Genomic DNA, 72,089 nt, shown 5'->3' with positions numbered 1-72,089 from the left:
CTATGTCTGTCTACACGTCAATTTCCACCACTAGACCACGAGATCCTTGGATGCTAGGACTTTTCGTCATCAATGTCACATACTGTGATGAATCACAGGAATAATTTCAATAACTACCATTAATCTCAATAACTACTATTAATCAAGACCTAGTAAGTGAGAAGCACCACACGCTGAGCATTTTATTTATGAATCAATGGAATGGATATTTATGAAGCACCTACTAGGTACACACGTGATCCTTGAGCTTACTTCATCATACCGGGAATACACAGTGAACGCAGAAACAACTACTTAAATACCAATTTTACATACTGATGCTAAAAAGTCAATAAAACTAGCACAAGGCAGAATATCTGGGATGAACAAGGAATTACCTAACCCCAGAGGTTCAGGGAAAACCTCTGAGGAGATGGCCCTTGAACTAAGATTTAACTGATGAGAGACAACCATACAGAGAAGGGATTGCTATATATAATTCTTACAATGTCCCTTATTAGTTGAGCTTTTATCTTTATTTTCAAGAGGAGGAAGATAAAAGCTTGAGTTTGTTGATCCACTAAGGCCACAATCCGACACACAGCTGGGACCGCATCACAGGTTGGCCTGCTTCGGCCAAGGCTTTGCACCACCGTACTCCTTGACCTCCCCGGTGCTAGACCCCTGCTCGTGCCATTCCCCCTGGCTGGCATGCCCATCTTCCCCCAGCCCAGTGAATCCCTCCTCCTCTTTCAACAACTCATGGGTCACCTTCTTTGAGAGGACTACCCTGACAGCCCCAAATGAAAAAGAACATCTCACTCTTCTGAATGCCTATTGCTCTTTGTATCCTCTTGTGATACTTACAACTATCTCCTGGTGGAGGTAAGTATGTTCACTGCTCCTTTGCTTGTGCAGTACCCACGTAATATACCTCACGTATCCCCCTCCAGCCTCCACCCCCTATGCTTACATAAATCCTTGCTCTCAACATTTACAGAAGGAACAAAAAGTAAATAAATTTCAGTGGGTGTAGCCGGACGCCTGAGGGCCTTCCGAATCTTCCCAGGGCAATAGCACTAGGGTGGGATGCAAGTGTCAGGACTGTTTCTGAGCAACAGGCCCGAGGCAAGCCAAGAAAATGAATAAGAAATAGTCTTAATGAGATAGCTGAATACACACTAACCTGCTTTAAGTTGGCTCTTCATAAGCTGTGTCTGAGTCCCCTCCCCACAGTCAAAGAGCCAGCACTCGCCCTCACACCGAAGGACCAGCGCAGAGGCACCCCGGGTTGGGGACGGGTATGCTGCACCCGTACCCAGAAACGTCACATCCATAGACATCTTCCACCCTGCAATGAAAAGATTACCCACGGATTATTACACATCACTGCTCGAAAACTCCAAAAATACGCTGTGAAATACACTGCTATTTACATTTTCATTATTCAGAAGAGGCTGGATTCTTGTTCTCTAATAGTTTTCTGTAGAAATACCAAGTAAGACTTTTAATAACTTCCTGAGTTAAAAACCACAAATCACCAAACCTTGTAGGACTGCTCGCACACACAAAGACAAGCTAAAAACTGCCAAATCCAGTCAATTAAAAACTGTCGCTGAATCCCAACTATACGATATTCTGAGAAAGGTCAAACTGGTACGTAGACCAAAAGTTGACAGTGGTTTGGGGAGAAGGAGGGAAGGATGAAGAGGTGAAGCACAGGGGAAAGCGGGTATTCTCATGTTATTAGTGGTGGAGGCACAGCACTCATCTATCCTACAGAAAAAAGGGACCTATGTATAATGATGTTTCTGGTGGCGCCTTTAAGGCGGCTAACATTTGGAAGCAATCTGAATATATTCCGATAGGGAAATAACTAAGTATTTTATTACAGATTCATACCATGAACTACTTATCCTGCAGTTAAGTCAGGTCTGTAACTCTTGTCCTGGAGAGCTGGCAAAGAGAAGTTACAGGTGGCTGTGGCACAACCTCATTGTTACGATGCCCCAAACCTCTGCATTCATGTGAGACAGAGAAAGCCTGGGTGGAAGGACAGGCGCCACGCTGTTAATCATGTCATCTCAGGGGCACTTAAAATGGTGATGGTGAGGAGTGGTTATTAAATTTTCTTTTAAATTTTTTAAAAAGATTTTATTTATTTATTCATGAGAGAGACAGAGAGAGAGGCAGAGGCCCAGGCAGAGGGAGAAGCAGGCTCCATGCAGGGAGCCCGACGCGGAACTCGATCCCGGGTCTCCAGGGTCACGCCGGTCAAGCACTGAGCCGCCCAGGTGTCCCTCTTTTAAGTTCTTTTTCTTTCTTTTTACTGGTTTTGGTTGTGATGAACAGCATTTGATGTCTTTATTTTCAATGTGTTTTATATTTATTTAATATTGGTTATTTAAAAAAAAAAAAGTGTTATAAGCCTGAACATACTTCTTTTTTGTTTTTTTGTTTTGTTTTGTTTCTCTGAACACACCTGTCTAACTACCACATCACCTCCTCTTTTTCCATTTGGGGACCCGTCGGCCCTCCTGCCCCCTCACCCCACGCACAGGTCTTAGGTGATGCTTTCCACTTCCAAGATGCAGCCTTCCTCCGGTAATTAGGCGGTTTAACCTGCCGAGGCTTTGCTGTCAGGTTGCAGTTTGCAACAGAGGCGAGCATAACGGGATGGGGGAAGTCGGAACACTTTAAAAGCTAACAAATGGAGAAGGAATATTAAAGTCCCTTTGCCACCCTTGGCAAACCACGGATACGGCCGGCGGTACCGGCCCCGGGGCGCATCAGCCGCCCAGAGTCACCCAGAGAGCCTTGAACCCGCAGCAATAATGGGGGCTCCATCCCGGGGCAATGAGACGGGAAACTCTGCAGGACACGTGTTTTAGTATTTAAAAAAAAGAAAAAAAAAATTCATCCCCTGTGACGCTACCGCGCAGTCGGGTCTGAGAATCACTTGGGGAAGGACCACGGGGAGCCACAAAGGAGGGATCAGGCCGACCTGGACTCCCGAGCCAAGGAGTCCGCGTTTAAGGGGGAAAAAAGTCACCACGAAGAAATTTCAAACACAAAAAGCTCGCCCGTCCCGGGACACCTGGCGGGGCCGCCGGGGGCTCAGCCCGTCCCCTGGGAACACCTGGTTAGGGCCGCGCGCAGCGTCCGGGGCGAGGCCGTGGCCCGCAGGCAGCGGCGGGGGCGGGGGCCGCCGCGGACACGGACACGGACGCGGACACGCGGGCCTCCCGGACGCGCACACCTGCCTCCGCGCGGGACCCCGGGCGCCGCCGCCAGGGCCCTGCCTCCCCGCGCCGCGGGCTCCCCTCGGGGCTGCGCCGGGCCCCCGGGGCTGACGGCCTCCCCGGCGGCGCCCCCCGCACCGCGTCCGCGCGCTGTCCCTCGCGCCCACTCACCCGCTCCCGAGGCTCGCGGCGGGAGCGACGGAGGCGCAGGCCCGCGGCCAGGCCCAGCCTCCACCCGGCGGCGCGGGCGGAAGTGCGCCGCGGGAGGTGCCGGCGAGCGGCCGCTCTAGGGCGCGCCGGAGGTCCTCTCGGTGGTACCGGGCCCCCTGCGAGGGCTCGGCGTGGGCGGAAGTACGCCGCGGCCGGTGACGGCGAGCGGCCGCTCTAGGACGCCCCGGAGATCCTCTCGGTGGTGCGGGGCCGGGCTGCGGGCGGAAGTGCGCCGCGGGAGGTGCCGGCGAGCGGTCACTCTAGGACGCGCCGGAGGTCCTCTCGGTGGGGCGTGGGCGTGGGCGTGGGCGTGGGCGTGGGCGTGCGGGCGCCGTCCTGGTGCCGCCCCCTCCCCCCCACCCCCGGGCCCGCCCGCTGCCGCCGCCCGCGCGGTTCCCCGTAAGCAGGTGGCGGCCACGCGCGAGGCCCAGGGCGCCCACGGGGTGTGCTCGTCGCCGGGTGGATCTCGGTCCCCGGGTCCGCGGATCTGCAGGCCGGAGCCCGCGAGCCTCGGGCCGACGCCTTCGCAGCGGCGCCCCGTCCGCCCCGTCCGCCCCGTGGGCGACTGTGCCGGGCAGCGCTGTGCGGCCTCGCGGGCGCCTTCTCCCCGGACGGCCGAGCTGCCGCCTGCGCTGTGCCGTCTACACGGGCCGCGCGGTGGTCTACACGCTGCAAGCCGCCGCGGGCCCGAGCTCCCTGGCGGCAGGACGCGGCTGGGCGGACTCGCTGGTGGGCGGCCGGTCAGCCTCTGGGCGGCGGGGCGGGGCGGGGCGGGGGCGACGAGGGTGCACGTGCCCGGCTGCTGCGCCCTGGGCCCGGCGGAGTCGGCCCGAAGCCTTTCCTCAGGCAGGAGCTGAGCCCCGCGGTGCGGATCCCGTGTCCGAACCCCCGGCCCTCGGGGCTTCCCTCGGCCCTTCTCAGAGGCGGTCCCAGCGCTGGCGTCACGGGGGCACGTTTTCTTTGTTTTCTGAGACTTTGCACCACATGGGAGCCTCGGCACACGGCGAGGGGGGGGGGGGGCGACTCCTGGCCCGCCCGGCTCAGCCCAGCAAACCCCTCCGCCTCCCCTTCCCCTTCCGAGGTTGCTTTAAAGCAAACTCCAGGCACAGCATCCTTTCACCCATAAACCGTTCTACGAGCGTTTAACGACCCTTTACCCGGGGAGGTCTCATCACCGTACGATGACGGTGGGCAGTCGAGTATATAAATACAGTAGATACATATTTTTGTTTATTTGTATTTAAGGAGGCTCCGTGCCCACCGTAGAACCCAGTGTGGGGCTTGAACTTAGGCCCTGAGATCAACAGTCATTGCGTGACCTACTGAGCCACCCGGGTATCCCAAGATAAGTTTTTGTGTTTTCTTCTTAAGATTTGATAGAGAGAGAGAGAGAGAGAGCACAAGCCGGGGAGCAGCAGAGGGAGAGGGGAAGCAGCCTCCCCGCTGAGCAGGGAGCCAGACGTGGGGCTCCCAGGAACCAGGATCGTGACCTGAGCCCAAGGTAGCCCCTTAACCAGCTGAGCCACCCAGGTGCCACAGGTTTCTGTTTTAAAGATTTTATTTATTTATTTATTTGAAAGGGAGACAGAGCAGGAATGGGGGGAGGAACAGAGGGAGAAGGTACCGGATAAGACACCCTGTTGAGTGGGGAGTCAGCCTGGGGCTGGATCTGGGACCCTGAGATTATGACCTGAGCTGAAGTCAGATTCTTTTTTTTTTTTAATTTTTTTTAAATTTTATTTATTTATGATAGGCACACAGTGAGAGACACAGAGAGGCAGAGACACAGGCAGAGGGAGAAGCAGGCTCCATGCACCCGGAGCCTGACGTGGGACTCGATCCCGGGTCTCCAGGATCGCGCCCTGGGCCAAAGGCAGGCGCCAAGCCTCTGCGCCACCCAGCGATCCCCTGAAGTCAGATTCTTAACTGACTGAGCCACCCAGGTGCCCCAGAATAAGTATTTTTTAGAATACTTAGAATTCTATGTTTAGAATACAACCATAATAATATCATTAAAAAGACAATAATTCCTCATTATCCAATATTCATTCATTGTTTAAATTTTCCTGATCATCTCATAACTTTGAGGCTTAATTGTTCAAGTCAGAAAATATAAAAATACAATAAAAACATTAAAAATCTCTTTTAAAAAGCTTAACTACAATGTTATCGTCTCACCTGATGATTTGTTAAGACATCCAATTACTTACGAATATCACCTAATAACTGTTCAATGTTCAGATTTCCCTAATTATTCCCAAAGAGTCTCGTGTGTAGGTGGTTTGTTTCAATCAGTATTCAGGAAAGGTTTACATTGCATTTGGTATAAGTTTCTAAAGTTTCTTTTAAGCTTTTTTAAAAAGTTTTATTTATTTATTTTAGAGAAAGAGAGGGGGGGGTGAGAAACGAGTCTCAAGAAGACTACGCACTGGGTGCAGAGCCCAACGGTGGCTCCATCTCAGGACCCTGAGATCATGACCTGATCTGAAACCAGCAGTCAGATGCTCAACCAACTGAATCTCCCGGGTGCCCCTCTTTTAAACTTTAATGGTTTCTTTTCCCTCTCGTTTTCTCTTGTCACTTATTGGTGGAAGAAATTGGGTCACTTGGCCTCCAGAATTTCCCTAATTCTGGACTGGACTGATTGCATCTCCATGGTATCATTTAACATGTTTTTCTATCCTTTGTGTTTCTTATCACATGGGAATTAGATGTAGAAGCTTGTTTTAAGTCTTTTTAGTGGACAGAACAAATAAACATATATATTTTAGCTGAAATTGTGAATTCATACTGATTTTTTCGATTCTAACGTAAAATTATACAGTTTTTACTTAATTTCTTTAATTTTATGCTGATGTCACTTATATACTAAATCTTGGTTCCTAATGATATTAACATAGTTTGATTTAGCTCCAGTAAAGTAACTCCAGCAAACCATTGGATATATCACACTGGGTATGTACAGTCAAAAAACTATTTTTAGGTTACTTAAGAATTATTTTTTGCCATGTTGCTATGCCACCAACCTGATAAACAGATTCTTCTATTTATTTTCCATTTTTAGGTATTGCTTTTTAAAGTGTGTTTTAAATTATGCAAATTGTTTACATGGGTTCCAAAGTCAAAATTATATTCAGAAAAGAATTACTTCCTTCCCTGCATAAGTGGCACTTTATTAAAATTAGTTTTAGAGGGATCCCTGGGTGGCGCAGCAGTTTGGCGCCTGCCTTTGGCCCAGGGCGCGATCCTGGAGACCCGGGATCAAGTCCCATATCAGGCTCCCGGTGCACGGAGCCTGCTTCTCCCTCCGCCTGTGTCTCTGCCTCTCTCTCTCTCTCTGTGACTATCATAAATAAATAAAAATTAAAAAATAAAATAAAATAAAATAAAATTAGTTTTAGAGAGACTTGCAGTATGACAGCATGAAGTACTCTATGGGCCCAAACCCCAGAGAAACTGGTTAAAATAATAAAAACAATCATTTAAAGTCTCTGGGAATGGTCTGGTCCTAAGGAAATTTAGTAAATGGAGAAACACTTATTCAAAAACTACCAAAATTCAGTAGGAACAGTGAGAGTTTATAGAATTTGAACCCAGACCTGCTTCCTCCCTTTACCTCTCAGATCTGCGAGATTGAACTGTAGACTGGTACAGCCGATAACACAGGTCTCCCTCTCTTCCTCGTTCAGAGTCAGAGAGCTGTCTTCTAGGAAGGGCTAACACATCAGTAGTCCTCATGCTGCCCCCAGCTACGAGTTGGTGAGGCTAAATTCGAGCCAACCATTGCTAAGAGGCGAGATGGAGGCTTTAGTTTAGGTATGGCCTAGCGAGAATACTAGGTCCCCGGTTGCTCTCACCCTGGCTCATAAAGTGGTAGTTCCATGTAGGGAAGACCAGCCAAGAAGACCTGAGGTCTCTGCCCCACTCAAGTGCCCAGCTCCTAAATTTGTAGTGTCACTAAATGAGTAGCATGCCACCGTCTCCAGCTCCACAGCCGTGGTTCAGAGATTTCACCTAGAGGGAGAAGCAGATCTAAACTGGACCTTTTAATCTCTTCCAACATGTTGGGTTCACTTGTAATAGACTGGAGACCTCAAGCTTAAGGACGCTCCAAAATGAATGGAGATAGATGATGGTGAAAGGGAATTGGGAGATTGGTAGGATCGTTGGACATCTATAGGCTAAACTGTCAGCATATTGTTTTCCTAAGAAGGGGCAATGGGCACAAGGCAAATGGAAGGAGCTTACCAGAGGTGAAGAAAAATTCAAACTAGGACCTGAGAAACTTTCCCTACACAGGAACTCAAATTTGATTGCTTTATTCTGTGGAGCAGTTTATGCCCTGGACATTGTTGAAAATAATAGAGCAATCAGCTGGTAATCAGAGGAGCTTAGTAGAGCAGTATAATTAGGGAAAGAGACAAAGAAAGCTCTTCTGGAACTATTTCCTAAGGGGAAATATCAGAGGGTGACCTCGGTAAGTAGATGGGGTTGGGGGGATAGAGTCCGATAATCCAACAGTCACTAAACAAATAAAGAGTAAATGACAATAACAAGTTTCAGAGGTGGTGGATGGGCAGTACCTGGAGTTGCTATGATATATAATCTAAAATGTATGGTTTCCAACAAGAAAAGTTAAGAAATATAAAGAAATAGGAAACTGTGATCCCTAAAATAGAAAAAAAGAGGAGGCAACAGAAACTGCTTGTGAGAGTAAACTAAGATGTTGGGGTTGTGAGACAAAGCTTTTTGAGTAGCCATTTATATATGGTCAAAGAACCAAAAGAAATCATGATTAAAGAAGCAAAGGAAGATATGATGACAATGTCACATTAAATTTAAAATATGAATAGAGATAGGATAATAAAAAAAGAACCCAAGTGGAAATTCTGGAGTTGAAAGTACAACTGAAATGAAAAATTCAGTGGAGGGGTTCAACAGTAAATTTGAATTTACAGAAAAGAGAGAATTAGCAACTTGGAAGTTATATGACAAAAATTATCCAAAGATCAGAGACAAAAAATTAAGAAAAATGAGTAGAATCTCAGAGAAATGTGTGCCACCATTAAGCACACCAACATGCATATAATAGGAGTAACAGAAGAACCACGGTCTTTAAAAGAAACATAAAAAACATTCAAAGAGAATAGCTAAAAGCTTCCCGGATTTAATGAAAAAGCAATAATCTTCACACCCGGGAGGCTCAACAAACTCCAAGCAGGATGAGCACAGGAAACCCACGGACACATTGTAGTAAAAATGCTGAAAGCAAAGATAAGGAGAAAAACTTGAACCGAAGAGGAAAATGACTTAATTATAAGGGAATCTGAGCGGGATTAACAGCTGACTTCTCAGCGGAAGTAATGAGGGCAACGGGGTGATCTCACACCTGCAGATCCATCACTGGGGTAGCCCACGTTAGTTAAAGGAAGGACAAGACCCACAGGATCCTGTGAAGCAGTGCGTCTTGGTGGTTCGGGGCCGTCTGTCCACGTGTGTGCTTCCTCCTTCCTCCTCAGCTGTCTGATACTGATCACACCATAGTTTATTCACTCAGTCCTCTGGCTTGTTTACGTCCTTTGCTCTGATGGTGTCGTAACAAATAGCCTCTGCAGAAGTCATTTAAAAAAAAAAAATTTTGTGAGTATATATCTGGCACAGATTCCTACAAGTAGGATTGATGACTCAACCAATAAATATGTATAATTTTGCTAGAGAAAGCTAAAAGGACTGCTCTGGGGGTTGGGTCATTCTGCCTTTCATTAGCAACTTATCAGAATATCTTTTTTCCTCAGAACTCACCACCAAAATGTTGGCAAACTTTGGGATTTTTGCCAATCTAACATCTTAGTGGAATTTATTTTTTTTTTTAAGATTTTATTTATTTGAGAATGAGTCGGGGGCAGGGGGCAGAGGGAAAGGGACAAGCAGACTCGTCGCTGAGCTGGGAACCTTACTCCCAGTTTGATCCCAGCACCCTGGGATCATGGCCTGAGCCAAAGGCAGATGCTTAACCTACTGAGATATCCAGGGGCCCCATCTTAGTGGAGTTTAAACTTGCAGTTATCTTTCATAAATGAGCTATGTGAGTATCTGCTTCTAAGTTTAAAGGTCATAAAGAAAAGTTTAAAGGTCATTTGCCTTTTTTTTTTCTGTAAACTTTTTGTGCATACGCTTTGCCCAGTTTTTTATTGTAATGGTCTTCTTCTTATGAATCTTTAGATGCTTTCCATATATCAGGGATAATAATTCTTTATGATGTAAGATGCAAATATGTTTTAAGTTTGTCATTTGTCTCTTTACGTTGCTTAACAATATTAACTTTTGAGTAAAAAGGTAGTTTGGGTCTTAATTTTGCCCCTTTGTATTTGGGTGACCTTGGTCGAGTTATTTAACTTTCTTCTGTTTTCCCCTGGTGAAATGAGGATAATCATTGCTTTTCTTGCCACAAACTTTTGTTATAAAGACAAAATGGTGTTTGTTGAAATGCCTTGTAAAGTGTTATTCAAATATGAGTCATTCTAAAGTGTCACCTAGCACATCTAATAATCTAACTTATGCCGGCAGGAGAAAGCTGGCTTCTCTTTTCTCTCCCATTCTCTGCTTGGAGGCAATCTAGATGTAATAGAACAGCGGTCTTCTCAAATCAGTAAAGGAACCCACCTGTTGTTACATCTGCAATTATAAATAACCTGGAATTAAGGGGAAAGGATAATCATTATAATCACAAATTAGTAAAAGCAGTGGGTAAGTTTCAGAGCCAACAAAGTGATAACATGGCAGATTCCATTACTTTATTTTCCTCATTCAAACTATATTCAAAAACTTTTTTGTTGATCATTCGATTATTTGAAATCAATCGCTGCTTAAATCTATATAGCACTAGAGCGCTGAACTGGGTGAAAAAGAGATTTTGCAACTGTAGGAAATAAACAAAAAACATGACCCAGCCCTTGGTTTGCTCGGAGTATTGACTGGACAGGCTGCTATTTACATACTTACGAGCAGCTGATATCTTAATTCAATGTCAATCGGAATTCTTGATCATAAGCATAGAAGTCAATTTTAGCTAATTCACGTTGCAGATTGAAAGGAGATCAGGGAGCCTGCAGAACTGATAGAAAATGGAGATCCCTGGGTGGTGCAGCGGTTTGGCGCCTGCCTTTGGCCCAGGGCGCGATTCTGGAGACCCGGGATCGAGTACCACATCGGGCTCCCGGTGCATGGAGCCTGCTTCTCCCTCTGCCTATGTCTCTGCCTCTCTCTCTCTCTCATAAATAAAAATTAAAAAAAAAAAAAAGAACTGATAGAAAATGTGAACTGGTGGCAGCTGGTGGCGGCCGGGCGGCCTGGGGCCTACCCCTGTGTCTCCTCAGGGTGCAGCTGTTGGCAAACCTCCGCTGGGTGTGTGGCACGGGTTGTGGCGGCCACCAGCAGGGAGATGCAGGGTCCTGCCCTCAGCTGTGGCTTGGAGGACGGAGGCCCAGTCTGCGCCCTGTACGTGGTGGGCAGGTGGTAAGGTTGGTGGAGGAGACAAGAGAGTGCGGGGAGCTGAGGTCGCAGGCTTTAAAGGGGCCCCCATTCAGGTGACCTGGGGGCGGAGCCGCAGGCCGGAAGGCCGATGCTGGGAATGGCCCTGGGGGGCTCCACCCGGGCCCAAGACAGGGGGCAGGAGGCCGAGGAGGGGGGGCGGGAGGGTCACGGGAGGGCCGCTGGGGCACCCGAAGACTGGCTCAGCCATTCCAGCTTTTACCAGGGCAGGAAGTGGACACATCTTAGGTCTGAAAGGGCCCCCCTGGCCGCTCTGCTGGGACCAGGCTGCAGGTGGCGAAGCCGCGGCAGGGACAGCAGGCGGTGAGCGCGACTGTGGCCGGGTCTAGGGAGCCGGAGGTCCAGGAGACCGAGCCCACGGGACCTGCTGGGGGAGGCCGAGTCTGGGCAGCTCCGTGGCCTTGACTGGAGGCCCAGCCCATGGGGGAGGGAGGCCCTGGGGGAGAAGGCTGGGGGGTGCCTAAGCCCCGGGGCTGAAGGCTGGGTCTGGGCAGCTCCGTGGCCTTGACTGGGGGAGAAGGCTGGGGGGGCCCTGAGCCCCGGGGCTGCGGGTGCTCGGACAGGTGCCTTCCATCCCCAAGGATGCAGGGCCGAGCTGGGGGCCCAGCCGCGCGAGCGCTTGCCGAGCTGCTGCCTCTCCCTTCCTCCCTTCCTGTTTTGTTTTTTTGTTTTATTTTTTGTGCATTTTCTTATAGGAGTTGGATTTGCCAACATAGAGCCTGCCCCTCCCCCCCCGCCCCGCCCCATGCCCATCCCGCCCCGTGCCCCCGTGCCCCGCCCACCTCCCGTCCCCCGCCACTGTTGGTTGAAGGATGGAGAGGACGGTCTCCAGGGACAACGGGACTCTCCTCACAATCAGGAAGGACGGTGCCCCCATTGCCTGGACGCGGGGGTGGGGGGGGGTGGGGGGGTTAGGGAACTGGAGGGGATCAGGCGGAGCGAGTGCGCCTCTCCCTCTCTCAAGACGCCCCTCCTGTGACCCCTTTTCCGTGAAGCAGGTAAGGCCGCGAATGAAAGCAGGGGTGCGGGGTGCCCGGATGTGACCCGGGGCGGGCGTCAAACCCCAGGCGCCCACGAGGGCAGGAGCATCAAGGCTGCCTCCGAGCGGCCACGCTCGGGGCAGGTGGAGGGTGGAGGGAGAGCTCTGAGCAGCCCCCGACATGAGCTGCCCGAGCCCCTGAGCCCGGACTCTGCAGTCCGCGCGAGCTCCGGGACTTCCAGGCCCTGCAGGCCCTGCACCGCAGGTTCTGCGAAATGGGAAATACTACAACCTACTGCCCAGAAGGTTGCTGTGAGGGATCCCTGGGTGGCTCAGCGGTTTAGTGCCTGCCTTTGGCCCAGGGCGCGATCCTGGAGTCCCAGGATCGAGTCCCGCGTCAGGCTCCCTGCATGGAGCCTGCTTCTCCCTCCTGTGTCTCTGCCTCTCTCTCTATGTCTATCATAAATAAATAAATAAATAAATCTTAAAAAAAAAAAAAGGCTGCTGTGAATGTGAGACCAGTAAGTAGCCAGCAGATCCTCGGAGAGGCGCCTGGCTCGCAGCAGGCATCCACGGGGATTAGCTCGTAGACCACTCTCCTCCCTCTAATACAAAACCCACAAGCAGGCTTTGCTGAGGCTCCTTGGAATGGGTCTGGCAGGGGAGAAGCGGTGAGGAATTGGTCCTTCTTACTGCTGTGATTAAACTAAATGAGAACAGAAATCAAGTAGGAAGCTGAGCAAAAGGAAAGGAAGAGATGATGAGAATGAGTAATGCCCCACTTGTGAGTCCCCGTCTAACCACAGAGCACTCCCACGGGACAGGTGTTGGGGGGCGGGAGGGGGCGTCAAGGATCAAGATAATACCAAGTTTTAGAAGTGCCCTCCCTATAGCAGCCTCTAAAAAAACAAGGTCATAACAAACTTTTTATGCATGGAAAATACCCACATCTCGTGACAATTTATATATCACAAAAGAAAAAGCCAATCACATCATTATGGAGCATGTAGGCGGATTCCAGAGCCATCTGTGATAAGCTGATCTGGTGTCAGAAACTACACAAGACGTTCCCCTTAGGTGGGTCTTCCCATAAACAATGACCACAAGTCTGTTTATGCCCTTTTATCTTAAATGCACAAGTGAGAAAGGCTAAGCAGTGACTTTTGCAATGTGTGGTTTCCTCAAAGTTAATGCTTAGGATGTTATCAAAGGGAACACAATATGAATTGCAAAAATATGGTCTCAATTTCAGTTGATTTTAAAGGTCAATAGGCAAAGTATAAAAAATTAAGCAGAAATGCCATTTTGTCAAATAGCCAAAATAGGTCTCAGAAATTCTTTATTCTGCACATATATTTTATATTTCTACTTTTTAGCTATTCTCACTTTTTTTTTTTTAATAAGTTCCACATCCAACTTGGGACTTGAACTCACAACCCAACATCAAGAGTTGCATCAGCAAGCCAGCCCAGCACCCCAACTATTCTTACTTTTTATTTTTTATTTATTTTTTAATTCTCGAAACGAGACTCGTCCAAGGCTATCGTCATCAATTTTTAGTTGCTTTTAGTACTTTTTTAATACTATTTTTTTATTATTATTTATTTATGATAGTCATACAGAGAGAGAGAGAGAGAGGCAGAGACACAGGCAGAGGGAGAAGCAGGCTCCACGCACTGGGAGCCCGACGTGGGATTCGATCCCGGGTCTCCAGGATCGCGCCCTGGGCCAAAGGCAGGCGCCAAACCGCTGCGCCACCCAGGGATCCCTATTCTTACTTTTTAATGGAAGAAGTTATATGTATGCATATAATACAGTAGCTATCATTGTATCAAAATATCACTGTATCGAGATAAGGAAATCCATCTAACAATTAACAACGACAATGGCAGAGTCACAAAGTATATAAGCATTATCGAAACTGGTTTGAACAGAAGTGATAGCAGTTGGTGGTTCTGGAAGGATTACCCAGTCTAAAGATGTTAGTGACTGGCTATTGAGAATCTTTGGTGTAATTTATCAAATTCAAAGCCAAATCTTTTATGTTCGCATCCATAACTTAAAATGCTGAAGACTAACGAATAAAATAGTTTATATATTGTATTTGAGCTTAAATGGCAAGTAGAAATCAAATAAACTGCTAAAACACATTAAAAAGGACCTCAGCTTAACCTTATGAGTAGGTGAAGACTTCATCTGACATGATAATTCTTTAAGATCTAGATAAAATTACCAGTCACAGAGGCGCTTCTTCCTTGAGAGGGGTTGAGATTAAGGGCCCTGGCTCTGCTTCTTACCCGTGGAGATCCTGGGCAAGGCGTTTAACCTCTCTGTGCGTGTGTCCTTCTCCGTAAAAGAGGTGCAGTGACAGGAGGGCATCTGAGAATTAAGTATGCTCATGCATATTAGATGCTTACAACAAGGCCTGGTGCTGTCCATAAAATGCATTTTAGCATTATTTGGTAATTGTACATACCTAGTATGTTAGTGATGATTCAGGACTCTGTAGGAATCAGTGATTTACTAGAATATACACTTAAAATTAGGAAAGGGAATATAATTTTTCTAGGACATAAAAGGACATACTGAGAACTGGGGAAGAAATACCCACAAATTTTCCCTTAGTCATAAAATTTTAAAAAGTATTCCAAATGTAGGGATAACTTCCCAAAGATAGAAGTGGCAAATAAGTTTTTATCTGGAAAAAGCAAGATTAAATAGCCATACAAAAAAGTGTTTATTGGTAAAAACCTGTTACATAAATATACAAAGCACCTAAAAGTCATCTGACTTAATTTGTGTATTTTATGTGAACAGAGTATGAACGTATTTCCATATCACATATCATATCATGTTAGTTTTCTCTTTGAGAGACACAATTTTCCTTATCTAAGAAAGGAAAATAATTATTTTAAAATCTAATCACTAATTCACCTGAGAAACTCCTGGCAATAATTATGCAATAAGTAAGAATCATGTCCTAATTAGGCCCAGTTTAATCTATCAAAATTTGAAACAAAGCCTTGAGCTTTCTGTCTGCTAACATTAAAACATCCTCATTTCAGATGAGGGGCAAACTGTCTACAAATTATCTTGAATATTTTAAATTTTAAATGTTATTTATAGCTTTGCTGTAGAGGATTTATTTCATTTTAACATTTAGATGCACATCCAAGTGCAAATCGCACCATCAATTGAGAATCAAAGTAGATAACGTATCTGTTTTCTATAAAGTCAGCAATGTGACTGCACCTGAAAACGTGCGGTCTTATTTTGAATGGAAATACGATATTGGTGCTATTATATTGTTTATGAATGTCCCTTTAAGTGGAATCCCAGTAGAGAGCTTTAAGATTTACATGGATGTTCTTAAGTGTTATTTATGCTCAGCAGAGCTGATTCGGTTTTGGTGAATCCAACAGAACCCTGGGACTGTTCAAGAGTATGAAGCCTCTTTTAGGGATACTGAGTGGGCTTGGGGGGAAAAGCTACAGAACATTTGGATGAAGGCCAGGCTTTCCCACTTGCCTACCACCCTTTTGGGCTTTCTCAGTTATCTGAAAGCAGTAAATAACGTTCCACACCCTTAATAATTATGCTTTGATCTTAATTCATTAGCAACTCCTTTGCAAAGCAGAATGTAGGATCTTACAGTCTCCAGAAGCTGGTAATTTAGAGAAAGAAAAAAAAAAAGGATAGGGTGAGTCATATTAAAAGACAACCAATAGAGAAGAAACAATTATCCATTTGATGGCTAATCTTTTCAAAAATGAAAACTGGTTGCTAGGTTTTACTTAATAAGTGCACAGAGAACTGAACAGTATTCTAGTTATGTATTTTCAGAGAAATCTGTTTAAAAGTTCTGTGTTTTTGTCCTTATCGACACTCCATAAAAACTATACATTACAAAAATAGGCAGAGCCAATTCCATGCAAGAACACAATCTCAGATATCGCTTCATATGGGGTATTCGCCAGATGAGCACGGAGCAGCCTGCTCACCACACCCGTGCTCTGGAGCGTGCACCCGGGCCTTCGCTGGAGCGGCAGCCTGGGCGCCCCGGGTCAGAACAGACAATCGGGCCCACCCCAGACCCACTGCCTCGCCAGGAGGAGCCTGTGAGCTCCACAAAGGACTCGCGTGTCCCCTGGAGGCAGGTGTGCCTAAGATCCCCCGGGGCCCTGCGGGGACTCCCCACACCTGCCACGGCTCCGCCCCGGCGGTCCAGGCGGCCTGGCAGGAGGAGGAGGCATATGCAGGTTAAAGAGGCTTCAGGGTGACTCTGAAGCATCTTCCTGGTTAAGAAACCATGCTTTCAAATGATTCTAACAGGACAGGGGATCCCTGGGTGGCTCGGCAGTTTAGCGCCGCCTTTAGCCCAGGGCGTGATCCTGGAGGCTCGGGATCTAGTCCCACGTCGGGCTCCCTGCATGGAGCCTGCTTCTCCCTCTGCCTGGGTCTCTGCCTCTCTGTCTCTCGTGAATAAACAAAATCTTTAAAAAAAATGATTTTAACCAAAATCTTTAACACGGTTGCCATCACAGTCAGTAAACCTTCCCCCTACTACTTACCCAGGCTCTTTCACCCCATGGCTACTGGTGCCAGATCAGAACACATGTGCTCACTTTGCTCTCCTAGGTCATTTCTGAGACTAACCTTACATAAGGTCTTCTCTATTCAAAAGATTGAAAATGGCTCTCCATTGCTTTTTAAAAAAATAATTACCTTATTGCTTGGTAAAAGTTTCCAGAGCTCTGAATGCTTGTTCCTTCCCGTCTTGACGGCATAGTGCCACCAGGCCCCTGGTGCTAGCTGGTGCTGGCAGCTCCTGCCTGCATTCTTACATTTTTTTCTTCACCTTACATCCAGTAATTGTTACTTGGTTGGTAAAACACTGGTTAGTAAATAACACATGAGAATAGGTGGCTTTTAGTGAATACAAATTGATATGGAGAAATAAGATATATTTACACATATGTGATAGACAATAAACATATATTAGAATATATATAATGTATATTTATTAAAGGCCACCTATTTTCATGTGTTATTTACCAACCAGTATATTACTGGTTTATATCTATCATTTCTGTCATACTTAAATATGTAGGCTATATGCCAGTTGGCCTATTTTCCTCAAAATACAATTTCCATAAAGACTGTACTAGACATATTTACTAAGCAATCATCTTAGTAAAATTACTTGAATTCAGCATATGGTCCTACCTTCAATAAGCACTAAGCAAAACAGGATTTGTAATTATTATACTTGTAATGTTAAACTAAAATCAAGAGAGTATTTTTGAGAATGATTTTGTTTTGACAAAGGTAACTGAAAACACAAACTTTTCATTTTTAATTGAAAGAAATAGTGACCTGATTATCTCATAAAGATTTATATAACAGACTTCTGACTTGATTCATCTGTTAAATGGATTAATCAACTGCATCTTAAAATATTCCAAATGGCAGTGCCATTTCAAGCATTCATAAAATGTCGAATTACATTTAAAATTAGTATGAATCAGTCTCTACCTACACACAGAAGGACAAACACAAAAATGATGCCCTTTTTCCCTATAGAGTATCGCATCTAATGTATCAAGGACTATGGAGAGAAATAACAAGTAATGTGCACCCCTACAGGTAGCTATGAATAACTTTCTGCACTTAATCTTCTAGAATGAGCACTTAAAATATAAGTTTTTGTTCCTTCAAAGCAACTATGGTAGGCATATATAAAGTAATATCACTAACTCTCCAAATGCTTTGGGTTTTCCTTTAGAACTCTCCCATACGGGCAGCCCAGGTGGCTCGGCAGTTTAGCTCTGCCTTCAAGCCCAGGGTATGATCCTGGAGACCCAGGATCGAGTCCCACGTCGGGCTCCCTGCATGGAGCCTGCTTCTCCCTCTGCCTGTGTGTCTCTGCATCTCTCTCTCTCTGAATAAATAAATAAAATCTTTAAATAAAAAAAAAAAAAGAACTCTCCCATACACAAGCCACATAAGAAAACTGGCCTCACTAGCCAACTGTTACCCATTTTACTGGGATTAAAAATGGTATTTTCTGGTCTGAACACCTACCTTATTCATCCCCACTTAGCTCTAAATTAATTTTGGTGGCTTCAAAAAAGTAAATCCATCTTTGGTGGAAAGAGCTGTCACTAATGGTATTCAAAGAATATATCATACAGACATTTGAAAATTATCTCAATAATAAAGAGCAGCACTACTGGAATAGGGGGTATAGCCTCTCCAGTTAAAAATGCTTCATTTGGATGTGAAATATGACTAATTTGTTAAAAGCCACATGATGTCAGTTATAATTTATGCATTATATCCCCTCCTTTGAAACATCTAGAAATAAAGAAAATGAAAATAGGTGCTTTTCTTTTTCTTTTTTTTTATTTATGATAGTCACAGAGAGAGAGAGAGAGGCAGAGACACAGGCAGAGGGAGAAGCAGGCTCCATGCACTGGGAGCCCGATGTGGGATTCGATCCCGGGTCTCCAGGATCGCGCCCTGGGCCAAAGGCAGGCGCCAAACCGCTGCGCCACCCAGGGATCCCAATAGGTGCTTTTCATAATAAGCAAACCTAAATTTCTAGTTGGGCAATAAAATCACATTAATTGAAGCAATTAAATTTAAGATAATATCTTTATTAAATAAAAAAGTTACACTATGATTTTTATACACTGTTGAAAATAATGACCACTTTATTTATCTAAAGCCAGCAGTACTTCCCATTTTTCTCTCATGGTGTTGTAGTTAAGCCTCAATTTAGGTCCAGAAAATAAGTAATAGGGTAGATTTTTCCACATTTCTTTAGATTTATCAACAGGAAAGGAATTTCAGAGCATGAAAATAAAATGAGGCAGAAATAAAAGAACTTTTAAATTTGGCTTAAAATTCTACACTCATATCCACAGAAGTAAATTTCTATTTTAGTAGCCCTCAAAGAGCTGGGGAGAGAAGATTATTACTAATAATAGTAAGTAGCAAATACTTTGGCAAGCATGAACAGAAGCACAAGTGAAGACATTTACAAATACATTTGTAACATCTCTTTGATGTGGTCTGAGCTATAAATCAGAATGAAAGCAATACGGTTATTTGATTGCAGATTCTGGTGGGGATTAACAATGTGGCCAATACATCATGAAAAAAAAATCAAGCAAAGCAGCGGGGGAGTACACAGGAAAAAACCATCAATTTGAGAACATTATCTCTTTTTGTTTGGAAAAAAAAAAAAAAAAAGGGTTCCCTGAAGCCTGGAAAGTATTTTTCAGTGGACGTGCTTCTATTCGGTTATCAGGGGAGGACTTAACGCAGACTCGGGCCAGTCATACACATCCGGCAGCAGGGAATCGTATTCACTTCGCCATATTCTTTCTCTAATGTATTTGGCCTTGTCCTCAGGTTCCGGGTACCGGAAAGCCATTTTGTTAGCATACAGGTACTCTGTGACCTGAAAAATAGGTAAGATTACTGTGCAGGCTCTGAGTATTAACCTGAGGGGGGAAAGTACTGTTAAAACACAGAAAAATGAATTTAGAAGAATTACATTTTTCTTTTTTCAAAATAAGTAACATTACTTCGACTCATTTCAAAACATTTGCAAACTACTAAGGGCTTGAAAGATGAAATAAAAATCATCTGTAATCTCACCATAAATTTGACGTGTTTTCAAGTCATTCCCCCCATTACTGGCATTCCCCCTTAATACTTCAATCCAACAAGCAATTAAAAATGACTTTTTGTCCTAGGGACTCAACCTTACTATATTTTGTGATGAAAATGTGTTTCAATTATTTTCTAGCCTATTCTAAGAAACATATTTGTACCCACAGAAAAAGCTGGGGCAAAGCATGAGGTCGGAGAAGCTCACTGGCTGTGGGATGGGGTAGGGGACAGAAAACAAAGCACTCCTAGTCTCCTGAACCCTCGGTCTTAAAAGGAAAGCCTTAAGCCAATGAAGGAGCAAATTCTCTACCCTGCAGAAGGGAGGGGAGACATGACCCTGGGGCTACACTCCAGTACCACCCCCTAAGCACAGGTATCTCCTTCTATTTCATATGACCTCTTACCTGGACACACTGGTAATCTCTTAACTGGCTGATACGGTCCAAAATCTGTCCCACATGTAGTATCATTCTATAAATTCTAAAGCTGAGCTCTATTCGTCCTACTTCTGGGCTCTAAAATCCTCAGCTATTTTGCAACAATAAGGTATTCACATTCAGACTCCTTAGCCTGACATTTGTCCATCTGTACAATGTGGCCTTAAGAAAACTTTCAAATCCTGTCTTATGCCATTTGCCTACCTATACTCTAGATTCCAGTTCAACTGAACTGGCTGTTATTTAAAGATTTTATTTTAAAGTCATCTTTCTACCCAATGTGGGGCTCGAATTCACAACCCCAAGATCAAGAGTCACATACTCCATTGATTGAGCCAGCCAGGTGCCCCTGGGTTGGCTGTTATTCTTTCTTTTCTTTTCCATTTTTTAAAAAAATATTATTTATTTGAGAGAGAGAAAGCACGCAAGCACAAGTGGGGGCAGAGGGAGAGGGCGATCATCTCAAGCAGACTCCCTGCTGAGTCTGTGCCTAATGCAGGGCTTGATCTTACGACCTAAGCTGAAATTAAGAGCCAGACGTTCAACTGACCGAGGACTCGGGCACCTCTGGCTGTTATTTCTTAAACATATCATCTCTTACTCCTAATCTTTGTTTAGTTTACAAGTATTAAAATAATGCAACAATAACATTTGTTGTTATTGTTATTGTCAAAGGGGTAAAAATTTTATGATCATCAATATACAGTTGAAAATGTGGTTGATAAAAAAAAAAGAAAATGTGGTTGATAAATTCTACACTTAATCCTGGTGTTCAAGAAAATCTTAGTAAACTAGGGATTAAGATTACTTCTTAAAAAGATAAAAGAATATTTATTTCAACCAAAAGCTAGTATCATATTTAGTATTAAAATACAAGGATGCCCTCTGATCAACTAAGTTGCTTAAAACTGCTCTTATGGGAGAAAAAAAGGAATACATAGTAAATGAAGAAACAAATCACTCGCAAATGATTCAAAACTCAAAATTCCAAAAACAGTTCATTAAGAAACTATTAAGAGAGTTAAGATTGCTCCATTAGTTGAGCTACTTATCAAGTAAATTCATAAAAATTAATACCTTCCCTATATGCCATGACTAGCAAAGAAATAAGTATGAGGAGAAAAATCTTCATTTATTATAAAGAACAAAACATTTTAAATTCTAGGAAAATAAGCATTAAGCAACATACTACATTTAGAGAGGAAAACAACAAAATTATATTGAAAGACTTAAAAAGAAGAAACAGACTGTGCTGAGTGGGAAGAGGTACCGATGGGGAGGGAAGAGCCAGTACCAAAGACTCAATTTCACTGATTTAATTTGTAAGTTTGATGGTTTTCTACACAGATGCAGGGTTTTTTTTAAATTAAAAAAACTGGTAAAAAAAATTCATCCAAAAGAATGCAGTTTAAACAGATAAGAAAATACTGAAAACTATATTGATGAGAAGGATACAGTATCTAATAATACACATTATACATACCACAGTAATCATTATTTTTTTAAGATTTTATTTTTAAGTAATCTCTATACCCAACTCACAATCCTTAGGTTGAGTCACATGCTCCACTGACTGGGCTAGCCAGGTGCCCTACATACCACAATATTTTTAATGGTGCCTAATAATAGGCCAATATGGTTAGGAACAGACTCTCAGTGACAGATTTGAGGACTTTATGTTAGTAAAAGGAGCATTCTCAATCAATTGGTGCTGGGGCAACTGGTTAACTATTCAGAAAACAATGTTTCTCGGCCTCACACATCTTACTCTAAAAAAACCTTAGGGATTAAAAGGTTTTATGTTATTAAAAAACAAAGGTAGATATTTATATGATTTTTGGAGTGGGAGAAGGCATTAACATTCATAAAAGGTGAGGAAACAAGCCATAGAGTAAAGAGATTATTCCATAAAAAAAGCTCTTGAAACGTGACATTCCACAGTGTTAAATTTCCACAAGTCAAAATAAATGGCAAATGCATAAACACCTGCACCACAGCAAATAGAAATCATGATGCTCAATATATAAAGGGCTTTTTTAAGCCAACATTAGAAAGAAAACAACCAATATAAAAACAAGCAAAGGTCATGAACAGGCAGTTCACAGAATATGATTATTTTTTTAATTTGATTTTTAAAAAAGACTTATTTATTGGTGAGAGAGAGAGAGAAAAGCACGAGGGGGCGGGGGGCAGAGCGGGGGAGAAGCCGATTCTCCACTGAGCAGGGAAACTGATGCGGAGCTTGATCCCAGGACCCTGAGATCATGACCTGACCCAAAGGCAGACACCCAACTGACTGAGCCACCTGGGTTCCCTATTTTATTTTTTATAATTGTTTAATTAAGCAAAAAAACTCAATCTCACTAATAAATGCTTTAGATAAAAATGAAGACATAATCCTCCACTCACTAAATATGTAAGATTTAAACAATAACGCTCAGTATCAGCATCACTGATACTGCAATATAAATCGATACTTTTTTCCTTAAGAAATATGATGGTAATCTGTATCAGAAGCCTCGGCACGTTAATACTTTTTGTTCTTTTGATTAGACATTTATCTTAAGAAAAAACAATCATAAATGTACACAAAGACTTAAATAAGGATGTTCACTACAATATTATTTCTAACAACAACAAAAGATGCTTAAAGTCCAAAAATACAGAAATGGTTAAACGAATTATGATGCCTAACAAAGAGAAGATTATGCTGCATTAATGATCATACGGGAGAACTGCTATTTATTTACCCAGGGAAAGGCTTACAGTGTACTCAGTGGAGAAAGAGCAGGGAGAAACCATCCTAAAGACAGGCACCGGTGGCTGCAGGTGCTGCAGACGTATGCATGCGTTGGGGAAGGAAAAGGACTAGAAGGCAACAAATCCCAAATAATAATGTGGGTTATGGGGCACCTGGGTGGCTCAGTCGGTTAAGTGCCCGGCTCGTGACTTTGGCTCAGGTCATAACCTTGGGGTCCTGAGATGGAGCCCGCGTCAGACTCCACGCTCCGTGACGCACGGGCTTGAGGATTCTCCCTCCCTTGCCCTCTGCCCCACCTCCCACTCTCTCTCGCTCTCAAATAAATAGATCTTTTAAAAAAATAATGTGGGTTATATTCTGGTATTTAGAAAATGAGTGATCTAAAATTTCTTCTTTGTATCCTTGAAATGTTTCAAACTTTTCTCTAGTAAACTTATGCTACTTGCTTAAGAAAACATTATTAAAATCTTTGTGAACAGGTATAAATTATACTTACTTTAATAGCAATGTTAATAGAAACTTCCTGAATATCAGCAAGTGGTGGGTAAAGTCTCCCTTGAGCTAGCTCTTTATCTGTCAATTGATTTGCCAGTGCCTGAAGAGAAAAACAGCATTTTATTTTTACCTTGTCTAAATAACACAGAATAAGGACGTAATAAGATGGAAAAGTGGTTTGGGGAGCAGAAAATAATACGAGTAATATAATTCTTCTTATTTTTAGCAGGAATATATATACTTAAAGTGCTGCAGAAATTAAAACTGTTCACTGCTAAACAATAAACAACTGGATTGAAAAGTTTATTGACATATTCTACTTAATACATACAAAGTTTGGAATAATTACGTCAGCTACTATGAAAATAGACATTAAAATCTGTTATTAAAAAATGTGAGTTCTTCAAAACTCACACTGTAGTCCTGCACTGCAATAGGCCAGTACACTGCAAATAAACCAGTTTGTGTCTATTAAAAAAAATGAAGGTGTCACCTTTGGTCTATGCTGTCACGATACGTTACCTTCAGACACATATATAACAGGTACGGTAGGTGTTATACATATGAAAGGATTCACAGCTTACAATCAAAATTTGAAAAATCATGATGAAAATTAATCTTATGCAAAAGTAGACGGTCAAATCAGAAAAGCCAGAGATGAATAGCTTCCTTTCCATTCATAAGGCAGATCTAATCCATTTTCTCTCTCTGCTTTTAACTAAGATCCACTCATCTTTATAATCCATCCTTTATAAAAGAGTCGAAAAAGATTTAAAACACTTACCTTTGCAGCTTCTAGGAAAACATGGTCACTAATATGCCGGGTGTTACAGAGAATAACAGCTAAAGCCACGCCTAGAAAACATTTTAAATGTTTAGTGAGGTCTTTTTTTTTCAAATTGTGAAAGGAACCGAATAAATACCCAGACTTATAGCCAGTTAATGGGAACCACTACCCCGACAGCTCCCCCCACCCAAGCAGCCAAGACACAACAGAAATCAGAGAGTTAAAATCAAACAATTTACTTTGTTAAAATCAAATAACAACATGTCTTTTAACTGTTACGACACTTATCTGCTAGACAGAGATATCAAACGGCTTTTCTCAATTTAGTTTTTATAATTAGCAAAATTACAAGTGCATACACTTCATCAATACTTGTTACAAGAAACATCAACTCCCGGCCCACCCCTAATCCTTCCAGTCTTGCTCATTTTTGTGTTCCTCTCTCCCACAGTGGACCGGCTTGCACACGGTTCTCCCGACTGACTTCCGAGTCTCAGAAGCCAACGGCTCCTTCCTGCAGGAGGAAGTGCGTGGCTCTGGTCCACGCTTCCCGCCTCCCCCCAGGCCTCCCCCCTCGTCTACACAGAGCACCGCCGCCCAGCTTCCTCCCAGCTTCCTCTGAAGGCTACTCAGAGCGCGGCTGTTGCCAACGCAGGGTCGCGGGCATCTCTTCTCTTCTGCGTGACTTGGGTTTCCCTGATCTCATTTTAGTTTTTCAGCCCTTGAAATTATCTCACGCCGGCTCATCCATCATCTCCGGCACATCCCGCACGCGCCTCCTTCATCCTGCAGAAGAGACGTCCGTGCCGCTCCTTGGTGGCCGCGCTCCGTCCCAGACCGTCCCAGGTGGGAGCGGTCATCCTGGACAATCTCTCCCCTTTAGGCAGCTTGCCTGGGTTTCTTCGGAGTTCACTTCTAGATCCCACTTCCTCCCAGTGTTTGGTTAGTCCCCATTTGGGGCAGGACATGTTTTCCTACAGTTTTCTGAGGATGCTCCCCGGCACTCCTCCCCCTGCCCCACTGCCTTTTTTTTTTTAATTACTTTCCACCTATTCGATCATTTGTTTGGGTTTAGAGTTCTAGCTTGGAAATAATTTCCCTTTAGAGCCGTGAGGCGCTCCTCCAATACCTTCTGGCCGCCAGTGTTGTTGGTGAGCAATCAGTGCCAGCTGGATTCTAGACCCTTCCTGGTGATTATCCTCTTGCTGCACCTCTGGAAGTATCAGGATCCTTCCTGAATGTTCCGCAGTTTCCCAGTCATGTGCGTTGAGGTGCAGGACTTTTCCACACCGTGTCTGGCACTCGGGGGGAGGCCCTTCCTACCTGGGAACCTGGGTCCTTCAGTTTGGGTAAAGGTTCACGAAATCACTTGTCATTTTCTTTCCTCCACTCATCTGTTCTCTCGCTCTACAAGGCTGTTTTCTGATACTGTACTTCCTGGACCAGCCTTCTCATTTTCTTCTGCTTTTCAGCCCTCATTCTTTGCTCGATTTCTAGGTGACTTCCTCAGCTTTTAAAAAAATAATCTTTCTGTTCTCAAACTTTTTATTTTCAAGAGCTCATTTTTGTTCTCTAATTTTTTAAACAAAATTTTTGTCTTCATGTGGATATTGATAGTTTTTAAACTTTCCTTCTCCCCACCTAATCCCTGCTTCTTTCTAAGCAGCTTTTTACTTCTTGTCTATTTTCATCTCTTTTGTGAAATAAATTGTTCATGTTAGGAGACTTTCCTTAGCTGACCAGTAATTTTTAAGTGTTTCTCATATGTAAGGGTTAGGAACTAGAAGGATCACTGGTAGCCATGAGCACGATTATAGGGCTTGCCCACCTGAGCATCACTGTGGTGATTTGGCTTTTAATCACCCTCCTTTCTGGCATCTCCTTCCTCAACTGTGTCCAGTGTCCTCTGGTCTAGAAATTCTCAGTTTTGCACTATTCAATCTTTAGCCAGAGCGAAGCAATACAGTTATCCAGTTAATCATGGACAAGAAGAAAATCGGGTAATAGATTCCTTATTTTAATCTAGCCTCTAGATAATATGTGTATTTCAGAAAGTAGAGCATCTGTTCCATCTACAGTTTATATAGTTGCTTAAATGTTTGGAGCAAAATCTATGGTCTTAGGTTTGTCTTATCTCTTCCATGTTCTTTCTTTTCCTCTCCATTCCTGACTTTTGGATTTTTTTTTAATCATTTCCTTTCTTCCCCTAACATTCTCTCACCATAGTTAGGAAGTTTTTCTGGTCTTCCAGTGGTTATCCTAAATTTATAACAAGCACCCTTATGAAAATTCCATGGCAATCTCTCTAATTTGCCCTTCCACCAGACAATGCCTCCACCACCCTCATAACAGTTTCACTCTACTTATAAGTTATTGTACTTGATCCTTTCAAGGAAATCTTTTTGCCTTGGCTGCATTCATAGTTTTCTCTTTGTTGTTATTTGCTAGAGTCTCACAACGATGTTCCTGGATGCGGCCTTCTTTTATTTATCCCTCGTGGGTTTTACTGAGCTTCTGAATATTGTGTACTGACATCATCATCAGGTTCTAAGAAATTCTCAGCCACGAAGCGTACAAATACTGCCTCTGCTTCATTCTCATGCTATCTTCTGGGACTACACACAGTGTATCAATTAAAGGTATATATCTGCTTTCCTATATTTTTCTCTTGCTTTGATCTCTGGATCATTTCTTCTGACCTATCTTACAGTTTCATTCTCTTCAGTCTAATCTGCACTGGGCCTCATTCACTGAGTTCTTGAATTTATTTTAGTTTTTCAATTCTAGAACTTAGTGTTACTTGGTTGAATTTTTCAAGCTTCGATTTTATCTCCATAAACACAATAGGCATACTGATTTCATAATACCTGTTTGATATCTAGAATTCCAGAGTTTTCTTGTTGTTTCTGGCACTGTCTTGTCTTTTATGTGCATCTTTATCTTTTATTTTTTAACTGGGGGTATATTTTAAAATTTGGGAAAGTAACTTGAAGACAAGGATAGTGTTACCTTGTGCCACAGAAGATTTCATTTCTATTTGCTTCTGGCCTGGCCCTGTGGATGCTGGTAGGCCAAGACAAAGATCTGAGGCTTTCCAGGTCACCATGTGATAGTGCAAACTATACCCATATTCCAAGGTACAGCGCCTTTAGCACTTCAGCCCCATCAGTGGTTCATTAGAACCCCATTCCTGGCAGATGCCAGACTCTAATGTTTGCCCTCCCTCCATGAAAAGCACCGCTTTGCTGTGCAGCCACTCCTTGCCGACGAGAGAACGCCTCCAGTGCAAAACTTCACGTGCTGGTTTTCTGAGCTCTAGTTCTCTCCCCAACCTTGAGCCAGAACTCTTGAGTATTTCATTAGTCAGTATCTTCTTAGCCTTTGGCCCTTTCAAGGTCTGATTTTTGTTGTTATTTTATCCAGTTAAAATTGCTGGACCAAGTAATTCAAACATCATAGGAGTCTTACATTTTTTTATAAACAGAGTTTTGGCCTCCTGCTTTCCAGTCCACTTTTACCTCTACATCAAGTCATTTATGTATCTATATTTATAGATAATGGTGCCGATAATGGTTAACAGTAAAGTTAGGACTTTGTAGTATTGTATAAAAATCATCAATTGCCAAATTCCTTATTAGTCAAGTAAGACACAGAAAATGACATTGTTAAATTCAGCAGATAGGTATCCGTTTCCTTGCTCTTATGCTTTTCTGCCACAGAAATACTGCTGGGTATAACAGATTGATTTTGAACATTGTCAAGTTCTAGAAAGAGATCACTGGTGATGGGGAAGTTTCTATAATAGACAGTAGTCTCAAGAGATGAGCAGCATAGACTTCTAGACATAAAATAGCTACGGGGAGAAAAATTCGTAACAAAAGCACTGGGATATTCACAGGCTAAAAGTCTTCTTTACTTTTTTTTTTTATTATAATGTTTATTTTTTTCTTCTTTGACAACAGTAATAGCATGCTTGCTTGATGCTAGCCTACATCCACTAAAAATCTACCATAAAAGACATGAAATCTTAGCACCTACAGTCAACTCATCAGGGAGAAGCCCACAAGGAGAAAGACAAAGGAAATTCAGGTCGATTCCCTATTTTACTCAAAAGTCTTTCATTAAAATGAATGAACTAAGGATCACCAGAAAAAACTTTTTTTAAAGATTTTATTTATTTATTCACGAGAGACACACAGAGAAGCAGAGACACAGGCAGAGGGAGAAGCAGGCTCCATGCAGGGAGCCCGACATGGGACTTGATCCCAGGACCCCGGGATCATGCCCTGAGCCCGAAGGCAGGCGCCAAACTGCTGAGCCACCCGGGTGTCCCAGGATCACCAGAAATTTATAGAAAATGAACAGCACAAAGGAAGAAATATTTAAAAGAATCTTAGCTCTCAGAAGAAATTCAAAAGGATCCTGAAGTCTTAAAAAAAAAAAAAAAAAAAAAAAAGAAAGTGGCTATAAAAAAAAAGTGATTTTAGGATAAGATAAAGGTATTAGGAATAAAAAATATTTGAACCTACTGAACTAATGATATGGGATATTAAGCAAATGTTAATTTCATATATATGACACCAGTATTATAGTTATGTTTAATTTTAAAAATTACTTGTTCAGAGATACATACTGCAGTAGTTACGAATGGAATTATATGATGTCTCTGATTTGCTTTAAAATAACCCAGTGAGGAAAGAATGGGTAAGAAAATATAGTTACATGTTGGTAACTGCTGAAATGTGGGTGACTTGAACATGGGATTTCATTCTTCTCTCTGCTTTTGTGTTTGAAATTTTTATAATAAAAAAATACTTTTTTTGCTGTTGTTTTAAATTTTCAGTTTTAAGTAGGCTCCACGCCCAACATGGGGCTTGAACTCATGACCCTGAGATCAAGAGTTACATGTTCTATGGACTGAGTCAGCCAGATGCCCCATAAGAAAAGACTTTTGAAATGAGCAATAAGAGTGCTGAAAACCAGAACAGATGAATGAATGAATGAATGCCATAGAGCTCCTTCATGTTACAGAATTAAAAAGGCAGACACGGAAACATGAAATAAAATTTACAATAGAGGTATTTGATCATGGTCTAACACAAGTTCCATAAGAGAAAAAAAAGAAATAATGGAAGGAAAGAAATGAGAAAGAAAAAAGAATTTAAAAAATCCTTTGGAAAAGAAAATATAGTGAACTGGCCCTACATGGATATGCATAATAAATGAAAATAAGCCCAAATCTGGATGCATCCTAGTAACCTTTCAGAACTCTGAAGATAAAGAGAAAATTTTAAGTATTTTTAGGGAGAAAAAGCTAGTATATATAAAGAAATGAGAATCTCAATGACATCAGATTTCTTACAGCAACATAAAATGGAGAAATATATTCAAAGATCTGAGGGAATGGGCTTTCCAGGTACACATCTCTAACTAACCAAACTACCACGTGAGGAGAAGACAAAGACATTTTTAAGATAAGTAAAAATTCAGAAAGTTTTCTTCCATGCTTAATAAAAACATTTATTCAAAAGATGTACTTCAGAAAAATGAGACCAAGACGGAGGGGAATAGCACCAGGACAGAAATAGCACGTGAGAGAGACAACGGCAGTTGGGACACGAGAGTCGGTCTGCTGAGGGGGGCGCCTGCGGGGCTCAGTCAGGGAAGCCCTGAGGTTCCAGTTCAAGTCATGACCTCGGGTTGTGAGACGGAGCAGCAGGGTCCCCATGCAGCAGGGAGTCGGCTTGGGATTTGCTCCCTCGGCCGCTCCCCACACTTGCTCTTGCTCTCTTTCTCTCATAAATAGATAAATCTTAAAAAAAAAAAAAAAAAAAAAAAAGTCTGCTGTGGGGTAGGACCCAGAAGTGAGGAAAGTCAGCAGGAAATTAAAGAGTCACTATACCTGATACTTGAAAGATTTTTACTTTGAGTTTCAAAAATTTTGTAATCTAGAACTACATATTCTACTATATTTATAAAATTATACTCTTGTTTAGACGTAAATAATATATAATCATGTAATTTGAGAATCAATCTGTAGACAAAGCACAGAAAATAACAACAAAATGTGCATGTCTAAAAACCCTCTGTGCAATGTAGAAATGTTAATTAGCCAAAATTGAGGGATGGAATTAAGAGCAGATAAACCTAAATACGAGACTTTCAACAGTAGGAAGCTAATAAAAACTGTCATTAGTTGCTACTGAAAGCTTTTTAGATACGTTATATAAAAATAAACTACTAGAAAAACTAAAAATAGTAACACAAACTGAGAGGTAGAGGAAGCAAGGTATTAGGAGGTAGGTGTTCACTACTATATTTAACAGTGGGGAGTGCACATACATGGTCTATAGCTGGAATCAGGGTAAGGTAGGGGGCAGCCTGGGTGGCTCAGTAGTTTAGCGCTGCCTTTGGCCCAGGGCGTGATCCTGGAGACCCGGGACTGAGTCCCATGTTGGGCTCCCTGCATGGAGCCTGCTTCTCCCTCTGTGTCTCTGCCTCTCTCTCTCTCTCTCTCTGTCTCTCATTAATAAATAAATTTTAAAAAATCTTTAAAAAAAAAAGATAAGGGAGGATAAGTGTATCAGTCATGATGGTAGTAAACCGTCAGAAACACTCAAAGCAAACAACCGACAGTGTTTATAGCTGAAAAGTACAATAAGAAGGTACCCAGGGGACACTGGGCTGTTTCCATAGCTTGGCTACTGTAGGCAATGCTGCTGTGAACACCAGGAGCATGTATCCCTTTGAATTAGTATTTTGCATTCCTTGGGTAAATACCGAGTAGCGCAATTGCTATATCACAGGTAGCCCTATTTTTAACCTTTTGAGGAACCTCCATACTGTGTCCACAGTGGCTGCACCAGTTTGCATCCCCACCCGCCTGCCCACCGCAGTGCGAGAGGGCTCCCCTTTCTCCACATCCTCTCCAACACCTGCTGTTTCTTGTGTTGTTGATCTTAGCCGTTCTGATAGCTGTAAGGGATTATTTCATTGTAGTTGTGACTTCTATTTCCCTGATGATTTTGTGAAGTATTTTAACATAACTAGCCATTAATTTTTAACATAAGTAATACTGGCATTTACCTGGAAAAATATACACATTGTTTCCTTGGCCTGGTGTAAAGAGCTGCCCATCACTGAGTTTCACTGGCTCAAATGGACTGCCACTGGCAAACAAACATCTTCCCTGTTAAGAAATGAAATAATCTTAATTTGTAACTACTTGGACTTAATGTGAATCAAAACAAAATTAAATCCTGTACTAAATCACACCAATATATTACTTGTCAATAGGCATAACTTACTACATAACTTAATCTTTCCATTAAAATTCTTATCATAATGAATTTTTATGCACAGCATACATTCACATAAAGTTGAAAACTATCTATTAATAAACTAAAAAACCCTGACGTTTCTATTTCCTTGAAAAGTTTAAAGTATAAATGGGCCAACAGATAACATCCCAAATAATATAAATCATGTGTGAATGAAGGGGAGCACATCAACAATTAGACTGAACACTGACTGTACATCTGCTATTTTTGGCTCCGTACCAGGTACTCTGCGTCAGCTCAGTTTAGTGTGCATAAAAAGCCTTATGCGATTATCATCTTCATTTCACAGACAAATAAAAAAAAGGGGATCCCTGGGTGGCTCAGCAGTTTAGCGCCTGCCTTCAGCCCAGGGCGTGATCCTGGAGTCCCGGGATCGAGTCCCACATCGGGCTCCCTGCATGGAGCCTGCTTCTCCCTCTGCCTGTGTCTCTGCCTCGCTTTCTGTGTATCTCTCATGAATAAATAAATAAAATATTAAAAAAAAAGGAATCAGAAAACTACTGCTTAGATTTCCAAATACTTTGTAAAATTCACACATTACAATTGTAGCAGTTAAACTTGAATCCAGATTTTTTTTTTAATTATTCCGAAGACCATGGTCTATTATGCTAAAGTATGACTAGAGTAAGTCATATTTTTTATTTGTTTTTTGAAGATTATTTATTTATTTGAGAGAAAGCCTCTCTGTGCACAGGGGAGGGGCAGAGGGAAAGGGAGAGAGTGTTCCGTGTGGACTGTGCTCTAAGCACAGAGCCCATCTCAGGGCTCCGTCCCACGACCCCGAGGTCATAACCTGAGCCAAAATCAAGAGTTAGTCGCTTGACGAACTGAGCCACCCAGGCACCCCAAAAGTAAGTCATATTTGAGTATCTGGATTAAGTAAGAAATGATTTATAGAAAAATGAATTATCTCCACCCAGTAGGATGGACAAACTGACATGGCAACTGAACATTGGCAATATTCTAAACACAGAATAGTAAGTGCTAAGACAATGCTTTTGTCTTCTCTCTAGATCTAAAAACGTACATTATACCAAGGTTGATTATTCTTTGAAGTAGACCGGACCGTTGGCATTAGTGGATTTAACCAAGAATTTGACCCTTTGGACCATCTGAGGTCTACGATGTATATTATTACTTTTACAAGACATACTTGCAGTTTCAAAATGACACAAAGTGTAGAACCTGTCCAACTATGCTAGTGGTGAGCCCAGGTGGCTATCCTGAAGCTATAATGTCAGGCAGATTTATCATTTTCTCCAGATAGCTATGCTTATTCTCTCTCTGTTCCAAGTATAGCTCTACTTGTGATGAAACTGTGTTTCTTCGAAGATTAAAGTCAGCTCATGGCTAATGCCATATGTTTCAATGATAATGCGCATATTAACAGATGATTTTTGTGATACCACTAATTTTAATAGCTTTATAAAGTGGTTTATACAATATAAGCTTCTTATAGGAAAAATGTTACATTCTCATGGTATCAGTAGATTTGGAGATTTAGAAAGATCTTGGACATCTTCTCTAGAATGGCAAGATTCTACAGCAGTTCTTCAGGTTATTTTTTTTTCTTTCATAATCAGCCTACTGTTTAAATGTGGCTAGATCTTAATGATAACCAAGTGTTCTAATTCTGAAGTTCAAGAATTAAAAAAAAGTAATTTTTTCACTAAGCAGCAGAGGGTATTAGAGTAACACCAAGACGTCTCTCTATTGAAAACAGAAGGACACTAAAAATTTAAGAGGTGACTGCAAATACATAATTTATGCCATCATTTTATGTAACACTAAGAAGGAATTTATGTAAAATTGATCTATGATCATGACTTTTTATCCTTTTTAGGAGATAATACAATATCGAGAAAAAATCTGCATCTTAGAATTGATGGAATACAATATATCAAATTAGTCTCCTTGGAGGATTTTTATTCATTCCAATAATGTACATCTAATTACAACAGTATTTATTCACAAAATACAATTCTTAGATGTTTGGGCAGCCTTCCAGTAATATACAACGACTGCCCAAAACATTTACGTTTTAGATTTCTAAACTGCCAAAGCTCACTGATACACTGAGTATATCTATCAAATAGTCATTGTATAAGACTAAGATTTAATTTGGAGGGCAATACCACTAATTTTAAGTAGGAAACACTAGTAAACAGGATACCATACTTTGGTAAAAAGGTAAGACAGTGTAGTAAATAGAGACTGATTTTTATTTATTTATTTGATATCTAGATGCTTGATTTCAAAGAGAAAGATTTCAATAACTATTAGAAGTTTCAATGATTACTATAACCATAACCACTGGAAACCAATTTAGGAGGATTTATTTTGACTAAACTGAGTGGCAATATGAAATGAAAGGAATTTGGAGAGAATGTATGTATCAAATTTTTTGGCAGTGATGAGAAAAAAAATGCTAAAGACATAAGGAGCATGAATACTAAGTATGGAAAGTTATGAGAAGGTTCTGCTTTGGCCATGGTCTAGGCTGTTTCACACCAGTTCTCCCTCTGATAACAATGAGAAAAACTGGATAAAATGCATGAAGAATATCTGTTAAGGAAGCAGTAGTCCTAGGAAGATAGTGAGAGCGTGGGTGTGGGAGATATTCAAGATGCAGAAGAGGAGGAAAACAAGATATGTGAACCCGTATCTCACATGCTGAGAGCCTGCACAACAAAGCTCTCAGGAGTCGCACAATGACAGAGAGAAAAGTAAAGTTCAGGCAGGGACTGCTAGGGATGATGGGTGCTAATAAATACCCTCAGAACTTTTGATTCATGCCCAAAAGGGTTACACGCTGGGAGAAGGGGTAAACCACAGAACTCGAGCGGGCACCCCATGGATTGCATCCTGATTACATTACGGTGAGTTGCCCCAGACCAACGCCTACCAGAGGGAAAGGGAAAGCCCCTTCACGCAGAGCCTTAAATTACTGCTCAACTGTTCACCCACACCATCTAGCACCCAGTAAGGAAGCAAAAAACAAAAATAAAACTAGGCTTACAAAAATATAAGAACTGCATAGCCAAGAGAAAGACAAATATTAGAAGGACTCACAGAGAGTGAGGTATTTGTTGCTATCATACAGTAACTTTATTTATGATTCATGCATGTGAGAAATTAAATGACAAGACAGACTGTTTTAGCAGAGAACCATAAACTATGCAGAAAGATGAAATACGTATTTTTAAATTACTGTTAAAATTATGAGGTATGATGATACTGTGATTGTATTTTTAAAATAACTCTTAACGTTTGAGAAATATACTGTAATACAATGAAGTGATGTCTTGAGACCGGCTTCAAAATAACCCATGGTGGGTAAGATGTACAAGAAACAAGATTGATGATGAGGTGATAATTTCTACAGCTGGTTCTGGTATACGGGAGTTGATTACACTATTTTTACTTCCGTATATGTTTGGAATTTTCCATAATAAAAAACGTTTTTAATAGAGTGGAGACAAAAACACTTATCATAGATTCGTTACCTATTCTGAAGTACATGACCCAACAAGTATTCCTGGTGGGTATCAATGTAAACAGCATTTAAATATCACTTCCTGGGACCACTTAAAGATCACTTTACAAGAACAATACAGAAGAAAGTGATTATATGTGGAGATTACAAATAAATAAATAAATCCCTACAGAACAGTAGGAAAAAAAAAATCTAACTGTCCTAATGGTATAGGAGCAGATATTCATAATTGGGATATAACCCCATGGTAGTGTCAAAAAGTTCAAAAGAACTAAATCCTAAATGATTTGGATGAAAGTAAAAATTTGTTCCTGACAGCTGTCAGATGAGGACTGAAAATAATGGCCCTCATAAGGACAAACCCTAACACTGAAGAGAGTGAAAAGAATTGTTTTATGAAACATGAGGGCAAGAAAGCAGACTTTATTTAATGAATTATTTCTAAAATATGCCAGTGTAAGTCTATGACACTAAATAATTAGAAAAATAATCAAATGGAAATTCTACAAATGAAAAATACAATAAAATTAAGAAACTAATAATAGATTAGCATAGCTAAAAAGAATATATGCAAACTGGAATATAAATCCAAGGAAAATCACCAGATTAAAACACAGTATGCAGGGGCACCTGGGTGGCTCAGACAGGTAAGTATCTGACTCTTGATTTCAGCTCAGGTCATGATCTCAGAGTTAGGGATCAAGCCCCACATTGGGCTCTGTGCTCAGCGTGGTGTCTGTTTCTCCCTCTCCCTCTCCTCCACTTCCTCCTCTCTCTCTCTCTCTCTCTCTCAAGTAAATAAATAAATAAAAAAAAAATCCACACAGTATGCAAACAGGATGGTATATATAGAAAGTAGTAGAAGAGATACATATGTAAAAAAGTCTGACACTCATATAACTGGAGTCCTACGAGAGGAGAGAGAGAATGCAGCCAACTCAGAGATATTTCTAACACAGATCACAAAGGAGGGCATCATGATAAAGAGTTCTACAGTCCCAGGTGGAATAAATATAAAAAACCCCACAAACTATGCCCATTGTAGTGAAACCCAAGACAAAATGATGTATCAAAAGGAAAACATAAGTCAGAAACCAACAGAATAATATCTCTACCAAGTTTTACTTCTATGCACAGTGAAAAGATATCCTTCAAAATGAAGGCAAATAGATTATTAAGGGAAATTCATCAGACCCACACTCAAGGAAAATTCTTCTGGCAGAAGGAAAATGATCCAAGATAAAAGCAGAGACATACAGGAAGGACAGAATGGCAAGAGAAGATATTAAAATGTATCAAAGTGAGTATTTTGTGTTTAGGACAATAACAGCTTTGAGGTTTAAGATACAGAGAGAATTAAAATCCACAATAACAGCACACAAGACGAGAAGGTGTTAAAATGGAGATATAAGGGAATTACTTTCCAGAATTCATACATGCAATAATTTTATATCAGAAATTGATCCATGGGTGCACACTGTAATCTCTAGAGTGATCATGAAAAGTAATATGCAAGAATGTGTCACTAAGGCCAATAAGGGCAAACAGGAGACTGAACGAGTTCACGTAATTATTAGTACCTCTGTAAGTGTATACGCTTCCTCAGCGGTGCACTCAGCCATTGCTGTAGGATTGCTTAATGCAAATATTACAGGTCTTTCATTGATATCAGCCATGGCTTTGATTACACCAGGAGTGAAGAGTCGGCCGGCTCCTGCAACTCCTATGATAGATAAGGGGGGAGAAAAGCAACTTTTTTTTTACAGGTGACATAATTCTTATCCACAGCAGTTCTACAATAGGTTTAATACAACAAAAGCCCAGGTAAACTCCCATTACAAAGAAAGATTTTATATCGCTGAGAAAATGCCATGGGAACACAATCTCGAATCTGAAAACAAAAATAAAACACTAAAAGTTTTCACTTAAATATTTATTGTTTATCTCACATAGTAAATTGTAGGAAATAAAGAAAGAGTATGACTATCTCCATCACTGTCTGGTGAAGAAGATAAAACTTGCTACAACGTGAATGAACCGTGAGGACTTTATGCTAAGTAAAATAAGCCAGTCACAAAAGGACAAATACTGTTATGATTCCACTTATATGAGATACCTAGAATAGTCAAATTCATGAAAACAAAAAGTAGAATGATGATAGCCAAGGGCTAGGGGAAAGTATTTGCTTAATGGGTATGGAGCTTCGGGTCTGCAAAATAAGTTCCAGACACCAGCTGCACAACAATGTGAATGCATTTAACAATACCCAATTTTACACTTAAAAATGGTTATAAAGGCAAATTTTATTTTATGTGTATTTTATCACAAAAATAGTTTTTTAAAAAGATAAAAACTTTCATCTCAAATGTTAAATTGTTAAACTCTGGTATTCATTACAAAATCATAGGAATTTAGAAGGGATAAAAAGTCATCTTGACTAAAGCAACCTACTTTCTTGATTCAATTTAATGACCTTCTCTTAAGCCCCTATCACATCTCAGACACTGTATTAGGCCACTGGGATATAAGATTGAGTACGATGCAGCTTACAGTTGAAAAACAAAGTCAACAGAAAAAGAGAAAATGTGTAACAGGTGCCAAGTATTCAGTGTTACAGAAGCACAGCATGAAGAACACTCAGGCCATGATGGGAATCTGGGGACCAAGCAATGGCTCAGCAGAGTACTTCTCCAGTTCATCTACACTTGTATTCAATATACTTGTATTCAACAGTCAAAACAATTAATTTTCAATTCCATTCTATAAGACAGTATGAAATAAAGAAAAATACTGATCTAGAGACGAGAGTTTCAGGGTTTACTGTGTCACTCCTGGCCTTATGAAATATATTCACAAAACTTGGGCAAGTGGTTTAACATCTCTGTGCCTAATTTTCTTATGTAAAAAAGGAATCAAATGCAGGATCACAGGGGAAGAGAGGAAAAAACTAAAAGACAAAATCAGAGAGGGAGATAAACCATAAGACATCTTAACAATAAGAAACAAAAAGAGGGCTGCTGGAGGGGAGGGGGGTGGGGAAATGGGGTAACTGGGTGATGAGCAGTAAGGAGGGCATGTGATGGAAGGAGCACTGGGTGTTATATAAAACTGATGAGTCACTGACCTCTACCTCTGAAACCAATAATATGTTATATGTCAATTAACTGAATTTAAATAATTTTTTTAAAAAAGTATATCCAGTGTTTCTTCATGTGGAGGGGTGTGGACATATTTTTAGGAGACCATAAGTTCTAAAAGAATTAAACATTTTAAAATTTTGCTTCCTTGACCCTCCAGAGTCAATGGACAGATTCTTAGGTTTCCATATTGAGTTTTGAGAGGAACTGATTGAATGATCTTTAAGATGTCCTCTTGCTCTAAAAAATTATGAGTTCTAATCAGTGAAGAAGCTAATAACCATAGAAACTTACTGTTTGTGACTGTTTTACTATTTAACATTCAAAAGGGCTTCTACAAGAAAGTGGTATAATTACTAAAAAATTATAGATCCAAATCTCACAGCTATATAGGAAATGAAAGGGCTCCTCTTTTAAAGACTTTACATTTTCTGGGGCATCTGGGTGGCTAGGTCAGTGAAGTATCTGACTCTTGGTCTTACCTCAGGTCATGATCTCAGGGTCCTGAGATCGATCCCTGTGTCAGGCTCCATGATCAGCATGGAGTCTACTTGTCCCTCTACTCTTCCCACCCGCCTACCCCTGCTCACTCTTTGTCTCTAAAATAAATTAATCTTAAAAAAAAAAAAAAGGACTTTTACATTTTCTGCCGTGAATCCAATGCCATTTTGGTATAGCTATGCAGTGCCTGACTCTCAAAACATACCAAAGCTTTCTGCTTTGTTGCCAACGCAAAGCCTTGACTGCATAGGGCTGTCTTGGTTCAGCCTGTCAGGTGACCTTGGTCTTTTTCAGGTTTTGAGCGCAGCAGTCACGCCAATTCTAAAAGCAAAGCATGATCAACTGCACAGCTTCCCATACTTAAAAGCACAGGAAACAAGGCTATCACAGAAAACCACACTATATGCTGAAAGCAAGATAAAATCAGTCATTTGATTTTTAGTACTGTCCGGTAGTTATGACCGGCAACATATAGTGAAGTGATACAATGATTTTTCGATAACTCTACTCACCAATTATAGCTGAAGGCCTGAGTATATTGACTGCATCTTCAAAAGTATCAGGTATGATCCCTGGGGCTGAATGAGCAAATGGTTCCTGATGATTCTCTATTTTAGCTTTCCGCCCCTGAATTTTTGGGAAAAATACAGTATTTTTTTAGTAGATGCTTACTGAGGATTAATCGAAAAAGACATCATTATGAGTCACACATTGTCTCTACAATAGGAATGTCTTTTCATTCTCATTTACTTTCCTCTTCAACATCTATCTTCCAATTCTATCTTTGCAGTATCCACAAAATCCAGATACAAATAATAAATGAAATTCCATCATAACCAGGAACTTTCTAGCCCCTCTCAAATACTCACTTTGTGAAAGTGCTTCTAAATCTAAAATGGCACAAAGGCTTACAATCCCTTATCTGGGCTAGATGTATTTTGGAATTCAGAATTTTTCTTGTTTTAGTAATATATTATGGCAATATATCCAATATTAGAAGTCCCTCCAACATGGGCACCCCAAACTAACAAAACTTAGGACTAGTACGCTAAGTACAAAAGATCAAGACTACAAATATCCTCTCTGGCTTTGCTACCAGGTAAGTTCAAGCCAATCAGATTTATTACCAATTTAAAAAGAAAAACAACTTTGGGATTTCAGAGTTGCAGATTAACATCATGGTCTTGTACTAGCAAAAGTTCTGAAACAAGAGGAACGGAATTGTGGTTCAAGATGGCTGAATGAAGAAACGTGCTTTCCTCCCAAAATCCCAGGCCAAAAACTATAAAAATTAAATCCTTAGTAGTGTTACAAGGCCAGGAGACATACCACTGACAAACTAGAACAATGAGGAATTTCTCAACAGTGTGAAGCAGGCAAAAACACATTGAATGCAAAAACCAACCAGGCTGAGAAATCCACTTCCTTATTTTGGCAAAAGAGAAGACCTTGCTGCAGAGGTGAATTCTTCTATCAGAACTCCGGAATGACCCCAGGTAAGAACTAGCGGGGTCTGGGAAAAGCAGCATACCATCATCAGCTGGATGGGAAGTTAATCAAAGGGCCGACATGTAACCTAAACAGATCCAGGTTCTCAGAAGAGTGGCTTCTTATGCTTGCCCCCAGGAGGACCACAGCTCTCCAATATGTGGGTTCAACAGGAAATTCTCAGTTTTAAAAAGGAGGGTAGTGTTTGGGTCACCAGGAGAGACTACTGGACACCTAAAACCCATAGGTCAAGCTATTCACACATCCTAAAAGAAAACTATACCCTCAACTTGCAGATATACAGGGATTCTCATCTGTGCTCACCTGCTGCATATATTCATTCTAGACCCAACTCGTAACAAATATATTTAAAAAAATCAGAAAACATTTATGAAAACTAGCATCACAAAAGGACGCATCAAACTGTGGACCAGTAAAAACAGCCTTCTAAAAGAACAAGGTTTATGATCCTTGTATCCTACAGAGAAGCAAATACGTGGTTACAGCTCACTTGGGAGGCAGCAGAGCCGAATGGTTAAGAGACCAGCTTCACAGTCAGGCTGCCTGCCTGCAAGTCACTCTTACAGCCACTTCGTACATGCTGAAGACCCTGGAAAAGTCACCTGCCCTTTTCAAACTTCAGTTTCCTTATTTGTAAAACTTCACAGAATTTTTGAGAAGATTTTATGAGGTAATACCTGTAGAGTCTTATCACGAGGTCTGGTACATTTTAAACTACTATTTTAAATTATGTATAATTTAAGTGCTCAAGATTTTTTATTCAGATGCTTTTTCATTTTATTTCTTGTAGCAACAGTTGCTAGTATTAGTTAAGAAAAAAGATTTCAAAGCTGAAACAAAGTACATTGAAATAAATCTGCTCCAAAGATGTATGTTTCAAGTCACTGCTGTATGTCATTATGTACAGGAAAAATACAACAACATTGTGTCCTGGATAGGTTCAACCAGGAAAAGAGTTTACCTAACGTGTTACATGCATAAAATACAAGGCATTTCTTAAGCCACTAAAAATAGCAATCAGCGCTAGGGAGGCAGGCAGGTGCAAGGGATACTAAATTAATGGGATGGAAGCTCTTTATTATCCACGAACTGGCTTCAGGAAAGGGTCCAGGGATTTCTCTTAGACTGCTACAGGGGCTTATGATCTCTGAATGGTTAAAGAATTTCTGCTCAAATGCCAGGTGTCCTGCTAACAATTTAATTAGAAACTTCTGAGGTCCCATTAAAACCTAGTTTTAGAAAGGTCAAGTACAATCTTATTTATATGGTTGCTTGATCTCGTTAGGGTCAGAGAACAAAGCAAGAGAGAATACGTCCAGGTGCCAACGTGGAGATTATGACTTGACTATGAAGCAAGAGTCTTTATGAAAGACAAAAAGGAGACTAGAGGATTTCTGTTGAGAACATACCAGAAGGTATCCAACTGGTACAATCTGGATAGTCCAGTGTGATACAATATTTTAAGAACTGATAATATTTCTAAAAAGTCAAACCAAAAATATCATTGTAACAACATTCTTTTGCTTCTCCGAGATTTAAATACCTTACCTTAAATAATAAACCGAACTTGTCAACCATCCAAATTTTCTTTTGTGCCTCTTCTTCTGAGAGGCCGTTTTCTACCATAGCCATAACTATGAGATTTGCAATTCCAAGAGCAGCCTGTCCAACAAAACATAAATTAAAAAAATAAAGACCAGGGTATGATACAATGCTTGAATTACTTTATATATGAGGACTGTCTATCATGAGGAATATTTGGTTCATTCTTCTGTAACAAATCACACAAAAATTGATTCTTAGTGATATTCTCTCTAAACATTTTAATTATCTACTTTACAAAGAGATCTTCAATTCATACAAGATCTCAACAAAATTAAAAGCTCATTATGTCCCATTTCTCCAACAAAAAGCTTACAAACACTTACCTCTCCTGCTCCAAGGAATAAGATTTTGTGTTCTGAGAATGATTTACCAATAACTTTTTGTGCTGCAAGAAGACCTGCTAGAGCTACTGCAGCTGTTCCTGTAAGAAAAATAAAGATTTTTAAAAAAGATTTATTTGAGGAAGAGAGAACGAGAGAGTGCACGCCAACATGGGGGAGGGACAGACGCAAAGAATCTCAAAGTCAACTCCTGGCTGAGCGCAGAGACAACTTGGGGCCTGATCTCACAACCCTGAGATCACGACCTGAGCATAAATCAAGAGTCGGACACTCAACCGAACTGAGCCACCCAGGCGCTCCCCAAAATAAAGATTTTTAAAAATAAAAAATGGGCACATTAAAAACATAATTTAAACAGAGTAGGGATCAAAAACCTGTGGGGTTTTTTTTGCTTTACCTTGAATATCATCATTGAAGGTGCAATACTTTTCTCGATATTTTCTCAAGAACCTGAATGCATTATGATTTCCAAAGTCTTCAAACTGAATAAGTGTGTTCTGTCCATATCTAAAAACAGCAAGATCCATAATGGCTGTGTTGAAAATGCCACTATTAAATAGCTTTCCTGTCTAATACTCCTTATGATCTCATTTAAAAATAATGTATCATGTTAGTCCATTTAAGGCCACCTCGCAATTTCTGGAGCCTGTGAAAAATGGAGTCGAGATGTAGAAATCTATTACTCATTCAGAAAATTTTATGGGGTCAACCTATGGGATATTAATCAGTACAAACTATTTCCAAGTACCTATGAGGTTGCCCAGCACATATAAGCATGAAATAACTTCCTAAAAAGAAACTTTTATCTGAATCTCATAAAGTATATAATTTATATGTGTATTCTCATTAGCAGTCAAACAGCAACACAGGAAAGTTTATATAAGAGGTTAAAAAATCATTTCTGCAGGACTTCACGGGGATTCAAAGTAAGATACTAATCGTCTTGGTAAGCTGGGGTAAGGGAAGGCCTAAAAAGGAGGTAAGACTTTATTTGGGCCCTGAAAGAACAAAAAGAGGTAGGAAGAAAAAAAAAAGGTGTAGTTTGGTGACACTGAATTTTCAAAAGTCAGGTTATATATTTCAGGGTTTATATGAAAGGATAAAGAGAAGCTGATTAAGGTAGGCTGGGGCCATATATAAGAGAATTTTAAATGCAAAATTAGGGAATGAGGACTTTGTTCTGTATTCAGTGATATGTAGCACATACTAGTGTATGGAGAAGCAGCTAGGAGGCTCCTATGGTACGGGGACAAGAAAATCTGAAGGAGAAGCCACGAGAGGTTAAAGGGACAATTATGAGACATTATAATGAGCAAACAGAGCTCGATGAGGACCGCCTGGGAAGTAAGGGAAAAGCTGTTCAAGTGCCACGACAATATGGATGACTAAGAAGACACTATTTGATTGTCCAAGGTAGGGACATGAGGCAAAGGGGAAGAGATGACAATTTCTGGGAAGATGAAAAGTTTAGTTAAAAAAAAAAGAAGTATTTCATTGTATGGCTACACTACAAAGTGCTTATTAAATTTTTGAATATGTGAAAAAAAAAGTTTAGTTTTAGATGTCAACTTTGACTCTGAAAAGGCATTAATTTTTCAGTATCTTCTATGTACTAGTAATGTAAAAGGTAGGGCTGGGCTAGGTCATGAAGAGTTGGGACTTTACCCTATGACAACAGGGAACTACAGAGCAATTTCAAGCAAAAGAATGACATGATGAAGTGCATGTTTTTATAAGATTAACTAGGAGGTAAGGTGGAGATGAAATGCAGAGGAGAGAAATTGGAGGCAGGTTTAGAAGTACCCTGGAGAGAGAGGAGGATCTGCAGAAAGGCTGTGAGGATGGAAAAGAGGAGATGTATCTTTGAGGCATTTAAGTGGGAGTACCATCTGGGTCTGGGAACTGACAGACTGTGTAGGGCTTGATGGAGAAGGAGGAAGAGTCAAAGATAGTATCAAGAGCAAAGTTTTGGCCAGAGGGTGAATGTTGTTGCCATTAACAGAGGCTGGCTAAAGGGAAGATGGGCAGTTGGCTAAGGGAAGTTGTTTTGCACATGAATTTGAAGGAGCAACACAATGTCTAGATGGAGGATTCCGGACATCGGAGATGCAGGTCTCAGAGAGAGGCTGGACTAGAGATGGGTTTTCATGGGTTTAGGAGTCACAGAGCTCACACGACTCAAAGAGAGGAGAACTATGGACTCATCCTCATTTAATGAAAGTGAGCGAGAAGAACCAGTGAAGATGACAAAGACAGAGGTGGAAGAAAGATCAAGTTAGGAAAGCCTTCTAGTAGTTAAGAGAGAATTTCAAGGATGAAGAAGGAGGAAACCTGATCAGATGCTGCAGAGGTGGGAAGAGAGGAAGACCAATGGTTAGTGAATTTAAAATATGAAAGCCGCCCAAGAGTCCCAGGAATGGTGGAAGGGAGCCCAGGTGCTAAGGGCTGGAGGAAGGACTGACAGCGAGGGTCTGGCAGGAGCAGGGAGTGCAGCCTTCCCACAGGAGGCCAGGTAACGCAGGAGGGCAAGACGGGCTGTCGCCAGCATCGGCACACCGAGGCGAGCAGGACAGGACCCAAGCTCTCAAAAACGTAATCTCCTCCTATGCATCTTCAAAAGAGATAAAGGAAAACAAAACTGTGGTGCCTTTCTTTTAGTAATTGAAGATGCCTTCATTTACTCAAACTTAAAAAAAATACCTGTCAGTAATGGCTTTCATAAACTCATCAATCAGGTCATCATAACGTTGTGATCGATCTCTTTTCTGATATAAGCCCATGTAAAATGGATCTTTTAAGAGTGCCTATAAGACCAAATGTAAAAATAAAATCATTTTGTTATATAACCAGCTTAAACATATTCTATAAAGCAAAAATCGCAATTTAAAAAGTTACTAATGTAATTTTTAAAACCTTACTACATTTCCTTCCAGAAACTCTAAACAGGCTTAATTTACTGTTATTTATATAAATACTGAAAGTTTGGGAAACAGAGGTTTGCTGGAGGGAAGGGGGAGAAGAGATTGGGGACGGGGTAGCTGGGTGACAGGAGGGCACGTGATATGATGAGCAATGGGCGTTATACACAATTGATGAATTACTGAAACATACACTTGAAACGCATGACGTACTATATTTAAATTAAAAAGAAAAACATAGTTTAAGCAAAGACTAACTTTCATCAAAAAATTTTTCTCATATTATCTTCAAAAGGAAGAGTGTAATAAAACTTTTGTTTTTCATATACAGGAGGAAGATCAAAAGAGGAAAATGGTTTTACTCACTGGATTATCCGTTCCTACATCAATACACACAGGCAGGCATCTATCAGGCCGTATTCCTGCACAAGCTGTATACAAACAAAGTTTTCCTACTGGGATTCCCATTCCATAGACACCCAGATCTCCGAGACCCAGAATTCTCTCTCCATCAGTCACCACAACAGCCTTAATTACAAAAAAATATATAAATTAAAAGTTGTCAAAAATGGGGTACTAGAGAAAAAGGCATTTGAAAAAAAATATTCTCTCCGTATATTTTCACTGTCACTTTAAAAAATTGTTTCTGGACTAACTTCCATGTAAACCAAACAAGCACAACTTAAAATTCTAGGATTTCTAGAATCTAGGTATTAAAATAGAGATGAACTAGATGTGATTTCCCTTAGTCTTTGGTTTAGAAACAGAATGCTTCTGACTGGAGGTTCAGCTTATATATCTTCACAAAGAGTAAACTGGGGAGAGGCAGGCAAACTTCTGATAGAGATTAGCCAGAAGAGAAAAAACAAGGTTAGAAATGAACATGCTGCTCCCACGTAATAACCTAGGCCAAATAAGAAACACCTGAACAACAGTGGGGGGCAGAAAAAATATCTAAAATAAAAAAATATACCTATCTACAAGGTTTTAAGATGATGTTAGGAGTTTAATTATCTGGCCAAATTGTTTTCTAGATTATTAGAACTCACGATTATTCATCAAAGATTATTTTGGTGAGGAAGACATGTTATAAAGGCAAGTAAGATTACTGCCTGTAATAAGCACTGAAGTCTACCAAAAGATCTTAAGTAAATCATTAGATTTTACTTTGTGAAAGATAGCCAGATTGACCAAGATTTGTATTTATTACATTTGAAACTCTTAAGAGTTTTAGATTTGCCTAAGGATCTAAAACCTGAGATTTAGAAAAAACAAAAACAAACAAAAAAAAAAACCATAATCCTCTCACTACCCACCAAAAGGAAAAGTTTTTATGGCATTTTAATGTGTTTTTTCTACCTAGAATAGTATCAACAGAAACAGAAAAGGAATACAGAGAAGGCGAGAAACCCCAGTGGTAGCGATAGTGATAGGTTCACCTTGTGAACTCCCATTTCAGTCCGAGTCGAACTCTGTACTGGTGACCATTTTGCAATTATTATTATCACGATTTCCTCAGAGCACTAAACTCGCATGTATGCAAGTGCAAAATAAATCAGCAACAATGAAAACTATCTTGTAAATTCAGAGGTAACTTACAAAGAAGGAAAAAAACATCTTGAAGAGGAAGGTTGTGCTATTAGTAGTACCTTAACATGATTTTCTGGCCAGTTATCCACAATTGATCTAACATGACCTCTGTCTGAGATTGAAATAAATAATCCCCTGCAACAGAACAAAAACACCTTTGCATTTCACAACAGTTTTTTGTTTTCTCCTAAGTTTTGTTCATAACTGGAATATTTAGATATTTTAATAAAACATCAAGACACAGTATCATTTCCGAGCAGATTTAGTGAAATCATACTGGATTATTTTCAAACATTTTCAACTACTTCAAACTGTAATTGCATTGCTCACACGGAAGCTGCAACAAAGATCATTATTAAATGACATAATCGTTTTACCCAAGAAGAAACTCGATACACCTCCAGTAGAAAGCAGTATAAAAATAAACCATCAATGCAGGAGAGCATAATAAAGCTATGTAAACTACTATTAAAACTCAGTAAAACTGATCATTTGAAATCTGAAGGAGCAGGAAGGGAACAAAGAAAAGTAAAGAAACTTCACGCAAGAGAAGCCACCCTTGAAGCATTAGGAAAAAATGAAGTTATTTTCAACACACAGTATACTGCTATCCAAGTGAGATAAAGCATCTGGATTTTAAAAAAGAGACGAAAAGAAGAAGGGGATGGGGGAGAAAATGAGTCAGGTACAGAGGAAGGCCAACAGGTCCCAGGGCCTTCACACTCGTTCTTACACTGAACTTTCTCATTGGTATCTCAACTTTGGCATTGCTATCCTAGCTCAAATGAGTTTATTTATTTTTTTTTTTTTTCAAATGAGTTTAAACAGTTTCTCAACCATAGCTATATAGTAGAATCACCCGATGGGCTTTTTAAATAATGCCAGGGCCCCCATCCCCAGAGATTCTGATTTAACCGACCTGGAGTTTAGGTCAAGATTTACTTGATCTAAATACAAGACCATCTTCTGTGTAAAAAAACACAGTATCTGCCCTCACCCCAAAGTCATACTCTCCATGCTTCATGTCACTTCTGAGCACTGGACGCATGTCAGAACCACACCAGGAACTTCTATGAAACACCTACACGGGGGCCCAAGTCCAACCTGACTGAGCCAGAATCTCTATGGGTGGGGCCCAGGCATAAATAGGTCTTTTTCTCCTTGCCCTTTAATCTGGATTGAGAACCCCTATTCTGAATGAAAAAGAAACTCTAAAGGAGCTCAAATGCTGGGTTAACTTAAGAAACGTTTAAGACACATTAGCTGATGTCAGTACACAGGATACCACAGACAGTGTTCTCAAAGTATCTTCCAGGGAACACCTGCAATACCGTTGCCAACCATGTTCATTAAAATGCAGACCTCCACATCTTCTCCTTTTTCATTAAAATCTTGGGAATGAGAAGGAGAGGAAGGCTGGCACGGATCATCATTTTAAGTCCCACGGTGTTTTGTTACACACATTAAAGTCTGAAAGCCACTAGGTTAGATGAAAGGCAAGGGAAGATCAACGCTACCCACACATTAACTGAGGCTACATCTGTATCAGCAGGACATGGGAAAAGCGTGAGGATGATGAAAACGCTAACAGGTGAGAGGAACGCAACAAGAAAACACAAATTAAAAGTTTACGAGGAAACGGTCTCCTCAGTTCCTCCTGTGACCTTCTCAGCTGCTCTTGGGTAGGCGCTAGCATCCCGATTTTATGAGAAAACAGATCCAGAGGGAGAAAGAGACTGATGAGAAGACCTCAGTAGACGTCCACTCCAGTACTCTTTCTATTTACTATAGTGGAAGTGCTAGAACTATTTGAAATTGAAATTTGAAGAAGTTCATAAAAAAAGAATAGAAATTAAAGCCAACAAAAAAATGAGAATCTTTTTAATTTGGACAGACTATCAAGTTGATATCAATGAGAACTCTGGAGAATCTGCTACCAAAACTAAAGTACCCCCTGTTTTTGGTACAGAAATGCACAGTTCTTCTAACAATCATAATAACTTACAGAGGATTAGGAATGAATGGTGCCGTTTCTACAAAAGCAAGATATGAACATGTTGGGTTTTTATTGACCCTTTTTTAACCTAATGAAGCTTTTGGGAGGAGGGAAACGTGATTGACATAAGATCGCAATCTTTAAAGAGAAATGTAAGGGGTGCTAGGGAGTGCTATTTTTTCCTACACAATCATCATTTACAAAAATATTTTTGAAAATCAGCCTTACTTAGGTCTTCTAAAGATGTGTCCATACTGGGAACAGGCAAGACCCACTGTTGGCGTGTACACAATCGGCATCAGACTTTCAATATCATCTTGCAGAATTCTATAAAACAGCTTTTCATTTCTTTCTTGTATTCCCATTATATAGATGTACCTGAAATTAAGCGTCCAAAATAATGTCTACATCAGTCAGCATTTACGCTCAAAGTTTTGGCCTTTGGAAATTATACGTAAACATCTAAAATGGAGGACTAGTTTCCCTACCAGAAAAACAAAACCCTAAGTTATTATTATTTAACACCAAGGACAAAAATTAACAAAAATAAAAAATGTTCTTAAATAGCAGATGATAACGAAGAAGAGGAGGAGGAGAAGAAAAGCAGGAACAGCTACTATTTATTGAGCCCTCTGCTGTGAGTCAGGCTCCACACCATGCACTAGAAATGCAAAGACTACCGTGAGACCACCTACCCTTAAGAAAATAACCTTCAAGGTGGTGGACATGTAAATATGGAAGCAAAATAAAGTGGGATTGATTCAAATATTTACTAAGTGCCAGGCACTATTTTGGACTCCCGGGATATAAGTAACCCCTGTCCTTGTGGAGCTATAATCCAGTAGGCTTAACGGCATTATGAGGTCTTTAAAGGAGCACAGAGGTGCCACAAAGACAACGGTCAATTCATATACATGTATAAATGGCTTTTCAAGAATAAAGTTGAGAAAACTTGGAAATATTGGCTTGAAAAAAAAAAAAAAAAACAGTGGCTGGGGAGCCTGGCTGGCTCAGTCAGAAGAGTATGGACTCTTGATTTTGGGGTTGTGAGTTGGAGCCCCATGTTGGGTACAGAGATTACTAGAAAAAAAAAAAAGAAAGAAATGGACTTAAAAATAAAAAGCTGTAGCTTCTACTATTAAAAAAGAAAGAAAGAAAAAGAAAAAAAAAACAGTGATCACCTTGAATTAAATACATGTAAAACAAACAAAAAAATAAATAAATACATGTAAAACAGACTCATTACTTTTCACTCAAAGTTGTCTCTCCTCTTGTTGCTATCTGACCAGATGGGAATTGGAGATCCCATTCTTGATTTCTTCCTCTCCCACTCTGCCTTTCCCTAGTGTAGTAAGTCAACAAGGCCTGGCGTCCTCCGGCTAAATCATTTTCAAATATATCTATATATATACTTTCAACTTCCTTCTAGCCTAAAATACACCTCCCCAAATACAGTCCCCAAGCAGGACTATAAACCCAAGTCCTGCTTTACTTACTGTTCAGTGTCTTTCCTATCTCCTTACCTAACTTCTTGAAAGTTTGCATTTCCCTTCATGAGAATCCCAATCATTTCTCAGTCATTGTACTTTTCCGATTGCCCCATCAGATCAAAGAAATCACTCTCACCTGTCATCAAACAATAATTTCCTGTACTTAACAAACCCAAAAGATATTTTTAATTCTGCATGCAAGCTGATCCCTTCTACCCAGAATACCATGCCCTTCTTTCTCATTTTACCTGCCACCTGTAATACGCGGTTTAAAACTCAGCACAGGCATCACTTCCTCTAGGAAGTTTAAATGGACTCCCCAAGTCCAGTGAGGGGCCCCTATTTGCGCTTTCAGAATATCCTCTGCATGTACCTTTTCCTCCTTGTTCTGCACACTGTAGTATAGAGTACAATGATGATCACAGTATAACTAGTTATTGATGAGCTCCTAGAAGGCAGGGCTGGGATGATGACACATTCTAGTCACATTCTAGTTTGCCTGGGACAGCTTCAGTTATGCTTCTTTTTCACTCCCGTAGATTGGATTATATATTATATGGTCACTTATCATTTACCTACTTTACATCCTTAGTGGCTAGTACAGTGGCACACACAAAGTAGAAGATTAACAAAAGTTGAATAGAAAGGGTACAAATCAGGGCAGCGCAGGTGGCTCAGCAGTTTAGGGCCTGATCCTGGGGTCCCGGGATCGAGTCCCACGTTGGGCTCCCTGCATGGAGCCTGCTTCTCCCTCTGCCTGTGTCTCTGCCTCTCTCTCTCTCTCTGTGATAAAATCTTTTTTTCTTTCTTTTTTAAAGAAAGGGTACAAATCAGATGACAGCTCTTGCTCCTAAACATTCCATTCAAGGCTGAAATGCTCTGTGATTTTAAGCTTAAAAAATAGATTTCTGCTAAATTTTATAATAGTGAACACAGTATTCAATGAAATAAAGGAAACAGTCATTATAAAAATAAGTTAACTCCTAAAACACAAACTTCATTATGAGACTGCATATTTCTTATGCAATAATCATAATGCTCCCAATTCTTCTGATCAGAGCATCAATAAAGAACTAGACATCTAATCAACCCTTACTTTTCCAAAGGGCCATTCATTTTTTTCACGTTTTTATGAAATCGTAAAGCTTGAATATCCTGTGTCTCTATTTTGGGAGGTAGAAGTCCTTGAAGACCAAGCATTTGTCGCTCTTGTAATGTAAATGCCATTCCCTAAAAAAGAGAAAAGGATTAAAAATTATTGCTTACTGAGGTTGCAATGATGCTATCCTGCAAAAATGTAATTTAGATGTAAATTTTTAAAAAATCAGTAAGATATCATTTTGCCCAGACTATAAAACATTTTTAAGACTAATCATCTCTATTATTGGTGAGGGTGTGGTAAAAGTTACTCTCACATATCATTGCTGGAAAAATAAACAGGTTTAAGCTTTTTAGAAGACAACTCAAAAATATTCTTAAATTTTAATGCACATACTCTACAATAGAGCAATTCTACTTTTAGACAGCCATCGTAAAGAAATATTCATGCATAAAATAAAGAGGTGTATGTAAAAAGATTAGTTATAGTAGTGTTTCTATTTCTCTTGACTATAACATACTAACTAAAAGCCCGTCAATTATGGGGAACCTATGGTATTTCCAGACTATGAAATACCATACACTTAACACAGATCTCTAATTACGTAGAAGAATCTCTCAGACACATAGTTAAGGGGAAAAAAGCACGCTGCAAATCAAACACGCTCACTGTGGACTGTTATGTTCAGAAAACCCCCATAAAGTACATACTATATACAGGTGCATGAGAACATACATTACACATTAGAAATGTATAATGTATACATTAGAAATGAAATGAAATTAACAGAATACAGCTTGAAGAACACAAACCAAACTGATGACAGGAGCTACTCCCACTAGAAAGATGTGAGGTGGAGTTGAGAAGGGCAAAGGAGGGAATGATACTGAGAAAGAAATTAACCTATGTCATAAGAAAATCTTTTCCAATTTCTAATACTTAGCTGTGTGTCAAATCCTTTTCACCAAAGTGATGTCAGTGAAAATGCCAGAATAGGGACTTCCCAAATCTTTTCCTCTATAAAAGTAGTAAGAACACTGGCCAAGTGATTAGAATACAATTTTTTCAGAATTCTGGAAACTAACCAAAGGCTTCAGCAATGAGGGAACATTTTACTCAAGAAAAACAGCTGAATTTTCATAAGAACCGCTAGTTTCATGACATTTTTATTTGCCTTATTCCTATTTTTTCCTTAGCTCCACAGTAGCCTAGAAAGCAGCAATCGCTATGAAACAATTGCTTTGAAAACAGAATCTAGCAGCTACTAAAGGGAGGCTGGAGCTAATTCTAAAGCCCCGTATCCAGGAAATTTACCATTATTTGACCTGTCTGGTGGTTCAGGGGAAGACCCCACTTGTAAGGCTGTATTTAACCTGATTTGGAGTTCACCCAGTGTGAATAGGTTTTTCCTCCAGAAAATCTTGTTGAAAACAATCAGAGGTAATTATTTAACATGGCAGCTGCCTAAGGCAGTGGATAACAGCTCGAGCAAACAAGATAACCAAAAATCTTTCTGAAAAGGAAAAGCTGAGAAACAAAATGTCCACAAAGTGGGTGAGAGTTTGAAAAGTTTAATATATTCCTAGGAATCTCATCATGAGCTATAGGCAAGTCCAAGAAAAGACCTGGGGTGGGATGGGGGGAGGCTTTAGCTCCCACCTCGGACTACCTTGAGGCTCCCTGTAAGCAGGAAATGATGGCTGACGGTTAGTTGTAAACTGCCTGACTGAGTACTAAAGGCATGCCCCAACATGTACACAGAGCCCTCAGGGATTTAAGTCTCCATCTAATCATCAGTGGACCACCAAGCTCACAAAGCAGACTTTAGTGGGCCTATCAAACAAGAATAAACCCTTTAAAGAAGTAGTTCAATTATACATCACACACTTAAAAAAATTAGTTCAGAAATTTAGTAAATAGACAACAGCAATACAAGAAACACTGGGAGGAATATCTGGTTTCCAGAGCAGCCACATTATTGATAATGTCCAGTTTTCAACAAAAAAAATTGTAAGGCACGCAAAAAGACAAGGTCTGGCTCATATAAAGGAAAAAGGGTAATTAATAGAAACTGTCCCTAAGGAATCTCAAACATTGTACTAAATAAACAAAGACTTTAGTTATTTTGGATATATTCAAAGAACTAAAAGATAGCACATCTAAAGAACTAAAGGGAAGTCCAAGAAGGATATCCCACTAACTACAGAATATCAATGAAAAGATATAAAAAGGAACCAAACATACAAATTCTAGAATTGAAAGTACAATCATTGAAGTAAAAAGAAAATCAGAGGGGTTCAACAAAAGATTTGAGCAGGTGATTGACAAACATAAAGATAAGTCAACTGAGATTACCCAGTCTGAGAAATAGAAAAAAAAAAAAAGCAATTAGTAAATATGAACAGAGCCTCAGACACGAGTGGAGCATTATCAAGTGTGCCAATGTATGCATAACAGGAGCCCCAGAAGGCCAGGAGTGAGGAACTATATACAGCAATAGTTTTTGTGTACAATTAAAATTAAATGAGAATCGGGGATCCCTGGGTGGCGCAGTGGTTTGGCACTTGCCTTTGGCCCAGGGCGCGATCCTGGAGACCCGGGATCGAATCCCACATCAGGCTCCCGGTGCATGGAGCCTGCTTCTCCCTCTGCCTATGTCTCTGCCTCTCTCTCTCTCTCTCTCTCTGTGACTATCATAAATAAATAAAAAAAAAATTAAAAAAAAATTAAATGAGAATCAATCTCAACTAGATTGTCATAAAGACAATAATTGCAATCCCAAGGGCAAACCACTAAGAAAATAACTCAGAAGAAGGCAGTAGAAGAGGGGCACCCGGGCGGCTCAGTGGTTGAGTGTCTGCTTTTGGCTTAGGGCGTGATCCTGAGGTCCTGGGAACGAGTCCTGCATCAAGCTCCCTGCAGGGAGCCTACTTATCCCACTGCCTAGGTCTCTGCCTGTCTCTCTTGTGAATAAATGAAATTTTTTAAAAAGGCAGAAGAAGAAATGAAAAAGGAATTAAAATGGCATACTAGAAAATATCAATTTAACACAAAGGAAGGGAACAATGGAGAAATACAGGAACAAAAAAGACAAGACACAAACTACAAAATGGCAGACATAAATCATTTTATCAACCATTATATAATGTAAATGGATTAAAATCTATAATTAAAGGCATGGATTGGTAAGACGGAGAACATGATCCAATTTTATGATGTCTACAAGAGACACTTTAGTTCAAAAAACACAAGTAGGTAGGAAGCAAATGAATGCAGCTCCATCTCATGACCCCAAGATCATGACCTGAGCCAAAAATCAAGAATCAGATGCTTAAATGACTGAGCCACTCAAGCGCCCAGGTGTCCCAAGTCTTGATCTTGGCCTGAGTCTTGATCTCAAGCTCCCCACTGGGTGTGGAGCCTACCTAAAATAAAAAGTAAAAAAAAAAAAAAACAACGTGTTGTATTTATAATGCAGGGTAGAAGTTAAAATGATTTAAAAAGCAATTTTATATATTAGGTACTTATGTTAATAGTTGATCAAATGCTTAAATTTGCTAGCCTGCTATTAGTAAGTGAAGCAAGCCTGCAAAGATGACATTAGCTTCACATGAACACCTTGATTAGTTCTTGAACCGTCCCCTTCTCCTCCTCTCTTCATCTCCCCAGGCCCACCTATCCCGCCATGTCTGCCCTTTTCTTGCCTATGCCACGGCAATACCCTCCCAATCAACATCATGGAAGTGTGCCTCCTTCAGCTGATCCTGAAAAACTCCCTGAGCTATTTTCCTTTAGACACACTCAGTTTCTTCACATATGCCAACACTGAAAAAATCCGTTAACCAGATCCGAATGTACAGGTTAACACACTGGGGAGAGAGCAAAGGCCCCTCTATTTCTTTCCCTCCCAGTGCGGTTAGAGTTCTCTATTGGGGATTAGGAAGTTACCAATACCTACTTACAAAACTGATAGCTAGTAACTAACGATTCATAACGTCGAGACCGAACACAATAGGGGCACCTGGTGGCTCAGTTAGTTAAGTGTCTGCCTTCAGCTCAGGTCATGCTCCCAGGGTTCTGAGACAGAGTCCCGCCCTGGGCTCCTGCTCAGCAGAGAGTCTCCTTCCCCCTCGCCCTCTGCCTGCCTCTCTCCCTGCTTGTGCTGTTTCTCTGTCAAATAAATACATAAAATCTTTAAAGAAAGACTGAAAACAATATTTAACAATAGCATTATGGCTAACTGATTATAAAACATCCCCTAAAGCAAGGAACTCATATTTACATAGAATTTACATAGCCTAAAGTAGCTTTCCAGTTTTTTTTTTCCCTCCACAACAGTCTAGGTGAAGAAAGTGGGATCCAAAGAGGTTATGACCACACTGAAGATTACATGTCCTGTAAGGGTCAGTCTCTGTGATTCCAAATCGACCTACTCAACCACGATGTAGCCATATACAGAAGGCTTATGAAGCATCATGGAGATTATTGATAATACGCTCTCCCCAGGAGTAAAATGGCATATAAAATTGTACACTACGAATTTAAAAGTAAATACACTTTTAAGGGGATTTGGCAAAATAAAAACAGATGATATACTGGGGTGGTAGGAATGTGATTTTCCTTCATTAGTCACAATACAATTCTTATTATTTACAGAAATAACAAGAAAAAATTGAATTAGTTTATATTAGAGATCCAGTCGGAGGAAATTAAAATAAAAACAGAGATCTGGAAAGGTTAAACGAAGAGCCAAAGTTTCATGGCTAGAAATCAAAATTCATACCGAAATTCCTGCTTATAACCCAGCATGATGATGTCTAATCCTTTAAAGTATAAGGACTTCTAAAAAATTTCATAAAGAATTTCATATTCATACCAGAATAGGCAAATCTATAGGAAGAGAAAACAGATTTGTGGTTGCCAGGGGCTGAGGAAGGGAAGGGGGGAGGGGGACTGACAGCCGAATGGCCTCCACGTTTCGATTTCAAGTGATGGATGCAGGACACCGAATGCACCTAAGGTCACCGGCCTATACAATTTTAAATGGTTAAAACTGTAAACTGTACACTATTTAACACAATGAAAAAGCCTTACAGACATAGCAAGAGGTCTGCCTTTAGTAGGCAGTGACTACAGACATCTTAAAAGATTACAATCTTAAAATAATTCAGTACTGCTTAAAATTACTATTTAATTAATCACAGCAGCAACATACTCTTAAAACATTTAGCTTACAAGGTGTGAAGCACAAACCTGATTTAAGTCCCCAAAGAGTTCATGACCCTCGAATCAGGAATCATGAGTCTATGTTCCTTCTTAAACACACATGACAAAAAAAACTCTGATACTTAAGGGGCTTCCAAAAGTCATCTTCCGTTAGGTACCTACACAGATGCTATCCAGTCGTGGAGGTTTCAGAGGGCCAGAGCGTTAGATTTTCTTTTCTTTACAGAAGTACTGTAATGCATTTGAAATTACCCTCCTCCTTAAAATTAATTACTTTATAAATTTAACAATATACTTCATAAATTTAATTTAATGTACTTCATAAATTTCTCATAATTCTGAGTACATTTTAGATAGTTTCTGTAAGGATAAAAATAAAATAAGACCAACATAATTAGCAAATATTTTCTATACCCATAGCGTTGTAAAAAATGTAAAATTCTGAATGGTGCCTGTCCCAAAGGAACTTTAACCTTAACCTTTAGTTAAGAAATAAAAGTTCACAAAAACGTAAATACCAACGATAACTTCAATGACAACATAAGACATGAAAGGAAGCACGCAGCCACAGACGTGGGTTACTTGCCACAGGAACAGGAAGATAAAAACTGCTACGGGTTGCAGAGAAGGGAACGATTATTCCAGTCTACGGTGTACGAGAAGGCTCTACAGGAGAATTGGATTTTGGATGAGCTGCATCGTGAAGAGCAAGCAAGATTTGGGGAAGCAAGGCCAAAACGAGGGAGGATTAGAATATCCCTCAGTGAGCGTCACTCAGTTCACTGCTGCCGGCCGAATTCTCATTCTGGCAAGGTCTCAAAAATGCAAAGAAGAGGCGCTCGTGTGACCCGTGGTCAAATGTCCCTTTGTAGGCCTGAAGTCCTTCAAAACACATCCTACTGTACACGAGTTACCCCCAACGCCCATCATGGCAGACGAATGGGATTGGCAAATTTCTGAGGACTGTTGCTTTCAAATAAAGCCCACCTTAATCTGCACCACTCCCAAGAGGTAAATCTCACATATTACAATAAACTCCGTGTAAACTCTTACAAACTTTCAGTTAAAAAAAATCTCTTTCCAGAAGTATATGTACTTACTAATTAATATAACCACTAGGAAATAGGGATTTGCCCAGTGAACACAGTTTGGACCCTGAATAAAGGCAAGACTAGATACCAACAATTCCCATCACTTCTGCCCCAAAAGCATAAAGAGGAGGTCAGAAGTCTCTCCACTTTGAAGCAGTGCTGTGAGATTAAAGGGCAAAAGCACCTGAGTGCAACGATTTGTGTCCAAAAAGCTGGGTGGGGGTATGGTAGGGGTGGACGTTAGACAAAATTTTATTTTACAATTTTGACCCCATATCCCAAGGGCTCAGATGCATTGGTCCAGGATAAGTACTTGTTCTGAGCTGGGTAAATCTAAGTTTCCCACACTGGCCAAAAGTCCTGGCCAGACTGCTATTCTAGGGACTTTTTCTGAGCTGAGACTAGGAAATAAAGTCAATCTTTTTCTGGTGGTAGAAGTTGTGGTGGGTGAAAGTGGAAGCGATAAAACAGTCATGAGTCTTGCCCCGTGGAGAAAAGTGGAAAGTCATGCGGAAAAACCCAAATACTTCTGAATAGTTTTAGCATGAGCCTACAAAATAAAAAAAAAAAGTTCACACTTTATCAGTCTAAAAGATATCAAACCTTTACCAGGAAGAGAGAAAAGGCTAATATTAATGTCACTAACCTTGTTTGTTCTTGGGTTTAGCATGAGCGGCTTGCCTTTCTCTTTTATGTGTATGTGACGACATGCCAAGGTGGAAGGAACAGCCACTATTCTTAACCGGGACAACATCTTTCCTTTCACCTGGGAGAAAAGAAGAAAATAAAGGATGAGAAACATATGATAGAACTGCCTGCCCATCCAGGTATCAGTTTTCGAAAGCTTAATTTTCCACACTTGAAAAAGCTTTTTTCAAAGTATGATTATGTTTCTACAGGTTGTAACAGTTGCAAAAGAGTAGTAATTGGGTGAAAACAAAGACTGACTTTTCCTGACAACACTCTTAATTAAGTCCCTGGTTAATTATCATTGCTATTTTGCATATACTGCATTTCTTTTTCTAACCCACCCAAGTGCAAGTGCGGCAAGGTATGTATCTCCCCTTTAGGAGAAAAAGAAATGGGAAGATTAATAAACAAGGTAACATCTAATAAACAAGGACATGTGGTCCATGCACATGGGTGTGGGAGTTTAGGTTGAAAGTGGAAAGGTAACAGGAAAGCCTGGAGCACAAACATTCAAAGGAAGAGAAACTTATTCAAATTCTTAATCTGGATGTAGAATTTTAATGTACTAATATAGTCAGTGCTTATTTTTATTTTTTTTAAGATTTTATTTATTTGTGAGAGACACACAGAGAGAGAGAGAGAGAGAGAGAGAGAGAGAGAGGCAGAGACACAGGCAGAGGGAGAAGCAGGCTCCATGCAGGGAGTCCGATGTGGGACTCGATCCCAGGACCCCAGGGTCATGACCTGGGCCGAAGGCAGGCGCTAAACCACCGAGCCCCCCAGGGATCCCTATAGTCAGTGTTTAAATATAATGTACTAAATATGTTTTGTTAAAAAAAAAAACCTGTTATTTAATATTAAAAACATGCAAATTGGATATAAAACCTGTTTTTGCCCTTTCACACTCATCACAAACACATGGGAATCTTTCAAAATGGAAAACTCTACATAATACATTAAACATCAAATATTTACTGATGGAAATATAATAGATTCTTCTGCATATCAATTCTCCCACCCAAAATCAATTTGCAAAGCCCCTCTATCTTAACCATTGCATTTATCCCACAGTAAGTTTTCTACTGGAATTTTTATTTGCTGAAATATCAAGGTTTCAATACCCTGATGCAGCAAACAGGTGCAGCAAACCATTACACTGGGATTATTTTTTAAGTTAATTTATATAGAAGTAAAATTCACATAACAAAATGTGCCATTTTAAAGTGAATAATTCAGAGGGATTTAGAAAATCCATAATGTTGGGCACCTGAGCGGCTCAGTCGGTTAAGCATCTGCCTTTGGCTCAGGTCATGATACTCTTCTCCCTCTCTCTCAGCCTGCCATTCTCCTGCTTGGACTCGCTCTCTTTCAAATAAGTAAAATCTTTTTTAAAAATTTGAAAAAAAGAAAAATGAAAATCCATCATGTCATGCAACCCATATCTTTCTAGTTCCAAAACACCTTCACAATCCCATTACATGGCTCTGCCTCCTCCTCCAGTGCCCACAACCACCAACCCGCTTTCTGTCTTTATGGATTTACGTGTTTTGGATGTTTTATATAAACGTGCTGCATAAATGCGGCCAGAAAAAAAAATCTATATGATTATAAGGACGTCAAGAACCATGAGAGATGGAGACTGGGGGTGGGAGGACAGAACAGATAATTCAAGGTACAAACCTGCAGTGAGAGTCCTAAGAAATCATAACTCCTAAAGGTCTAATACATAGGATAGTGAATACAGACAATTTTGTATTATAATCATCAAACTTTCTAAGAGACTAGATCTTAATTGTTCCATCCACTAAAAAAAAATGATAATTATACAACATGAGAGGCAAGAGCTATCAATACAATGGCAATCATATTACAATATATATATGTATCAAATTAATGTTATACACCTTAAATTTACACAGTATCATATGCCAAATATACTTCAATAATATAATATAATAAAGAATTATGAGAGATATACAATAAAATAATTGGTCACTTTAAAGAGTTAATGTCCTGAAAGACAAAAACTAGGGAACCACTGCAATTTAAAGAAGGCTGACCATATGACAAATGCAAAATCTGAATTTAAGAAAATGCTATCAAAGACATTTATTGGGACAATTGGCAAAACTGAAAGATATACTGTAGCTTAAATAAAAGTACTGTAGGGGCACCTGGATGGCTCAGTGGTTGAGTGTCTGTTTTAGGCTCAGGTCATGATCCTGGGGTCCTGGGATCGAGTCCTGCATTTGACTCTTCGCAACGAGCCTGCTTCTCTGTCTCTGCCTCTCTCTGTCTTTCATGAATAAACAAATAAATCTTTTTTTTAAAAAGTACCATAAAACTTTAAGTTGCCTCTATTTGATAGCCATATGTAAGAGATATCCTTGGTCTGAAAACACAGTGAAGTATTAAGGGGCCAAGAAGTATGATATATGCAACCAAAGCCTTTTAAAGCATTTCAAAATAAATTTTTAAAAGATTTGAAATGGTAGCTTTGATCATGTGTTTGTATAGTTCTTCCAGGAGAGACAACATTATTGCACAAAACTAAAACTTTGGTACGAAAGACTAGTGTTGCAGTATACTGGCGAGGCAGACATATCTAAGATATAGGATGGAATGATTTTTACTTTAAATCAGAGACAATCTGAAGAAAAATTCATTTTGTAATCAGCACTTGTAGTATAATCAATACTTGCAGGGGCGCCTGGGTGGCTCAGTCAGTTAAAAGTCCAACTCTTCATTTCCACTCAGGTTATGATCTCCTGGTCCAGAGATCAAGCCCCAAGACAGGCTCCAGCGCGGAGTGTGCTTGAGGCCCCTGCCTCTCCCTCTGTGTCCTTCCCTCCCAAATAAATAAATAAGATCTTAAAAAAAATTTTTTTTTGTCCCCAATTTCTGGCACAGAGCCCCTAAAAACCTGTGGAATTTCCTGAATGATACAAGTACTTTTTTGTTATTCATAGGAAGCCACTTTTGATGATAGGTGAGTTTATGCTAATGAGACGATGGGGGGGGGGGGCCCACAGGGACGACCCCTACAAAGCCTCCGGATACAGCTGGTCACCAGAAATATCATGTGATTAGAGAGTAGGAAATTTGTGCTCCACTCTGGAACCTGCAGAAAGGGAAGTGGGCAGGCCTGAGATCTCCTTTTTAACAAGGAGATCTGCTGAGCTTTCATGTTGGTGCACACACGTAGATGCAGGGGGGTGGCATGCTCAGGGAGGGCAAAGAGCTCTATGTCTTCCCCCCCACTCTCATCAATACGTAGTTCTATGTATCTCTTCTGTGGGTTCCTAAGTTGTATCCTTTTATAATAAACCAGCAAATGTAAGTCAAGTATGTCTCCGAGTTCTGGGAGTCATCATAGCAAATCATCCAGTCAGGAGGGGGTTGTGGGAAGCCTCAATTTACAGACGGTTGATCAGAAGTATGGGTCACAGCCTGGGACTAGTGATTGGCATCTTACATAGGGGCAGGGCAGTCTTTTGGGACTGAGCCCCTAACCTGTAGGATCTGAAGTTACCTCCATTCAGACAGTGTCAGAATTAAGTTAAATTAAGGCACGCCCAGTCAGCATTTGCTAAGAACTGGAGAACTGCTGGGCGTGGGGGGCAGGAAATATCTCACGTTTGGTGGCCAGAAGAATTGAGACTGCAAGTAAGGAGAATTCGAGTTTTTCCTTTCAGGAGTTAATTTAAGACCAGCATTCTAATATATGAAATCTATTTTCAACTCCTGGTTAAAGTTTTACTTCACTACCCAATCCTGAATGTAGTCTGTATAATAAACATACCACCACTTGTCCAATCTACCTTATAGATGATGGGGACGATCAAATGAGAGACCATATGCAGAAAAGTATTATAATTACGCAATGTTTTATCACTGAAATTACTTTATTAGTAAGTGATATAGGGTAAAATAAAATACGAAGTAATTTTAATAGTGTCTTTAAAAACAGTGGGCGTAAGTTAAAAAATTAAGGAAAAAAAAATCTGCCAAAACTAGAACCAAGGACTCAGACATAGGCAAACAGCCTTAATATCAGCCGAGGAGGCAACAAGATAAAATGTTACGTTATACAGATGTGATGAAAGGAGAATTCTAAGAATGAGTGGGGTAAAAACAGGAACCAAAAGGCGGGCTTCTAATTTTCAATCACCACATAAAATCGAGCTGCTTGCTTGGGCTACGCCTCTGGTTTCTCCCCCTGGTGTGTCATTCATGTGGCCTTGCCCTGGAACTTACTCTCTGGCATTTACAAACTGGCTTGGGACAGAAACTGCTAGGCCCCTGGCTGCTGGAGACTACTCTCCTCCCTACGTGGGGTTAAAGGAGGCCAATGCAGGGGAGACAGAAATTAGAGGTCACGACTGGGTGCAATGAGCATAAGCTCTGCAGTCAAACCGGAGTCTGAATCTAGACTCAGCTCATCGCTGCTCTGGAATCAGCCGTGTCACCCAGGCATTCCCAAATGGTGTCTGAATCGGTGTTAGTCTGGAACAATTTTTCACTGGTTTGTGGCCGAATGAGAAAAACTGGGACAATGCAACACAGTCTTTCATAAAACAAAATTTGTCTTTGTTTTCCTGCTCTACTTATGATCTTCATACCCTTTTTGGTGATAAAAATGTCTTGTCTTTTCTGAAAAGATGGGGACGGTAGATTGCAATAGTTCTTTAAAAGGTCCTTAATTTAAAAAGGTCCTTTAGCTACTGACAAAATTAAAAGTTGGCAGTCTCATGTCTGGTCCCAATTGTCCTCCTTTTCATACCTGCCCCTGAAGTCCAAAAGCCCTGAGAAGTTTCATACTCTCATCAATCAAACAGGGGAGAGAGAACTCTATTTTGCAGAGCTGTGTGTAGCAATGATGATATTTATAAAAATTATCAAGCAATTAAAAGTTTTATCATCATCACAAAGAGCTTAACTACAGGGCGTAAAAGTTTACTTAACAAAACCCATAACCAGGCAGTTTAGCAGTGTAGTCAAGGCAAGCTCTGGACTCAAAACTACTGGATTTAAATCCTGACTTGGCCAATGCTAAGTCTGATTTTGAAGAAGTCTGTTGCAGTTTTCTCATCACTCAAATGGGGATGATAAACAACAGGACCCACTAAACAGGGCCACTTTAAGATTTAAATTAGATAATCCATGTAAGATACTTATCACAGTGCCCTCTAAGTGTTCTATAAATGTTAGTTATCTAAGCACTATTAGTAGTAAAAATAGACTAAAGGTAGTCACAAGGTGTCTTCTGAATGCCTGTTAGTTTCTGCATCAACATCGTTTTCTTTAAAGATTTTATTTATTTGACAAAGAGTGAGAGAGCACAAACAGGAGGAGCAGCAGGCAGAGAGGGAGAAGCAGGCTCCCCACTGAACAGAGCCCCCGACATGGGGCTAGATCCCAGGACCTGGGATTATGACCTGTGCCAGGGGCAGATGCTTGATCGACTGAGCCAACCAGAAGCCCCATATCACCATTTTCTACTATGAAATCCTTATTAAGAGCCTATAAGGATAATCATGGCTAGGGAAAAATACTGTATTGATTCCCTAGATGTTGTTTAGAATGACATTTGATGTTGCCTGGATCTACATATACCATCCAAATTCTCATTAGTGACCTAGAGATTTAATTGGAAACAGTTTAAATAAATGCTAACCATGACAGGATATATATTGGATAAATATTGTTCAAAGGAAATACGCAGCCATATAATGAAAATGGTGACTTTAAAAAAAAAGCTAACTTTTAATAAAACAGATTTTTAGAAAACGTAGAGTGATTTTGATAGTATGAATTTTGTGCTCCCTCTAAAATTGATCCTCAGTAAACAACTACAGGTTTCAGTATTATGTATATTTTAAAATATGACTAAGTTTGGGGTGCCTGGGAGGCTCAGCTGGTGAAGTGCCCAATTCTTGATTTCAGCTCAAGTTTTGATCTCAGGGTCATGAGTTCAAGCCATGTTGGGTGTGGAGCCTACTTAAAAAATAAGTAAAATATGACTAAGTTTGAAAATTCATCAACAAATTAAAATTTGTTTAATCTCATATATAATTTAATGTAGTTTAGAATAGGTTGTTTTCACAGGAAATTAAATATAAATTATGCATGAGCAGCATTATAGGAGTTAATCTGCATAAGAAATTTTCAAATAGTAAAGGGAGTCTTTTTTAATGAATTTTTAACGTGTATCCATAACAAATGTATTATAAAAGACAAAAACACTACGCATAAACGCCTTGTAAGGATGAAACCTGTAAGCAGTTCTTTCTCAGGAGTTAACTGTGCAGCAAGAGTATATTTAACTCTTGGGGTGCCTGAGTGGCTCAGCGGTTGAGCTCTGCCTTTGGCTCAGACCATGATCCTGGGGTCCTGGGATATAGTCCTGCATCCGGCTTCCTGGGGGGACCCTCTTCTCCCTCTGCCTATGTCTCTGCCTCTCATGAATACGTAAATTTTAAAAATCTTTAAAAATATATATATATATTTAACTTTGAAGAGATGGGAGAATTTCTACAAAACCATAGCCCAACATTTCCTCAATATATGACAGAAGTCATATCAGCATATCTGGTCTCTATTCCTACCTTTTAATTAAGTCTTTATAACTACCATAAAAGTCAAATACAGGTTACAAATCAAAGTTCAAAGCTAATTAAAAGTCCCACATTAAGAGACAAGGGTTAAACGGTTTTTTTTCTGTGTTTTGGCAAATCATGTAACATAGTACATGTAACTCAATCAGTTTTAGTAGTTGCACAATAGATTATATATTTACCTATGTTTTATCAGTCCTGAAGCATGTGCGTGTGTACATATACACATACAGATACACACAAGGGGCGGGGTAGGGAGGGGCAAGTGTGGGCAACTATTTCTTCTCTTACTTCCAGAATGCCTGGAAACTACAGAATAAATGCATGGGTGAAGATTAAGGTTAAAGTTCACGAGTACCACATTGCAATTACTTTAACAACAAGTAGGGAGGGAGGGATGGGGCCCTTACCTTAAATTACCTGGGTTCGAATCCAGACTTTGCCACCTAGAACCTGTGATCTTGTCCAAGTTACTTAACCTTCTTAAGCCTCAGTTTCTTTATTTGTAAAGTGGAAATAACAATACCAACCTCAAAGAGTTATTTTGAGATGATTCACGGACAGAACAGTGTCCAGGCGGGAGCGGACAATTAATACGAGCTTCTATTGTTACCGACTGCAACACGAGAGGAAACAACCTGGCTATTTATCGACTACTCGGCCTGGAACCGGTGGGAACCCACCGGGGCACCGCTACTAGAACTGCGGTCGTGACCTCCAGGGTCCATCCCCGGCCCCACCCCCCAGCCCCCCACTTCCAGGCCTGCGCGGGCCACTGGGGGTGAACCCACGACCTGCACCGACAGCTCCCTGCGGCGAGGAGCTGGGAGCCCGGAGCCCGGGCAGGCTGCTGAACCGAGTCCTGCCGCCCGCCTGGCTGCAGGGGCGCGGGGGGGGGGGGGGGGGAGTTCGGGGCTCACGGGTCAGCCCGGGACCCGCTGGGGCCGCGAAGGATGCCCGACCCCGGGCCTTTCCCTCCGCCGCGCCCCGCCCAGCGGCCCCGCGCCGCCGCACGCGCCCAACCGGCGGCGGGTCCACGAGGAGCGCGGCGGGCGGGGGGGAGGAGAGGGGAGATCCGCGCCCGCGCCCCCTCCCTCCCGGACCCCCTCCCTCCCGAACCCCCATCCTCCCTCCCGGACCCCCTCCCTCTTCCCTCCCTCCCGGACCCTCCATCCGCCCTCCGCCCTCCCTCCCTCCCAACCCTCCCTCCCGGACCCCCTCCCTCCCCCCTCCCTCCCGGAGCCCCCCCATCCTCCCTCCCCCCTCCCTCCCGGACCCCCATCCTCCCGTACCCCCTCCATCCCACCCTCCCGGACCCCCTCCCCCCCTCTCCCCCTCCTCCCCCTCTGCCCCCCTCCGCCCCTCCCTCCCGGGCCCCGCCGCGCCAGGCCGCGCCCCGCGGAGCCCTACCGAAGTCCGTGCGGGCGACAGGTGGTGCTGCCGGGGGAGAGGCCGCGGCCCGCCGCCCACCAGGCGATGCTCCGCGGCGGCCTCGCCCGCCCCTTCCCCGAGCTGCGCGGAGCGGGCGCCGGGCGGGCCTCGCACAGGGGGGGGCAGCGGCGCGGCGCGGCGGCCGGGAGGCGGCGGGTGGAGCCGGGGAGCGGGGCGGGGCCGGCGCAGACTGACGGGCACGCGGGCCAATAGGCAGGCAGAGACCGGTTGCCCCGCCTCCGGGGCGGGGCTCGGGCCGCGGCTCCGCTGCCGGCGCGCCGAGTTCCCCCCCGGGGCCGTCCGCGGGCTGGTCCCTCGAGGTCGCGGTCCGAGGTCGCGGTCCGAGGCCGGGCGCGCTCCCGTGTGGACGCGACGACCAGGGGCCGCGCGGAGCAGGACGACCCCGGAGACGCCTGCGAGGCCCGGGCGCTCGACGCTGAGGCCCGCGCGTTCGCGCGAGAAGCGGCTCTGCGCAGGCGCGGGCGCGGGGGGGCGGGTCGGCGGGAGGACCGCGGAGGGATGGAGGCTGCCGGGGATGCGGGACCAGGCGCGCGGGCGGCCGGCGGGGAGCCGCCAGGGCCCTGCGCCGAGGCCTGCGCCCGGCTCGGAGCTGCGAGCCTCTAGGCGGCGCTCCACGGCGGCCCCCGCAGGTGCCCGGCCCTCCCTCCACAGGTGCCGATCTCCCCCCCGCAGGTGCAGGCCTCCCCCTGCCCCCCCCGCCCCGCTGCAGGTGCCGGCCCTCCCCCCCGCAGGTGCAGGCCCTCCCTCCGCAGGTGCCGGCTCTCCCCCCCCCCCCCCCTGCAGGTGCCCGGCCTTCCCCACCCTTGCAGGTGCAGGCCCTCCTCCCCCCCGCAGGTGCCCGGCCCTCCCCACCCTTGCAGGTGCAGGCCCTCCTCCCTCTCACAGGTGCCGGCCCTCCCTCCGGCCCTCCCTCCGCAGGTGCCAGCCCTCCCCCCCAGGTGCCCGGCCCTCCCCCCTCGCAGGTGCAGGCCCTCCTCCCTCTCACAGGTGCAGGCCCTCCCCCCCAGGTGCCAGGCCCTCCCTCCGCAGGTGCCAGCCCTCACCCCCCAGGTGCCAGGCCCTCCCTCCGCAGGCCCCAACACCTTCAGGCCCCGTAGCAGGCTAGCACCGAAACACCGCTTTGTCCTCTGGACAGCAGGGACTGTCCCTGAACACAGCCCTTTACCAGCTCATAGTTATGACGTTGACGTTGGAGGACATGTATTCACCTTTTTTTTTTTTTTCCAGAAAAATCTTATCACCAAAAATTCTTTGTGAATGAGCTTGTGTACTTTTAAAGTATGGTAATGATCGTTGTATTCATTTTTTTTTTTTTATGATAGTCACACAGAGAGAGAGAGAGACAGAGACACAGGCAGAGGGAGAAGCAGGCTCCATGCAGGGAGCCCAATGTGGGATTCGATCCCGGGTCTCCAGGATCGCGCCCTGGGCCAAAGGCAGGCGCCAAACCGCTGCACCACCCAGGGATCCCTTATTCATTTTTTTTTTTTTTAAGATTTTATCTCTAAGTGATTTCTACGCCCAAAGTGGGCCTGGGACCCACAGCCCCTAGATCAAGAGTTGCAGGCTCCACAGATCGAGCCAGCCAGGAGCCCCTGGTAATGACCATTTTTAAGTGAAGATGTAAAGGATACGAAAAGAGTCAATGAAGACGGAATAAGAAAACCGAAAGCGATGGGAATGTCAGAAAATTGAATGGAAGTAGAGAAAAGGGAGTGGTCCTTCCTAAAAGCCAACAGTGACACAAGGTTGGAGCAGCCGGGCCACTGGGAGCATGCAAGCGCGGGGCATGTCAGGGGGCCCTGTTGGCCAGAGTGGCCACCGCAGTCCGAGGAGGACTGGCAATAAGCTTCACCTAAGATAACCTTGCTTGCGGGAAATGGTCAAGGCCATCAGGCTCACATGAGGGAAACTTCAAAAATGACAAGCATCATAAAGGTTCACGAATAGAGGTAGAACGGTTTTGTCTTTGAAAGACAGCTTGTCCTTCATTAGACTAACCCTAGTCTGAAGGGTTGTAGAGAGCTATTATGGATGGGACTTACTTTGCTTAAATTGAGACATTTCATTCTTTAAATGAAATACTCGTTAACGGTCCAGAAGGCAGATACTGCTATTTATGCCCCGATTCATTTCTCCTCCTGAGTCGCTTTGGTGATTGGTCTGACACTTCATATCCAAGGCAGTAATACATGGCTATCGAGTACCTGAAAGGTGGCTAGTCTAAACGGAGATTCACACGGAGTACGAAAACAATACAGAAAAGGTTGTAAAACATGTACCTTGAATTTTAAAATACTGATCACATGTCAAAAAAATGTTGGATATTTTTGGTTAAATGAAATTTGTCATTAAAATGAATTTCCTCTCTTTTTACTTTTTAACATGGGTACTGGAAAATGTAAAATTTCACATGTAGCTCCCATCTGTGACTTGCATTATATTTCAGCTGGACAGTGCTAGTCCAAGAGGACCCTGTTAAAGCCACATACACAGAAGCTGCTGGATGGGACTGGATGGGACCTCTGGAAAGGCTTTCAAAGGCTCAGCTGGCACGTGCCTTTGGCTTTTTGCTTCATCGCACTTCTTGCCAGAAGAGTTTGAAGGCATGGCACCCATCATTGGACCATAAGATGACAAGCAAATGGGTGAAGGCTTAACTCTAAGGGTATTGGCAGGATTAAAGAACTTGGATCCCTGGTAGTATTATTGAGCCACATTCAGCTTGGTTCCTACCCTTATATTTCTTATTTTGTGAAATAAGACTCTCTTTGTGTAGATCTACTCAAATAGGGTTTTCTCTTGTTTGGGCTAAAAATAATTTCTAACAAGTGCTATTAAAATGCACAAAAATCGTGATCCCTGCCATACTATCTTAGTTTATACTTCTCTTTGGAATAGGTCATAACTCAAATTGAGGATATCAAATCTAAAGTAGTAGTGGCAGCAGCAGTCATGATAATAATACATTTTCCACACATCTCTTTTTATTCTCACAGAAAGCTTACCACCAGTTACAGAGTCATGGCCACGTTATCTAACCCAGGAGCTGTATCCTTCACTGCAGTTCTCAAGGAAAGAGCACACTTTGGGAGTTTGAAATATAAGAGTTCTAGTACTCTCTTACACTCTTTAAAAAAGTCACTCGACAGCTTTCTCCTGTCAGGTAGGTGCTATTAGACTTTGTGTACAAAAAAAAAAAAAAAAAAAAAAAGACCTTTTTACCTATCTCAAAGTTCACTCATAGGAGGAAGTATAATAAAAAATAAACAGTGGCTTTGTAAAATCAAAAGGATACAATTGAAAAGTATTCTCATTCTAGTTTCCTGCCCAGCATATAGCTGATGTTCAATAAGTAATAATTAGCATTCATTGAGCACTTATTTGCTAAGCATTGTTCTAAGGTTCTACATATATATATTTATATATAGTCATTTAATTGCCTCAACAATAGTATGATGTAGGTATAATTATCATTCCCATTTTACATATGGGAAATTTTGGGGTTTAGAGGTTGATTCATCCAAGAACAAAAGGGATACAAACTATGTTGTACAAACTCTGAATATTCTTGAATATTTTTACATACAATTCAATGTCTTGGATAGACCAGAAAAAGCCTTTGGAACATTATGCCACTCCAACCCCCAACCTAGGAGGTGGGAAAGCCTTTCCATTTAAGCTGTCGATTAAAATCTTATACATAATTCAAGGACAAATTCTATTTTCACCTCTTCAGTAAAAGCTGGTGTGATAGTGTATAAATACACATTGGGATTACCTAGGATCATTAAAAAAAGTGATGGCTATTCTATACCAATTAAATAAGAATCTTCTGATATGGGACTCTAGCACCTGTGTTGCTTAAATCTCATTTGTTTCTTTTTTATATACTTTGTGTACAGTAAAAGCTCTATGAGAGTAGGGTCTTGTAAAAATTATTTCTCACTATACTCTTTTCAAGTCCTCACATATGATTAATGTTTTATTAATTAATATGCAGGTTTAGAAATGTCAACATCTTTCTTGTTCCAATGAAGGAGTTCTCAGAGTATGATTCTCCATTATCATCATCATAACCTTTACTACTACCATCTGGAAATCTGTTAGAAATGCGACTACGTGGGCCCCACCATAGACTCAATTAGAAATTCTGGGGTCGGGGCGTAGCACTGTGTGTTTCGATTGGATACACACTCAAGTTTAAGACCCACTGTCTGATGCCATGCATTGATCAAGAATCTAATTTGTTTTTGTGTAGATTTTCCTACTGAAAAGAGCTCATTGGAAAACAAGAATGGAAAAGGTACAATGCTTGCCCTCACAGAGTTTACATTATAATATGGAGACAAAACATTTACTCTTCTAAGGGTAATTTAATAAGCAATGAGTTATTTACAGGTGAGGTGACAGGATCATGATGTCTTGGGTTTGTTTTAAATTATTTTAGAGAAGGCTGCCTGGGTGACTTAGTTAAGTGGTCAGCTCTTGGTTTTGGCTCAGGTCATGATCTCAGGGTCCTGGGATTGAGCCCTGCATTGGGCTTCCAGGTCAGCACAGACTCTGGTAGTTTTTCTCTCTCCTCCTCCCTTGGCCTCCCCCTCCCCAACTGTTCACAGTCTCTCTCCCAATTTCTCTAAAATAAATAAATCTTTAAAAATTATTATAGGGTGTTATACTATATGTTGGCAAATCAAATTTAAATAAAATAGTTTAAAAAATTATTCTAGGGAAAAAATGGGGATTGATGAAACAAGATTGGCAAAATGCTGTTATTAAGGCTGGGTGATATCTTTAGGGGAGTTTTTCATACTATATTCTCCACATTTTATATAATCGAACATTTCATTGTAAAAATTTTTTTAGGCAATATGTGAAAAATAAGCTCAGTGCTGTAATAGTTCAAAAGAAGCAACCACTTCTTAAACTTGAGTTACCTAGAAAGCTCTGTGGAGGACATGATATGAGAGCAAGACCTGACTTAAGTAGAAAAGTTTCTTAAGTGTTGTATTACCTATAAGCCCACAAATTCTTATGCATAATTTCAAAGGTAATAATTTCTAACGGTTTTTTTTAAATTCTTTCTTTCTTTCTTTCTTTTATTTATTTTTTAAATTTTTATTTATTTCTGATAGTCAGAGAGAGAGAGAGAGAGAGGCAGAGACATAGGCAGAGGGAGAAGCAGGCTCCATGCACCGGGAGCCCGACGTGGGATTTGATCCCGGGTCTCCGGGATCGCGCCCTGGGCCAAAGGCAGGCGCTAAACTGCTGCGCCACCCAGGGATCCCTCTAACGGTTTTTATTTGTCATTTTGGTGGTGCCAGAATTTATTTGATGGCATATAAGAGTTGTCACAAAGCTATTTATGGCCTGTATTTCCCCAACATAATGTAAACATTTGTATTTATATTACTATTCTTTACATATTTGTATCTTACATAATCTTCAATAGTTATTAATGTTTTTATGAGGCACACTTCCCTAGGTCCCACTTCAGGTAGTATATAACATCCAGTATATGCTCCATTTATGTCTTCTCAAATCCAAAACTTTTTGAGTTCTCAAGTCCAGCCCTCTCCAAGGGCTTCATCCATTTGTATGATCCAAAAGTGCAATCCTTATGGTACAGTAAACTAGGGGAAGGCTATGTATAGTTCTTAATTTCAATTTTGCTGGAATTAATCAGGTAATTTATTACTTAAATATTGCTTATTATAATACTCAAGCTAAATTTATTATGAATGACAAAGAATTGTTATGACGTTTTACTTGGTGCTGTGAGCACAGAAATGAGTGATTGGATGAGTTATAAAAACTTAGTTTTTTAGGAGAAATTGTTGATGATGGAAGTCAATAAAGTGGTTAGC

At 41.3% G+C, this 72,089-nt stretch overlaps 2 protein-coding genes across 6 annotated transcripts in view; both read right to left on the bottom strand.

Moving 5' to 3' along the window:
• ELAC1 (elaC ribonuclease Z 1) overlaps positions 1–3,627 on the bottom strand; it is a 15,017-nt gene extending 11,390 nt beyond the window's left edge. The window contains exons 1-2 of one of the 2 annotated variants that reach the window (XM_072757868.1): positions 3,393–3,627; positions 1,166–1,330 (exon numbers count right to left, since the gene is read on the bottom strand). In XM_072757868.1, the coding sequence (XP_072613969.1) occupies positions 1,166–1,322 (157 nt within the window). In that variant the 5' untranslated portion in view covers positions 1,323–1,330; positions 3,393–3,627. Of the gene's footprint in view, positions 1–1,165; positions 1,331–1,881; positions 2,023–3,392 lie in introns of those variants that run through there. The other variant, XM_025997610.2, reaches the window with a different exon arrangement.
• Positions 3,628–18,599: 14,972 nt separating this feature from the next.
• ME2 (malic enzyme 2) lies at positions 18,600–67,370 on the bottom strand. 4 transcript variants are annotated; one of them, XM_072757856.1, is made up of 17 exons: positions 67,305–67,370; positions 65,181–65,386; positions 58,110–58,229; positions 51,144–51,277; positions 48,786–48,935; positions 46,621–46,696; positions 45,338–45,499; positions 44,754–44,857; positions 42,451–42,560; positions 42,036–42,133; positions 41,656–41,769; positions 39,111–39,225; positions 36,541–36,683; positions 31,211–31,313; positions 24,122–24,192; positions 23,339–23,437; positions 18,600–19,429 (listed from the first exon to the last, which is right to left on the bottom strand). In XM_072757856.1, the coding sequence occupies exons 3-17, from the start codon at positions 58,215–58,217 to the stop codon at positions 19,262–19,264; spliced, it is 1,755 nt and encodes a 584-aa protein (XP_072613957.1). In that variant the 5' UTR covers positions 58,218–58,229; positions 65,181–65,386; positions 67,305–67,370; the 3' UTR covers positions 18,600–19,261. The 4 variants fall into 4 exon arrangements, with proteins under 4 accessions (XP_072613957.1, XP_072613956.1, XP_025853388.1 ...); XM_072757855.1 differs by lacking the exons at positions 65,181–65,386; positions 67,305–67,370 and adding an exon at positions 66,181–66,340; XM_025997603.2 differs by lacking the exon at positions 67,305–67,370 and having other exon boundaries at positions 65,181–65,611.
• Between the last annotated feature and the right edge of the window lie 4,719 nt (positions 67,371–72,089).

Source organism: Vulpes vulpes, chromosome 5 (genome assembly GCF_048418805.1).
Source record: "Vulpes vulpes isolate BD-2025 chromosome 5, VulVul3, whole genome shotgun sequence".
NCBI lineage: Eukaryota > Metazoa > Chordata > Mammalia > Carnivora > Canidae > Vulpes > Vulpes vulpes.
Note: the sequence above shows the minus strand (reverse complement) of the source record. Positions and strands in the feature narration are given on the sequence as shown.

Excerpts from the sequence above, each read along its gene's own strand:
- ME2 (XM_072757856.1), bottom strand. The coding sequence starts at position 58,217 with ATGTTGTCCCGGTTAAGAATAGTGGCTGTTCCTTCCACCTTGGCATGT. Across the intron at positions 51,278-58,109 it reads TAAACCCAAGAACAAACAAG|GGAATGGCATTTACATTACA; the intron begins GTTAGTGACATT and ends TCTCTTTTTTAG. Across the intron at positions 42,134-42,450 it reads CTTCAATGATGATATTCAAG|GAACAGCTGCAGTAGCTCTA; the intron begins GTAAAGCAAAAA and ends TTTTTCTTACAG.